We start from the raw sequence: 72089 nt of genomic DNA, 5'->3' as shown, positions 1-72089 counted from the left end.
CAGCAATAGACGCTGTTTGGGTACCAGTGTTGGTTACAAGTCGGGCGCTAGATTACATCCAGTCAAGGTGACTGGATGCTGTCCTTCACTTCAACCCATGGTATGTACTCTTCCACTTGGGTCCAGTGGAAATAGGACGGGCATCCGCCTTTTCCTGCTCTTTTGTCAGATGTGCTGTCAGCCGCCAATTTTTGTTTTGGGCGCTAGATTACAATCATCCTCCTTACGCGAGCATTCAAACACAAGAGAGGGGATGATTAAAGAGCGACTTTCAATCACAACACACACACATAAACAAGTGTAAACTAGCGCGAACTGTTTATAGCTGCAGCAAGTTCAGGACCTTCCTAGAGGACCAATGAGAACTGCTACAGTAACTGAGCAGCTTCAGGACCTTCCTAGAGGACCAAAAGGAGCTACTGCAGTACCTGAGCATGTGACCCCAGACCTCCAATGAGGGGTCTTCCTTTGGGCATGCTCAGAAGGGGAAAAGCAGGACTTAGTCCCAGAGACATCTGCTCACCGCTGATCAGTACAGGCTACAATGGCAGAGCCTGGAAAGGCAGCAGTAACCCTTTGCACAGAATCAGACTGAGCGAGACACTGGGACCAACGTCTCCGCTGAGCAGGCTTCACTGCGACTGATGCAGAATGAGAGACTGCAGCAGACATGGTTCGAGATTCCCTCTGTACAGCACCGGGAACTTGACTCCTAACAGCGCCTCAGCTGTATCGTAACGGAGGACACTGCTGGACCTTGGCCAGGTAAGGAGAAACTTGTAAAGCTGTGGTATGGGGCTTCAATTTACTGCTATGAGGTTGCATTATACCACTATGTAGATGCATTATACCACTTTGGGGGTGCATTATACCATTATGTGGCTGCATTATTCCACCATGGGGTTGCATTATATCACTATTGGAGTGCATTATACCACTATGGGGTCAAATTACACCACTATGAAACTGGCTGCATTATACCACTATGGGGGTGCATTATACCACTATGGGGCTGCATTATACCTTTATCGGAGTGCATTATACGACTAAGGGGCTGCATTATACCACTCTGGGCCTGTATTATACTGCTATGGAGGTGCATTATACCACTATGGGGATGCATTATACCACCATGGGGGTGCATTATACCACCATGGGGGTGCATTATACTACTATGGGGCTGCATTATACTACTATGGGGGTGCATTATACTGGTATGGGGTTGCATTATACTATATAAGACTGGTACTGCTATGGGGGTATTTTATGCTATATATGACTATGGGAAACATTATACTACTATGATGGTGCATTATACTGTTATATATGACTATGGGGCTGCATTATACTATTATGGATGACTATGGGGCACTATGGAGAGACATGGGGGCAGTATGGAGAGACATGAGGCAGAATGGGAGGACACGTTGGGTCCAGAATGCAGGATATTATCACTGTAGGGGCCAAGTAAAGATATTATTTTTGAGAATACTGTTTTCAATGTGGAGAGGAGAGGACCTGTTACTGTGCAGGGCAACATGGTTGCTTTTTTTCTTCATCTGGCGTAGTGTAGAGGTTGGGGAAAAATTGGGGAATGTGCTCTAGATAACTGTGTTATTTTCTGCAAAGACTAGTCCTATCTGGAAGAACTTATGGCGGTCTGTGCTGGATGAAAGCAAAGATGAAGGACTTCTAAAAGAGACATCACTGGTGAGTCAGTGTGTTATCTGTACACTGACACTATATGTTGTATACTGTATACAGAGCTTCTGTGTATAATGTCACCGGTGTTCACTGTATTACCTGTACACTGACACTATATACAGAGCTCCTGTGTATAATGTCACTAGTGATCACCATATTGCCTGTACACTGACTCTAAATACAGCGCTCCTGTGTATACTGTAATGTCACTGGTGATCCCTGTATTACTTGTACACTATATATAGAGCTCCTGTTTATAATGTCACTGGTGATCACTGTATTGCCTGTACTCTGACACTATATACAGAGCTCCTGTGTATAATGTCATTGATGACCACTGTATTACCTGTACACTGACATTATATACAGAGCTCCTATGTATAATGTCACCAGTGATCACTGTATTACCTGTACACTAACACAATACACTGTGTACTATATACAAAGCTCCTGTGTATAATGCGCTTATGGTAAAAGTAGTATTGTTTCTTATTAATGATCAGTATTGTAGTATTTGGTCACTATGTGGTTGTAATATGTGGTCGGGTCATGGTGAGGCCATATTTGTCCCTTGTATGTGGTATTATTCGGTAACAATGTGTCAGTAATATGTGGTCTGGCCATGGTGTGACGGTATCTGTCCCTTTTATGTCGTATTATTGTTCATTTAAAAAATTGCATGTGACACACTCCCTTAAAGAAACATGAATAAAAATATACCTAAAAAGAATATTGTATATTCTAAAAAATGTTTAATAGGTTAGAGTAGGGTAGTACCCAGCCAAAAGAGTCTACCTAGTCATGGTGGTGGTTTAAAAAAATCTTTTAGCCAAAACAAAAGCTGCGGCTGTGTATTTGATCTGGTGTTAGATGAGAACTGATAATGTGTGATTGGTGAGGACATGGTGCAGGAGTGGAGTTTTTCTATGAGTGGGTGGTGGGACTGTGGAAGGTTCGAGAATTGGAGGCAGAGCTGGGTTGGAACCTGGGCGGAATCTCAAGGGGGGCCTGAAAATTTTGCCAGTACAGGGCCCAGAAATTCCTTGTGGCAGCCCTGTGTATACCTATTGAGACCAATGCTAATCACGACTAGCTATCCAATAACATTTGAAATCTGATTGCTGATCTGATCTGATTGATGGACCACCTTTGTTAAGCCGGAGTCACAAAACCATTTTTCTCTCATCTGAGAAAATCAGTACGATTTCAATAATCACATTCTGATCAGAGTTTGATCAAAGTGTGCACTGCCCCATAGAATAACATAGGGATGCGTGCTAACTGCCAAAATGCTGGTTAGTACTTGTCCGATTGTTTCGGTCGTGTGCCGAAACGTACATTTATTTTTATCAGTACTTCAGGGTTCTGCGTTTTATGCGTTTCGGCTTTTCAAAGTAAAATCAAGTGTCAAAAATCTTGCTTATATCCTCCAGATCTCATCCTTTCCATGAGTATAGCTGGCACGTCATGATTATCTCCACTTTGCCAAACTGCAATCTGGACCCTACTCTCCTCCAGCCATGGGGCTGCAGCTATGGCACATCAGGCTTCTACAGATGTTGTGCTCCTACACATCCCTCATAGGTGAACGCTACCATTACCCTCATGTCCATCTTGTTCCTTACACTACTGCTCTATCTTTGTGCATTTGTCCCATCCAGATCTTCCCATTTTGTAATGTTAGGCCTTATTGCTTGGGTACACCATCACTTCATGATTAGTAGAGTGTGATCTATGGGACCTGAACCGATTATGAAAATTAAGGGGCTGCAGTGTTGGTTTAAGGGCTACATCCCATTTACTGATTTTCTCTGCATAGCTTCGCTCCCGACCTCCAAGCTTTACACAGAACTTCAGCCTCATTCACTTGACTTGCAAAGAACATTCAAAGAGTCCATTCAGGCGAGTGACCGCCCATGTAATACAAGTATGACTTGAGTTCTCGAGAGCAAGAACTCCTACTATCGATTCTCGGCTCTCGCCCAGGTGAGACTGCTTCTGTGACATCTTTATACGCTCATACAACATATGGACTGCATTTATCTTTTTGAGACAATCTCTTTTACTTGAATATAGACTGACTTTACCATAATATTAATTTTGGATAGTTTACAATCATCAGGTTGGGTTTTGTCCTCACCACCACCCTCCACCATCCCTCAGCAGGTCATCGTTTTTAAGCTCCTAACCCTGCACGATTCTTCATAATAAATGGAAATGACTTTCTAATCAGTAACGAAGCCAGTGGTTAAATATTTATGCTATGTAAATTGCACATTTATCCTTCATGCTAAATTAAAATGATGTAATTTATAGGAACATTTAATGATTCCTAATTTTCAAAAGAAATTACAAAACACTGAGTGTTATTGGTTGCAGTTGTTTTAGCTAAATTTAATTATTTTATTTTTGAATTTTTATTATTTCCCTTAATGTTATTTTTCTGAGACTTTATTATAAATAACCTATACTTAGGAGAGTTCATCATATCAAATAGGTGGAAGTCCAGCTCTTCACATCCCAACCAATTAGCAGATTGAGCAGCGGCAAATCTCAAGCGTTACAACGCTTTGCATTATACAATAACCATGATGGTACAGCAAGTTCTCTCCCAAACAAGTGAATGGTTAAGGGCTTGTAGTACAATTACAGACAGTGTTCCTCAGCTCTAGCAGTTAGGGAGGCACTATTAATTGAACCCCAACAATGTGAAATTTATGCATTAGCCAATAGGTAGGTAACAAATATTATCAGCTAAAGTGTCTTTGTAAAGGGGTTGTCTCATCAGAAACAACCTTGGCAGAGTTGAACTGACTATTGCTGTTACAAGACATTCAAGGGGCTTACTGGGTGAGATGGATTCTCTAATCTCAAAGTCAAGGTGGGCAGATAGCCCACGAATGTTGGTGCAGCAGGTTGATGAGTAGAGAGACTGGAAGCCGGAGGAAGACAGGTGGAGCGCAGGAAACCGCAGGCAGGCTGAAGATGTCAGGAAACATCAGGTAAGCGGGGGAGTGCAGGAAACTGCAGGCAGGTGGAGGACATCAGGAAATCACAGGCAACCAGGCTAGAGACATCTAGGAAATGACAGGCAAGCAGCTGGAGAACATCAAGAGACCCCAGACAGGCGAAGAACTTCAGGATGCCACAGGCAAGCAGGCTGGAGATGTCTAAGAAACTGTATTCAGATAATGTTCCGGAGTAATGGGAAAGTCAACAATCAAGGTAGCCATACACAGCCAGGAAGATGTCCTGAAAAATGCAGGTGGAGACAGAGAAGAGATTCAGAAAACCCCGGGACAAGAAGCAGACAGAACTCTGGAGTCACAAGAAGCCGTAGACAAATAAAAAGAAGCACTAGAAACTGCTAGTCTACAGTTGGTAACCTGCGGCCCGCAGCCAGGTTGTTGTGCACACACAAACTGCAAGTCTAGTCTTAGATTTACTACAAAGGCCTGGGTGTGTGTCTTAGAAGCCGTTAAACAGGCCCAGGCAGTTTATCACATGGATGCCCACCAGGCCATCTGAAAAGCTCGAAGTGGAGCACCAGAACGTTCAATGGACCGGGTAGATAGCACAGAGCCTTGATCAGGGACAGGTATGTAACAAATGTGAATTTGACTCAGCAGGAACCCCGCTCATTTTAATGGTGGACACCAGAAATTATAACTCTAGTAGCCAATGTAATTTTATACAGCATCTTTGTTGTCCAAATGAAATGGCCTATTAGGTCATGTAGGTTTTCATGAGACAATGGAATGATGGAAAATAAATGAACTAATAGAATATTTAAGGTCAATACCTAAGGCAAGTTATATTGTGTTAAAGGTGTGTCTGGTTTTGACAACCACTGTTCAATGTAGTGAAATCTCCACCAGGGGGAGCTGGTGAGGAAAGAGAGGTTAAACAATAAGCGTAACAACACTGAGCTACGGCACAGGTGTCACAGGTAATGAGAGAAGTCAGACAAGCCAAGGTCATACACAGAGAGGTCAGCACTGTACACAGGAGCAGTCAGGAGAATAGTCAGGGACAAGCAAGAAATCAGAGCCTACCAGGAACGTGGTAACCAAAACATGAGACGTAAGACAAAGTTGGGGTACAAGCCAGAGTCGAAGCCAAACGGGGAGCGTGGTATCTGAAACGGAAAACAAGAGGCGAAGTCCAGAGATCAGATAGAGTCATACACGGGTACAGGCAGTCAGAGGCACAAGGATCACCAATAGCAGAATACAGGTCAGGCGGCTCAAGCTGGGAAGCATGAACTATCACTAACACTGGTCAGCAGGCTGTGAGGTACTGAAATAGCCCAGCTAGCTCCAGAACAAAGCTGAGGAGATTAACCCCTGCATGACCAGTCCCAAGAGAGGAAAGAAGAAAATAAACTCCAGACTGGACCATGACATTCACATGATGGATCCTTTGAGTATGTGATAACTGTAACTGTTTTACAGGTGAGCTTTTCATATAAGTAGTTTTAGAAAAATATCCTTTTAGTAAACTGTAGCTTACAACCTTTGAATTTCAGCAAAACTGTTTTTAAAGAATACTTCAAAAACCTAATGTACAAAGTTAAAGAGTGTTATGCCCACCCTTGGTGCATGTGGATTTGTGGACCCACTGTGCTACAGGGTCGAGCCTATCCAGAAAGGGGTATAGCTAAGCAACTACCTGGTATTCCCTGGAGATCCTGATGGTGGAGAGACTGGGCTGCAAGTAGCCACCAGGTACCACTCCTGGGCAGAACCCAGTATTGCAGCTGCTGACTCTAGGGGTCAGGTTCGCTGACACTGATTTAGGGCTTAGTTCATACATGCTGGTCTAGGATACTGACTGGATCAGGATTTGACCACTCATAGACCAGGGAATAATGTTTAGACAATGGCTGCTCACGGACCAGGGGGCAAGTATAAGGCTCTGGCCGCTCTGGGACTAGGGAATGTGGTTCAAGCACTGGCCACTTCGAGACCAGGAGACAAGGTTCAGGCTCTGGCCGCTCCGGGACCATTGAACTACAGAAACAGGACTTGCCACAACAGGACCAGGGAACTACGGATACAGGACAGGCCACACCAAGACCAGGGATACAGGTTCAGGGCTCTGGCCACACCAAGACCACGGGACCTCACAACTCACTTTTAGTGCATCTTACTGACTAATGATTCTACTCGTTGCTTGGTTACTCTCATGGGGAGAGGGGGTCTTTTATACAAGATGCCTCCCAACTACAGACTGTGAACCATCTTGCAAGTGCACTACATTATACTAAATGCCTCTCAACAACAAGCTGAGGGCATTTAGTAGCTTTGCACGCTACCCCTTTAAGAACAGGGGAGCGTGCACATGAGCATACTAGGTGCACCGCCGGGAACTGTGGTGTGCACAACAGGAAGCATGAGGGACATGCCTGGAGACCACACCACAGGGCTGGGGCGGTGAGTATGTTGATGCACCCTGCATGGAGAGAGAAGGCAACACCATGCATGGGTGCTAGCAGGAACACTACAAAGAGGTTCTCACATAAACAACATTTATCACCTGAGCAAAGAATAGTTGATCTACATATTATCACTGAGACACCAAATGATCCCGAGAATGGGGACTCCAAAGTATCCACTATGCACATTTTTTCTACTGTTCCTCTTCTACTTTGGACTTTGAGACCTTTGTTCTTGTGATCGTCGCTGGTCCCAGCTATCATACATTAATAATGTGTACTGTGTTTAGGTGACATAGTGTATGTTACTTATAGTAAAGCCCATTAAGGTTGAAATCATTTAGTAATCCCCCCAAAGAAAATGTAATATAAGACTATTTCCTAGGAACTATTATAATACAATGGCCCTCTATCGCAGAGTATGATGACTCCTGACCCTGCTGCATGGAGGAAAGTCATAATTAGGATCATATACTGTAATGAATAAATCCAATGAGTGTGTTGTGGTAAGTCACTGATTAACAATTCTGAGTAGACAGAATTAAGACAGAATTAAGAAAGTAATGGAGATAATTTCACAGAAGTAACATAATTACTCCGGATTCATCATACAGTGGAGGATTTGTACCATTTCCTTTCATAGGAGTTGGGGAGGTTCCACTTGTTAACTACAATGAAGAGACATGTGGAACAAGAACTTCACTGTATGTCTGATTCATCTGCTAAACGGAGCCATATGGACTCCACACATGAATGAAGCAATATTCTGGCAGCGATTAATTAAAACGCATATTTCGAGGCCTACATTTTTCTTTTTTACAACCTCTTCATTTATGTTTAATATCATGTCACGTACTTATAGACTTCTAATTAAAATGCTATTTCCCATGGATATTAAATGAATATACTATACATCATGCACAACACATTAAAGGAATGCTAGATCTAAAATTTAGAAGAGTCTTTAATGGGCAAGATCGTGAACATTATGTAACACCCAGATGGGAAGTTTTGGCAACAAAGAAGGACACATGTGATGACTCTAGGAGGAGTAGATTAAAGAAACCACAAGGAACGCTGGACAAACATTGGTCGAGGAGTCTGTGAACATAGAATAGCACAGCATAGAATATTGACTGACTTGTAAGGAAAATACTAACTTGTGTTTTTGGTTTAGGAGGATAAGAAAGGGTTAAGAGATGAAGATTGATGGTCAGTAAGACAACAAAGCTGTCCAATCCAAGTCAACGTGCAAGAAGAACACAAAAGTACTGACTATTGTCGATCAAGCATGGTGTCCATTCTTATCTACTCCAATTATTTAATTGAAGAAAAGAAAATAATCTAGTCTGTCATTACCTTTAGCCTTAATACTTAGGCTATACCAGGAACCAATGGTTTTATAGAATTTTGTTTTTTAATTCTAGGAAACACATATGAGATAACTGTTAGTAGTGGATTGAAACTAAGATTAGGTTTGGGTTTGAGACCATTGATAAGAGTTTTAAGGGGTTTATATAGAAAGGAGCCCCTCCCATGGCTCCCAGCAGAGGGCTAATTACCTACTAGCTCACTGCAGCAAAACACAAGTCGATAGCAAAGGGAAAACTAGTCTTAGCAATTAGAAACCTAAACTCACGCACTCTGGCAGCATCCAGCCCAGCAGTAACTGTAGTGTTACTGCGGACTGCCTAGTAAAACGGGCAGGTGTTACAGCAGCATGTCCAGACACGGATGTGACACAAAGTTGGTCATACCTGCAAGCGATATCTACTTTCAGGAATTTACAGTATAAGGCACCAGGGTCATTAACTCCTTATATTTTTCATCCACCTTTTATCCTTCCAGCAGATAATGCGCTGCAGAGTTGTCAGACTGTTGCTTATTCCATTCTCATGAGCCGAATGTGCATGGAGGAGAGAGAGGTTTAGAAATATAGCTAACCAAGCTTTTGACTGTTAGCAATCTGATGTGTATGGCCTACAGAAAAGGGTTTTCTTTTTTCTTAGAAAAAAGTCTAAAAGAAAAAACTATTACTCATTTAATGTGGCTTTTCACCTAAATACCTTAACACCTTCACAACCTTAGACGTACCCAAGTGTCCTGGGTGGGAAGGTGTTCTTGACATAGAACACAAGGGTACATCCTGGCGATCATGCGACCACAGTGAGTGAAGGCATGGTGATCACATGAAGGTGCCTGCTGTTTCTGACAACATGCCCATCGCATGCCCATCGCCTCAGGGGATTTTGCTACCTCCCCCCTACAACTACGATCGCTGTGATTGACTGTTCAATTCTGGTGGCTTTGAGTAGTTTGAGGGGTGTAGTTTTTGGAATAGTGTAACTTGTGGGTATTTTCTGTCATTTAGGCTCCTCAAAGTCAATGTGATGTGCTGTTGTAAAGTAGACATGTGATAAATATTATTTATTAAGTATTTTGTGTGACATATCTCTCTGGTTTAAAATTTCAAAGTTTGAAAATGGCAAAATATTCAAAATTTTATCCAAATATATGATATTTTCACACAAAAAACAAAAAAAATGTCATCTTAAATTTACCACTAACATAACGAACTATATGTTACAAAAGAAAAATCTCAGAATCACTGGGATCTATTGATGCAATCTAGAGTAATTATCTGATAAAGTCACAGTGGTCAGAATTGAAAAAATTGGTCTGGTTAGCAAGGTGAAAACAGGCTTGGTGGTAAAGGGGTTAAACTGTGATTTTTTCCCCCCATTTCCAGTAGTCTCTTTCACCCTGCAGCTCTGCTTGTTTAGATCCTGATTCCTGATGCACCAGGGATAGAGTGTGTCACTAGTTTAGCACTAATATCCAAAAACATTTCCCTACCCCCAACCACCTCTCTGGGTTCTTCCTGATTTATTATCTTTTGGCAGGGTCTATATTTCTCTTGCCTTTGTTGATTCATCTGAAAAGTTGTAAGAAAAATGTTTGCTATACCCTTTTTAATTCCATCCAAACATTTCATTGACACTGACTTCTCTGTTCTCCTCTAGGTGTTTGTTCTCTCGCTTCACAGCTTCATCTGCCACTATGTCTATAATCACTGTACTGTGACAGATGTGCATGCACACACAGCTCAGCTACAGACACACATACTCACACACAGCTCAGCTGCACAAGCACACATACTGCTCAGCTACACACACAGCTTAGCTACACAAGCACACACACAGCTCAGCTACACACACTCACAGCTCAGCTACACACACACAGCTCAGCTACACAAGCACGCACAGCTCAGCTACACAAGCACACACAGCTCAGTTACACACACATGCAGACATCTCAACTACACAAACACAAACACAGCTCAGCTACACACACAAAAAGCTCAGCTACACAAGCATACACAGCTCGGCTACACAAGCACACACAGCTCAGCTACACAAGCACACACAGCTCAACTACACAAGTACACACAGCTCAGCTACACACAGCTCAGCTACACAAGCACACACAGCTCAGCTACACACACACAAAGCTCAGCTACACAAGCACACACAGCTCACCTACACAAGCACACACAGCTCAGCTACACACACATGCAGACACACAACTCAACTACACAAACACAAACACAGCTCAGCTACACACACAAAGCTCAGCTACACAAGCACACGCAGCTCAGCTACACAAGCACACACAGCTCAGCTACACAAGCACACACAGCTCAGCTACACACACAGCTCAACTACTCAAGCACGCACAGCTCAGCTACACACACACAGCTCAGCTACACAAGCACACACACCCCAGCTACACACAGCTCAACTATGCAAGCACACACAGCTCAGCTACACACAGCTCAGCTACACAAGCACACACAGCCCAGCTACACACACACAGAGCTCAGCTACACAAGCACACACAGCTCAGCTACACAAGCACACACAGCTCAGCTACACAAGCACACACAGCTCAGCTACACACACACAGCTCAGCTACACAAGCACACACAGCTCAGCTACACACAGCTCAACTACACAAGCACACACAGCTCAGCTACACACAGCTCAGCTACACAAGCATGCACAGCTCAGCTACACAAGCACACACAGCTCAGCTACACACAGACACACAGCTCAGCTACACAAACACAGCTCAGCTATACACACACAAAGCTCAGCTACACAAACACACACAGCTCAGCTACAGAAACATGCAGACACACAGCTCAGCTACACAAACACACACAGCTCAGCTACACACAAAGCTCAGCTACACAAACACACACAGCTCAGCTGCACACACATGCAGACACACAGCTCAGCTACACACACTCACAGCTCAGCTACACAAGCATGCACAGCTCAGCTACACAAGCACACACAGCTCAGCTACACACAGACACACAGCTCAGCTACACAAACACAGCTCAGCTATACACACACAAAGCTCAGCTACACAAACACACACAGCTCAGCTACAGAAACATGCAGACACACAGCTCAGCTACACAAACACACACAGCTCAGCTACACACAAAGCTCAGCTACACAAACACACACAGCTCAGCTGCACACACATGCAGACACACAGCTCAGCTACACACACTCACAGCTCAGCTACACAAGCATGCACAGCTCACCTACACAAGCACACACAGCTCAGCTACACATGAATGCAGACACACAGCTCAGCTATGCAAACACAAACACAGCTCAGCTACACACACAAAGCTCAGCTACACAAACACACACAGCTCAGCTACACACACATGCAGACACACAGCTCAGCTACACAAACACACACAGCTCAGCTACAAACACAAAGCTCAGCTACACAAACACACACAGCTCAGCTACCCACATGCAGACATACAGCTCAGGTACACAAACACACACACAGCTCAGCTACACACACAGCTTAGTTGCACACACACAAAGCTCAGCTACACAAACACACACAGCTCAGCTACACACACATGCAGACACACAGCTCAGCTACACAAACATGCACACAGTTTAGCTACACACACAGCTCAGCTACACACACACAAATCTCAGCTGCACAAATACACACAGCTCAGCTACACACACATGCAAACACTCAGCTCAGCTACACAAACACACACACAGCTCAGCTACACACACACAGCTCAGCTACACACACACAAAGCACAGCTATACAAACACACACAGCTCAGCTACACACACACACAGCTCAGCTACACAAACACACACAGCTCAGCTACACACGCATGCACAGCTCAGCTACACAAGCACACACAGCTCAGCTACACACATGCAAACACACAGCTCAGCTGCACAAACACACACACAGCTCAGCTACACACACACAGCTCAGCTACACACACACACACACACAGCTCAGCTACACAAACACACACAGCTCAGCTACACACACATGCACAGCTCAGCTACACAAGCACACACAGCTCAGCTACACACGCATGCACAGCTCAGCTACACAAGCACACACAGCTCAGCTACACACATGCAAACACACAGCTCAGCTGCACAAACACACACACAGCTCAGCTACACACACACAGCTCAGCTACACACACACACACACAGCTCAGCTACACAAACACACACAGCTCAGCTACACACACATGCACAGCTCAGCTACACAAGCACACACAGCTCAGCTACACACATGCAAACACACAGCTCAGCTACACAAACACACACACAGCTCAGCTACACACACAGCTCAGCTACACACACACAAAGCTCAGCTACACAAACACACATACTGCTGAGCTACACACACACACACAGCTCAGCTACACAAACACACAGCTCAGCTACACACACAAATGCAGACACACAGCTCAGCTACACAAACATGCACACAGTTCAGCTATGCACGCACACACAGCTCAGCTACGCACACATGCACCCACACCTCTTAAACACAATAGATATAGAGAGCTCAGTGCTGCATCCTCTTTCTTGTTTTTGAGGCATAGCGCTGCATATGAGTGTGTAGCAACTCACAGTACCGCAATGCTCAATAACACAGCCTCTTTCAAGTGATAGAGAATGAGTTGGAATCACTCTCAAATGTGTGGTCCTGTTTTTAATACATAGTAAAGAGGGTCCCCTTCCTTGATTGGATATTTTGTCATTTTAACAATTTTATCTGCTGATATTTTATTAAAGGAAAGTTACATCTACGGTGAGCTTCAATTGTCCATGTAATTCAATCACACTTTTCAAAAGGCAAAGAATGTGTGTCGATATAATGTGAAAACGTTCATCCGAAATCATCTTGTGCGACTTGTATAAATACCATCAAAGAGAAGTACAAAGGTCTAGTGATGTGGCTGGAGGATTGCAGGATAAGCCTAAATGTCTTGGAAGCATCTCCAAACATTCCCTATAAAGCACAGATCTCCAAACCACGGGTTGCCAATGTCACTATTCATAAACCGTGGTCTGGAATAAAGAGTGTACCTTATTTACAAGACTCTATTTCTGAACGGATAAAAAGGTAAAAAAAAATGTTTTTTATTTAAATAGTGTATAAAGAACGTGCCAGTCACTGTCAAGAAGTTGGTATCTGCAGGAGGGTAATGATAGCTCTGTGCATCTTTTGTGGCTTTCATGTGTCATGTAACTGCATATTATTTTGATTGAACTTCCAAAGAGTATATATTTATTTAACTATGATTCCGTAGCTGGCAAAAAAAAAAAAGTATAAAATCTTGGGCAAGAAGAAAATGATGTCACCAAAATGTTAAAAAAAACCCCTAAAATAAAGAATAATTGGACCACAAATATTGGGATTCTAACCATCAGACATATCAATCCCCATTCATAGACATATAAATATATACATTTAATATACTAATATTTAAACACCGAGGTCTTCTACCGCACTCATGTACTCAGAAATTAGTTATTACAATAAATTATGCTGACCCCATCAGAGCCTCTGGAAATACTCGATTTCGCAAAGGAGGGAAGCTGAAAATATCATTATTCTAAATATCAAAACAGCATAGAAACCCAAAAACAACAGAGTTAAGTCCTGTTATTTTGATTAGATTTCTTCAATTATTTTCCTTGAGGAATGTCTTTTTTTTTCTCTTTCTACCAAAAAATGTGTTAGAGATTACATTTTGTTTAGCAAGAAAACCAATGTTAGACTTTAATTTTTTTTATTGAGAAATGGCAGTAAATTAATTGCAAATGAGAATATTTTGGCTCAGGGTTTTAAAACGACTCTTAAATAGGAAAAACAGACGGAAAAGATAGAAAAACGGAAAAAAGTCACCCAGCCCTGAAATATACTTTAACCCTTTAATGACCATTCTTTCATATTTTATAGGGATAATAAGGCTAGGGTCACATGATGATTTTGTCAGATCATCCTAATCGCACTCTGATCAGGCTCTTAGGGTGATCATAACGTTATCTGATTTTCTCGGATGTGGAGAACGAAAAAAAAAAAAATTCTCCATCTTCTCCATTCATTGTATCCCCGAAAATTGGATGTCAAGTCAGATGTCATTCAAGTGCTCTCCATTGTTTTCCACAGACCCATAGACATGAATGTCCGAGTGCAATCCTATTATTGGAGGCAACACGTCCATGCTGCGATTTTTTCTGCAGAACAAATTGGTCCCAAGAAAAAATCAGATGGTCTCATTGAATAACATGGGGATGAGTGCTGGGTCGCATAGCACACAAATTCAAGAAAAAATAGCTTTACCATCTCCAGGTCAGATTACAAACGCACTAACAGGCTGCAGGAGACCCTCAATAATACAGATGTGTGAAAAATGTCTATAGATGACTACAGTAGTTCATATATCATGAGCGTTATCAGATTTGGTCCATAATATGGAATCCAGTAGCAGAAGTACTTCCTCTGATGAAGCTCCTTCACAGCAGCGATACATGCGGGGTTTGCTTCCACTGACCATTTGTGACTTACTTCTGCTATTGGATTCCATATTATGGACCTCAATGATAGAGAGGTGTGAAAAATGTCTATAGATGACTAGTTCATATACCATGAGCGTCAGCAGATTTGGTCCATAATATGGAATCCAGTAGCAGAAGTACTTCCTCTGATGAAGCTCCTTCACAGCAGCGATACGCGTGGAGTCTGCTTCCACTGACCATTTGTGACTTACTTCTGCTATTGGATTCCATATTATGGACCTCAATGATAGAGAGGTGTGAAAAATGTCTATAGATGACTAGTTCATATACCATGAGCGTCAGCAGATTTGGTCCATAATATGGAATCCAGTAGCAGAAGTACTTCCTCTGATGAAGCTCCTTCACAGCAGCGATACGCACGGGGTCTGCTTCCACTGACCATTTGTGACTTACTTCTGCTATTGGATTCCATATTATGGACCAGATCTGATTATGCTCATGGTATATGAGCTAGTCATCTACAGACATTTTTCACACCTCTCTATCATTGAGGTCCATAATATGTAATCCAGTAGCAGAAGTACTTCCTCTGATGAAGCTGCTTCACAGCAGCGATACGCACGGGGTCTGCTTCCACTGACCATTTGAGACTTACTTCTGCTATTGGATTCCATATTATGGACCTCAATGATAGAGAGGTGTGAAAAATGTCTGTAGATGACTAGTTCTTATACCATGAGCGTAATCAGATCTGGTCCATAATATGGAATCCAGTAGCAGAAGTACTTCCCCTGATGAAGCTGCTTCACAGCAGCGATACGCGTGGAGTCTGCTTCCACTGACCATTTGTGACTTACTTCTGCTATTGGATTCCATATTATGGACCTCATTGATAGAGAGGTGTGAAAAATGTCTGTAGATGACTAGTTCTTATACCATGAGCGTAATCAGATCTGGTCCATAATATGGAATCCAGTAGCAGAAGTACTTCCCCTGATGAAGCTGCTTCACAGCAGCGATACGCGTGGAGTCTGCTTCCACTGACCATTTGTGACTTACTTCTGCTATTGGATTCCATATTATGGACCTGATCTGGTAAATGAGCTAGTCATCTACAGACATTTTTCACGCATCTCTACCTTTCATACTATGGTATTTAGAATAATTTGGCTGTCATTTATACTATGGTATATTCAGTCTCCATAATTTTGTCTGTTTCAATGGCTCTGTTTTATTATGTGATATTTATGTCATACACTCTATTGCACCTTATTCGGCACCTCTGTATATACTCTTTGACTCTCAGTGTCGATTGTCGCATCAGTTGTGGTTGATGGCCACATTATTGTATTGCTTTATTTGTAGATGCTTATTAGAGGTTCCATAACTTGCGCATCTGCATGTAAACCAATATACAGTTTGGAGTTTTGCGTGAAACTATGTTCAATTTGCCTTTTTTTCTCTTTTGTTTGTGTTGTTCCAATATACAAAAAGGAAACAAACATGTGTATAATGAAACATGAGTAATTTCAATAACTTTCTGGGAGAAAAACTTCATATTCTGGGACAATTTCAAGAGTGCCTACACCTCTGACCATGACTGTAACTATTTAGGCGACACTCGTATGCCCCTCTTTGTATTGTGGTAGGTGCCATACTGATAGCAGTACACATTGTGTATGTCAGTTTTTTCAGGCATATCCTGTTTATGTTTATATGTAGGTGTGCTTATCGCTTTGTGTGCTCTTTTTTCTTGTTGTATAAGGACCGGACGAGTGACTCCGAGGGGCTTGAGAGGTGCGTATGAGCATTTTTTCTTTAACATTTTGATGGCCGTTTACACCTTTGAAAAATGGGGGCAAGCAGAAAAGAATTACAAATACATAACAAAACGATTAAAAAATGCAAAGAAATTATTTATCTTCTACTTAAATTTTAATACAGTGGCATTTACCCTTGCTTTGTCTTGGTAAATTAAGCGCTGCATGGCAACCTCCTATCTAGATGTTTGAGCATGATAGCCAATTACTGGCTTTAGCGGTGATGTGTCAGGTATTTTAAAGCATGGGCAGACATATAGCCAGTGAAGCCGTTGCAACTGTGGAGGTGTAGGGGGGCCCTTGCAGGCCGACTAATAATGACGGCAATCAGACCTGTTTCTTGGAGCCTGAGGCTCCATGGTGCCCATGGCCAGATTTCCCTCATCATGTGCGATGTGCTGAGCAAAGAGGAATCCTACAGCTCCACTGCCTACAGAAGAAAATGGCAACTGAGCTGCAGGATCCTATCCTCAGATGCATGCTCGGCATTTCTCAGTGACACAAGTGCCCACAGCTTGATAACATCAGCATTCAGCATGCCTTTGTCATTTAGAAAGTTGCCGGAGACAAGGAGAGAAGCAATACTGCGAGGGAACGGGCAGAGAGGTGAATGTGATTCCCCCCCCCAATAAACTGGGGGAGGACAATGATGGGGGTGTGGGAGAGCAATGATGGATGTGGGGGAGAACAATGATGGTAGTGAGGAGAGGACAATGATGGGGTGGGGAGAAGACAATGATAGGGGTGTAGGAGAACAATGATGTATGTCGGGGAGAACAATAATGGGACAATGATGGGGGTGGGGAGAGGACAGTTATGGGAGTGGGGAGAGGACAATGATGGGGTGGGGAGAGGACAATGATGGGGTGGGGAGAGGACAATGATTGGATTGGGGAGAGAACAGTGATAGGAGTGGGCGAAAACAATGATGGATGTGGGTCAGAACAATGATGATAGTTAGGAGAATACAATGATGGGAGTGGGGAGAAGACAATGATGGGAGTGGGGAAAGGACAATGATGGGATGTGAGAGAGAGTACAATTATGGGATGTGTGGGAGAGAGGACAATGATGGGAGTGAGTAGAGGACAGTGATGGGATTGGGGAGATGACAGTCATGAGATTGGCGAGAGGATAATGATGGGATTAGGGAAAGAAAAATGATGGGAGTGGGGAGAAGACAATTATATTTTTAATGAGCAGAGGACAATGATGGGAGGAGAAGATAATGATGGGAGTGGGGAGAGTACAATGATGGGAGTGGGGAGAGGACAATGATGAAAATGGGGAGAGAACAGTAATAGAGGTGGGAGAGAAGACAATGATGGGATGGGGGATATGACAACAAGGGATGTGGTGGACAGGAGAATTATGAAGTTGGGGAGAGGACAATGGTGGGAGTGGGGAAAGCACAATGATGGAGGTGGGAAAGAGGATAATAATGGAAGTGGGGAGAAGACAATGATGGGAGTGGGGAGAGAACAATGATGGCGGTGGGGAAGAGAACAATGAAGAGGTAGGGGAAAGGACAATAAGGGATGTGGGGAGAGGACAATAATGGGGTGGGTGAGATGACAATGAGGTATGTAGAGGATAGGACAATGAGAGAGTGGGGTAATGACTATGAGGGAGAGTATGGGAGTGGACAATGGTGGGATGGGAGAGATGACAATGAGGGATGTGGGGAAGAGGACGATGATGGGGGTGGAGGAGAGAACAACGATGGGGTGAAGGAGAGGACAATGATTAGGGTGAGGAAGAGGACAATGATGATGGTGGGAGAGAGGACAATGGTAGAGGTGGGAAAGAGGACAATGACATATGTGGGGGAGTGCACAATGATGAGATGGGGAGAGGACAATGAGGGATGTGGGGGACAGGACAATGATGGGGTGGGGAAGAAGACATTCATGGGAGTGGAGGAGAGGACAATGATAGATGTGGTGGAGAAGACAATGATGTTGGTAGGGGAGTGGACAATGAGTGTTGTGGGTTAGAGGACAGTGATGAAGATGAGGGGGAGGACAATGAAGGATGAGGGAGAAAGAGCAGTGAGAGATGAGGGGGAGAGGACAATAATGGGTGTGGGGAAGAGGACAATGATGGAGTGGAGGAGTGGACAATGATGGGGCAGAGGACAATGATGAGGGTGGGGGAAAGGACAATGATAGGGGTGGGAGAGAGGACAATGATGTATGTGGGGAATGCACAATGATGGGGTGTGGGGAGAGGACAATGAGGGATGTGGGGGACAGGACAATGATGGGGTGGGGAAGAAGACATTCATGGGAGTCGAGAAGAGGAAAATGATGGATGCGGTGGAGAGGACAATGAGGAGGTTGGGGACTGGGATGGGAGTAAGGGGGATTTATAATGGACTTATAAACAGGGAGAGGGGGAGGAGGACATTACATATGGATATAAAATTAATTGGGTAATGCAGGAGGGTGCTATGACCCTGATAGCATTCTCCCACATCTCACACTTCATTACGATACTATCAGGGACCTAAAGTTTATTGGAGCGTGGGAGAGGAGGGCTAAGGTGCATAGGACACTTTATAATGAATTGAAAAGTGGGAGAAGAGGATATCAGTGACTTGTAATTAATTGACATGTTTTTTCCATGCTTTTGAGGCATATTTTCCCCCACTCATTAGTATGGGTAAAATACTCTGCAATAATTGACATTATGCAGATTTTAATTTGCTGCAAATCTGCAAGGAAAAAATAAGCAACATGTGCATGAGACTTCAGAGATCTCATTCAATTTGCTTGTGAAACGCCAGCCAGGGCCATGAGGTACTCGGTACTGGGTCCGTTACATAAAGGGATGTGTCATGGCGGCGGCGACCCGGTCCGTGGCCCTGGGCGCCCATGTTAAAGGGATAGTCTTTAAAGGGATTTGTAAAATAATAAATGTTCGTGACGCCACCTGTGGTATTCGGTCAGAGATGACCAACGCTGCTTAAAGGGGTCCTCTGGGGTGATGTTATGGTAGCCAGATGGTATAACTTCCCACAGGTGAAGTAGATCCCCATGGCTCCCGGTGAATAGATGGAAGAGTGAGTGGTGCAGTAAAAAATGAAGGACGCAGTTGTGCAGTCTTTTTACCTGGTTTACTGATGGCAGCAGGCAGCCAAAGTTCAGAACACCAGATCACAGGTACAGGCAGGGTCCGGCCGGCTTGGAAACAAGTTCAGAGTCCAGCTTTACAAGGTGGAGTTAAAAGCCTTCCTCTTAGTGCGGTGGTATTATAGTCCCTTACTGCCTATGGCTTCTTAGCAAGGTTCTCTCAGGTATCTCTGTCCTTTATTGAAGTGGGACACAAATCTGTATGACAGGTTACTCGAGCCTTTTTACAGGGTCTCTATCATGACCCAGGCTCTATATGTCACTGTGTCTCCTAGGTATTAGGGCAGACAGGTTACGTGTAGTTTAGCTGTCCTACTGGTTTTTGCTGTGCCTCCTAGAGTACGACACAACCTCGGTGTTCCGGTTACTGGTATCTGCGCTCTGTCAGGGAGGTAGCCCAGTTGCAGTTGCAACTATTCTCTCTTGTTGTCACTCTCCTGTGCTTCGCTCTCTGGCACGTTAGCTTAGGCTGTTCCTTCTGTATCTCGCTATCTAGGAGCTACAGCACCTCAGGCTGTACAGCCCCACACCCGTCCTTCTGCCCCAGACTGCCCCAGTCTGCTGTCTGGCACCAACTGCCTAAATCTTCCTAACTGCCTATCAACTGCCTAGCAACTAACTCCTCCTCCCGACCAGAGAGAGCAGCTCACCTTAAGTCGGGTGTAGAGCTCCCCCTTCTGACCCGGAGTTAGAACAGTGTTGGGTGCTTTGTGGTTACCTGATAAAAGGAATCCTTCATCGCTTCCAAGCGTGACATCACTCTCCCCACAAGGAAAGCAACGCCACTGAAACAACCAGGACCCAGGGGTGTCACACTTGTACTGTAAAACCTTGCATATTTTCCGTAACAAAAACATAGCGTGTGCATATAGCCTTAAAGTTAATTAGAGTCACAGGGATTGAATAATTTATATTTATTGGGTGGTGGAGATTATAGTTAATGGGGGGAACAGTGCTGCTTATCACTTTATATTTTGATTGGTATGTGGCTAATAGCATGTTAACCCCTTCCCGACATGCGCCGTACTAGTACTGCGCTGCCGGCACTGCATTAGTGCCAGCCGCAGTACTAGTACGGCGCCCCGATCACCGCGGTCTCACGCTGAGCGCCGCAGTGATCGGGTGCGGGTGTCAGCTGTATATGACAGCTGACACCCCGCAGCAATGCCCACGATCGGCGCTATCGCCGATCGCGGGCATTTAACCCCTCTGATGCCGCTGTCAATAGTGACAGCGGCATAGAGGGGGATCGTGCAGGGACGGGGGCTCCCTGCGCTCTCCCACCGGAGCAACGCGATGAGATTGCGCTGCTCCGGTGACCTGGAAGGAGTCCCCGGATCCAAGATGGCCGCGGGACTCCTTCCGGGTCATGAGATGCCCTAGCTTGCTGGCGCCTGCAGAGAGTTCCTAATAGCAGGCGCCGGCAAGCCTCTGCCCTTGTCTGTCAGATCGGTGATCTGACGGAGTGCTTTATCTAAATTAAAAAAAAATCACACAATAAAAGTACACATATTTGGTATCGCCGCGTCCGTAACGACCCCACCTATAAAACTATATCACTAGTTAACCCCTTCAGTGAACACCGTAAAAAAAAAAAAAAAAAAAAAACGAGGCAAAAAACAACGCTTTATTCTCATACCGCCAAACAAAAAGTGGAATAACACGCGATCAAAAAGACGGATATAAATAACCATGGTACCGCTGCAAACGTCATCTTGTCCCGCTAAAAAAACGCTGCCATACAGCATCATCAGCAGAAAAATAAAATAGTTATAGCTCTCAGAATACAGCGATACAAAAACAATTATTTTTTTATATAAAATAGTTTTTATTGTGTAAAAGCGCCAAAACATAAAAAAATTACATAAATGAGGTATCACTGTAATTGTACTGACCCGAAGAATAAAACTGCTTTATCCTTTTTACCAAACGCGGAACGGTATAAACGCCCCCCCCTAAAAGAATTACAGGAATTGCTGGTTTTGCCGGAATAAAAAGCGATCAAAAAATGTCATGTGCCCGAAAATGGTACCAATAAAAACGACAACTCGTCCCGCAAAAAACAAGATCTCACATGACTCTGTGGACCAAAATATGGAAAAATTATAGCTCTCAAAATGTGGTGATGCAAAAACTATTTTTTGCAATAAAAAGCGTCTTTTAGTGTGTGATGGCTGCCAACCATAAAAATCCGCTAAAAAACGCTATAAAAGTAAATCAAATCCCCCTTCATCACCCCCTTAGTTAGGGAAAAATAATAAAATTTTAAAAAATATATTTATTTCCATTTTCCTGTTAGGCTACTTTCACACTAGCGTCGGTACCGGGCCGTCGTGCTGCGTCGGTACCGGGCCATCGCGCTGCGTCGGCACGACATACCGACGCATACTGTGCAAGCGCCGCACAACGGGGGCAGCGGATGCTGTATTTCCACGCATCCGCTGCCCCATTGTGAGGTGCGGGGAGGTGGGGGCGGAGTTCCAGCCGTGCATGCGTGGTCGGAAATGGTGGACTGTCGGCACAAAAAAAGTTACATGTAACGTTTTTTGCTGCCGGCGGTCCATCACAACACGATGCAACCGTCACACGACGGTTGCGACGTGTGTCAATACGTCGCAATGCGTCGCTAATGTTAGTCTATGGGGAAAAAAACGCATCCTGCAGATGACTTTGCAGGATGCGTTTTTTCGCCAAAACGACGCATTGCGACATATGCAAAAAAACGCTAGTGTGAAAGTAGCGCTAGGGTTAGGACTAGGGTTAGGGCTAGGGTTGGGGTTAGGGCTAGGGTTAGGGCTGGGGTTAGGGTTGGGGTTAGGGTTTCAGTTAGAATTGGGGAGTTTTCACTGTTTAGGCACATCAGGGGCTCTCCAAACGCGACATGGCGTCCGATCTCAATTCCAGCCAATTCTGCTTTGAAAAACTAAAACAGTGCTCCTTCCCTTCCGAGTTCTCCTGTGCACCCAAACAGTGGTTCCCCCCAACATATGGGGTATCAGCGTTCTCAGGACAAGTTGGACAACAACAAATTGTTCGTGGAAAAAAATTTTTTTTTATTTTCGCGGCTCTGCGAGATAAACTGTAGTGAAACACTTGTTGGTTCAAAGTTCTCACAACACATCTAGATAAGTTCCCTGGGGGGTCTAGTTTCCAATATGGGGTCACTTGTGGGGGGTTTCTACTGTTTGGGTACATCAGGGGCTTTGCAAATGCAACATGACACCTGCAGACCAATGCATCTAAGTCTGCAATTCAAACGGCGCTCCTTCCCTTCCGAGCTCTGCCGTGCGCCCAAACAGTGGTTCCCCCCCATATATGGGTATCAGCGTACTCAGGACAAATTGGACAACAACTTTTGTTGTCCAATTTCTCCTGTTACCCTTGGGAAAATAAAAACGTGGGGGCTAAAATATCATTTTCGTGGAAAAAAATTTTTTTTTTTATTTTCGCGGCTCTGCGTGATAAACTGTAGTGAAACACTAGTTGGTTCAAAGTTCTCACAACACATCTAGATAAGTTCCTCGGGGGGTCTAGTTTCCAATATGGGGTCACTTGTGGGGGGTTTCTACTGTTTAGGTACATCAGGGGCTCTGCAAATGCAACATGACACCTGCAGACCAATCCATCTAAGTCTGCATTTCAAACGGCGCTCCTTCCCTTCCGAGCTCTGCCGTGCGGCCAAACAGTGGTTCCCCCCAATGTATGGGGTATCAGCGTACTCAGGACAAATTGGACAATAACTTTTGTAGTCCAATTTCTCCTGTTACCCTTGGGAAAAAAAAATTGCGGGCTAAAACATCATTTTGTGGAAAGAAAAAATGATTTTTTAATTTTCACAGCGCTACATTCTAAACGTTAGTGAAACAATTGGGGGTTAAAAGTGCTCACCACACATCTAGATAAGTTCCTTAGGGGGTCTTCTTTCCAAAATGGTGTCACTTGTGGGGGTTTCAACAACTTTTGGGGTCCAATTTATCCTGTTACCCTTGGGAAAATAAAAAATTTTGGGCAAAAAGATCATTTTTTGTGAAAATTAATATGAATTTTTTTTTACGGCTCTACATTATAAACTTCTGTGAAGCACTTGGAGGTTCAAAGTGCTCACCACACATCTAGATTAGTTCCTTAGAGGGTCTACTTTCCAAAATGGTGTCACTTGTGGGGGTTTCCACTGTTTAGGCACGTCAGGGGCTCTCCAAACACGACATGGGTTCCGATCTCAATTCCAGCCAATTTTGCATTGAAAAGTAAAATGGCGCTCCTTCCCTTCCGAGCTCTGCCATGCGCCCAAACAGTGGTTTATCCCCATATATGAAATATCACGTACTCAGGACAAATTGCACAACAACTTTTGGGGTCCAATTTATCCTGTTACCCTTGGGAAAATAAAAAATTTGGGGCAAAAAGATCATTTTTTGTGAAAATTAATATGAATTTTTTTTTACGGCTCTACATTATAAACTTCTGTGAAGCACTTGGAGGTTCAAAGTGCTCACCACACATCTAGATTAGTTCCTTAGAGGGTCTACTTTCCAAAATGGTGTCACTTGTGGGGGTTTCCACTGTTTAGGCACATCAGGGGCTCTCCAATTGCGACATGGGTTCCGATCTCAATTCCAGCAAATCTTGCATTGAAAAGTCAAATGGCGCTCCTTCCCTTCCGAGCTCTGCCATGCCCAATCAATGGTTTACCCCAACATGTGGGGTATCGGCGTACTCAGGACAAATTGTACAACGACTTTTTTGGTCCAATTTCTCCTGTTACCCTTGGTAAAATAAAACAAATTGGATCTGAAGTAAAAATTTTGTGAAAAAAAAGTTGAATGTTCAATTTTTTTTTAACATTCCAAAAGTTCCTGTGAAGCACCTGAAGGGTTAATAAACTTTTTGAATATGGTTTTGAGTACCTTGAGGGGTGCAGTTTTTAGAATGGTGTCACTTTTGGGGATTTTCTGTCATATAGACCCCTCAAAGTCACTTCAAGTGTGAGGTGGTCCGTAAAAAAAATGGTTTTGCAAATTTTGTTGCAAAAATGAGAAATCGCTGGTCAACTTTTAACCCTTATAACTCCCTAACAAAAAAAAAATTATGTTTCCAAAATTGTGCTGATGTAAAGCAGACATATGGGAAATGTTGTTTATTAACTATATTATGAGATATAACTCTCTAATTTAAGGGCATAAAAACTAAAAGTTTGAAAATTGCTAAATTTTCATAATTTTCGACAAATTTTTGTTTTTTTCACAAATAAATGCAAGTCATATCGAAGAAGTTTTACCACTATCATGAAGTACAATATGTCACGAGAAAACAATGACAGAATCACCAGGATCCGTTGAAGCATTTTAGAGTTATGACCTCATAAATTGACAGTGGTCAGAATTCTAAAAATTGGCCGTGTCACTTAAGTGAAAACAGGCTTTGGGGTGAATGGGTTAATAATGGTGTACATATCTGTATTTAGGGGCACAATGCAAGGGATACACATGGGTGTATGCAATATATATGACCTTGTTATTTTTAGGGCTGTGGTGATCATTGTGACAAGAAAAATCGTGGCTCAGAGATGTTGACATCAGGGTCTGACCAGATATAGGAGAAACAGCAGAAAACGACTAATCAGCCGAGATATCAGCAGTCACTGGATGTAAATATTGTTCTGTATCTGTACTGTAGGACTTGGAATGATAATGTTATCTATAAAATCCCTTAAGGCCCCGTCTCACATAGCGATTTACCAACGATCACGACCAGCGATACGACCTGGCCGTGATCGTTGGTAAGTCGTTGTGTGGTCGCTGGGGAGCTGTCACACAGACAGCTCTCTCCAGCGACCAACGATCAGGGGAATGACTTCGGCATCGTTGAAACTGTCTTCAACGATGCTAAAGTCCCCCTGCAGCACCCGGGTAACCAGGGTAAACATCGGGTTACTAAGCGCAGGGCCGCGCTTAGTAACCCGATGTTTACCCTGGTTACCAAAAAAAACAAACAGTACATACTCGCCTTTCGGTGTCCGTCAGGTCCCTTGCCGTCTACTTCCTGCTCTGACTAAGTGCCGCCGTACAGTGAGAGCAGAGCGCAGCGGTGACGTCACTGCTGTGATCTGCTCTCACTGTACGGCGGCACTCAGTCAGAGCAGGAAGCGGACGGCAAGGGACCTGACGGACATCAGAAGGCGAGTATGTAGTGTTTGTTTTTTTTTACATTTACGCTGGTAACCAGGGTAAACATCGGGTTACTAAGCGCGGCCCTGCGCTTAGTAACCCGATGTTTACCCTGGTTACCAGTGAAGACATCGCTGGATCGGTGTCACACACACCGATTCAGCGATGTCAGCGGGACCTCAACGACCAAAAAAAGGTCCAGGCCATTCCGACACGACCAGCGATCTCACAGCAGGGGCCTGATCGCTGGTACGTGTCACACATAGCGAGATCGCTACTGAGGTCGCTGTTGCGTCACAAAACTTGTGACTCAGCAGCGATCTCGCTAGCGATCTCGCTATGTGTGACGGGGCCTTTAGGCAACATTCTCACATTTGTGTGATATGTCCGTGTGCTGCTAGATTTTTCTTTATCAGATGGCACATGGACTCGAAGAGTTTTATAGGTCCATTTACACATCTGTGAAAATCATAGATCTGAGAATGACATCCATGAGGGTTAGAGAATGTTCTGTCCTAATTTCCATCTTGAGTATCAGAATAGGACATGCTTATTACATCTGTAAAAGCGGGCAGCACACTATCACTGAGTAGCCTTGTTATGCATAACACAATTAGTATATAGTGTCCTCACTTATGTATTTCACAGTCCTAAGTTACATACAGTAGTTTCTTTTTTTATTTTGTATAATAACGTCCCTTATTACGTACCATCCTCTCTAGTTACATATGGGGTGGTCCCTTATTATATAGCTTCCTTTACTGTTATGTACAGCACTGTCTCTTACATAGTGTATTCTCATTATTTTTGTCATTCACAGCACCCTCCCTTTATTACAAAGTCCTGCCTTGGTAGATATAAAATGACTACTGGTGGAGCAGCATCTGACCAGATGACTAGTCCATCAGCTCCTCCACTAGAAAAGAAGCTTTTCCATGCTGCATAAAGCCATCGTTGTAATATATATCTAACAAGAGACGACGGTGTTTAATAAAAACAGGGCTCTATATAATCCAATATATAAGGGATGGTGCTGTATATAACAAGAGAGGGCACTGTGTAATAAAGGATGGCAATATACATAATAATGGAGACCATGTAAGATATACTGTTTATATGTGTGTAGCTATATTTATATATATATTTGTAACTTTGTCGCCATAAAAGGAGGGGGGCCCAGACACATTTCTTGCACAGGAGCCCCAACATGTCAGTTTTTGCCCCTGTTGTAAACTTTTGGACTTTAGGTGTTGGGCAGATGTCTGCAAGATTGGGTAGAGGATTAGGCAAAGAAGAAGAGTAATTCACAGCATTAATCTTCAGGAGTGCATTGCTCCTCTCCCAGTGTGCTGCCTGTTGGGGGCAGTAAGCTCCTTATTGATTGACAGTTCGGACCAGGTGATTAGTTATGCAACTGAAAAAAAATAAAAAATGTAAAATCCCTCTATTCTAGAGAATGTAAACTGTAAATTTTGTTATTTTTATAAGCACTTTGCAATTATAACCTTTTATCTTCTTGAGAATAACCGTGAACTGTCGTGAATAAAAAACGTTATTTGTTGTGCGTTTGTAACTACTGTATATTTTCTTTCTCTATGACACCAATCACTGTCAATGAAGTGTGGACACAACGAATACATCCTGTGATGTTATTTCGGGTTTAGATTTACACACGTAAGATAATTTTACAGACGAAGAAACAATAGCTTTTAATGCTGCCCAAATAATCCGTTTCTTTCCTAAAACAAAAACTGATTTATTTTTAATAATTTACTTTATTAATTCTGGCAAGAAATTCTCATCCGGTTGCCAAAAGCATTAGGTGGTTTTGTAAAACTGTATAAAATACGGCATGCATCGTTGGAGTCTCATGTCCCATGATACTGCTCCGAATGCCTCTCTCCTCAAGCTCTGCAGTCTGCAGGCTGGGATTTTAGGAATGATTTTCTCAACGGGGAATACGTTGCCCAAAAAGAATACCCTTTACAAGTGCAATGTTACCGCACACACAGATGGATAATTCCGAGCTATAATTAAAGTTAAAGCAGACTTCACAGCTGAGCGCTCCATTTTATTTAATGTTTTGCATTAGGGATGCTGTAAATAATTCATACTAGCACCTTTGAGCGTTCCCTTAAAAAAAACCAATCTTTTTGGGGGGATTTTTGTTATTGTGTGTGACAGTAATAATTGTGTGAAATATTCTAGGGCATTGTTCCTGCAAATACTTATCTTTATTTGATTTATATCTCAATTCGATCTTTACTGGCTTGGTATTTTGCCATGTTTTAATGAATTCATTTATCGACTTGTTAGCCTGTTGCTTGTAAGAAATAGTAGCTGCAAAGTGTAATTCATTGATCATGCGTTGCGTATATAGCACCATTGTATACCGCAGCGCTTTGCAGACATTATCATCACTGCCCCATTGAGGCTCACAATCCATCAAGAATGTCTTTGTTTGGAGAACCAATGCAAACACGAGGAGAACGTACAAACTCTCTTGGTGGGACTTATCCCCTTAATGACCTATGACGCGTATATCCATCATAGGTCGCCTCCCCCTCTTTGGTGTGAGCTCCAACGCTGAGCCAGCACATTTTCCAGCACATGATCCGATAAGTGCCCCTAACAGCCGCGGGTGGAATCACGATCCACTCGTGGCTGTTAACTAGTAATATCGCTGTCAATCTCTGACAGCAGCATTTAACTCGCGCAAACTGGATGTGCGTCTTAGTTCCGCCCATCGATGCCCCTGTCACATGATCGCGGGACGCCGATGGCTTGGCATGACAACCTGGGGTGTGCAGGAGACCCCTGTTGTTGTTATTGCCCAACTGCTATGAGCACCGCCACCCTATGTGTAGCACAGGCAATTGGATGATCACAGCTTCTAGTCTCCTAGGGAGACTATTCAAGCAAGTAAAAAAAAGTTTTTAAAAATATAAAAAAAAAATAAAAAAATATAAAAGTACAAATCACCGCCCTTTTGCCCCATTCAAAATAAAACAATTAAAAACATACACGTATTTGCCGCTTTCAGAATCACATCAAGAAGCTCATCAAGAGAATGCCAAGAGTGTGCAAAGCAGTCATTAACGCAAAAGGTGGCTACTTTGAAGAACCTAGAATATAATAATTTCAGTTGTTTCACACTTTTTTGTTAAGTATATAATTCCACATGTGTTAATTCATAGTTTTGATGCCTTCAGTATGAATGTACAATTTTCATAGTCATGAAAACACAGAAGGTGTGTCCAAACTTTTGATCTGTACTGTACACACACACACACATGCATGCGCACACACACGTACACACACACACAGCACCCCTCACCTCTGCGCACTCTCTGCCACAGTGTCACCATCGCCTTCCTCTCTCTGGCACAGCTGGCTGCTGAATGATGATGTCATCCAGTGGCACTGCTGGCTGTTTGAGAGGAATCGCGGGAAGGAAGCAGGACAGATTGCTGCAGCTCAGCTGCTATTCTCTCTTGTAGGCAGCTGAGCTGCAGGGATCTCTCCCTGCCCGCCGCACATGAGGGCAATCTGGCCAGGGGCCAGATTGCCCTCATTATTAGCCACCCTGCAGGGGCCCCCCTCCACCTCTGGACCCCGATACAGACGCACATGTGGTAAGTCCACCTATGCCCCTTATATACTTATACATGCTTATTAGATCGCCCCTCAGTCGTCTTTTTTTCTAGAGTAAATAATTCTAATTTTGCTAATCTCTCTGGGTACTGTAATTCCCCATCCCCTTTATTAATTTTGTTGCCCTCCTTTGTACTCGCTCTAGTTCTATTATATCCTTCCTGAGCACCGGTGCCCAAAACTGTACACAGTACTCCATGTGCGGTCTAACCAGAGATTTGTACAGAGGCAGTATAATGCTCTCATCATGTGTATCCAGACCTCTTTTAATGCACCTCATGATCCTGTTTGCCTTGGCAGCCGCTGCCTGGCACTGGCTGCTCCAGGTAAGTTTATCATTAACTAGGATCCCCAAGTCCTTCTCCATGTCAGATTTACCCAGTGGTTTCCCATTCAGTGTAAAATGGTGATATTGATTCCTTCTTCCCATGTGTATAACCTTATATTTATCATTGTTAAACCGCATCTGCCACCTTTCGGCCCAAGTTTCCAACTTATCCAGATCCATCTGTAGCAGAATACTATCTTCTCTTGTATTGACTGCTTTACATAGTTTTGCATCATCTGCAAATATCGATATTTTACTGTGTAAACGTTCTACCAGATCGTTAATAAATATGTTGAAGAGATTAAGTCCCAACACCGATCCCTGCAGTACCCCACTGGTCACAGCGATCCAGTTAGAGAATACACCATTTATAACCACCCTCTGCTTTCTATCACTAAGCCAGTTACTTACAATTTACACACATTTTCCCCCAGACCCAGCATTCTCATTTTGTGTATCAACCTCTTGTGTGGCACGGTATCAAACGCTTTGGAAAAATCAAGATATACCACGTCCAACGACTCACCTTGGTCCAGTCTATAGCTTACCTCTTCAAAAAGTTACAAAACAAACAAAATACTTATACTCATCACATTTCAGCCCCTCTGCTCCTCATTATCATTTGTCTGGTCCTTGCCGCTTCAGATCACCACTTAAATCCATGGGCCTTTTTCTTGGCTTGTCCAGAACTTCCAACTTTGAAGAATTCCGGGACCGTTCTAGCAATCGTGTGAAAGGTCACAATGTGTGACCCTCCCAGTCCCCATCAAAGCTGGGAGTCCCTTCCAAGCATGAGAATGATGGTGGTGGGGAAAATAAGATCCAGCTAAGGCCAGATGGGAGATTGTTGAGTAGCTGAGTGATTTGAAGAAGTCATCTTATGTTTATTATTCTCTGGGGTCTGTCTGGCAAGAGGAGAATAACTTCTCTCTTCTCTTCTTTAAATACGTGATCTATTGAAAATGGACACATGAAAGCGCTAAGTCTAGAAAGATACCAACAGAAAGAAAAAGAGCAAGTGGGCCATGCTAAAGTAGTAACAGATGCAGTAGACCTTGTAGGTAGACATATTTTATCTGAATGATGGACAGACAGTGCTCTCGAATATTAACACCGTAGTGAGCAAGTGAATGATTGCATTTTGTAGGTGTTATGTTTATGCTACACGCCGCATGCAATAACATTTTGTATGGTAAAATATTCATCACACCATCACTTTCCACCTGATGTCTGCACAGCCGAGCAAAGTAAATTATGTATCCCTTTACTTAAAATGATATTTCAAATTAATTTCTGGAGTTACATACCTACGTTTCAGCTGAAAGTTATTAATGTCAAAAAAGGCCAATAACGTCCTGCTAGCATTAGATCATTCCTTGGGATTAATTACCTTTTTTAAGAAAGCTTTTATAAAATGCATTACAATTTTTATTCTTTATACCAGTAGGATTCTAAAACATGTCAGTAGGGTTAAGTGATAAGGGAAAATGTGTCTTCTTCTTCCAAGTACGCTCCGAAAAGATTTTGAAAAATATATTGAAAAGTGTATCCTGTAGGGGGCAATTAAATTTTAAAGGATTTAGATTTTTTTTGGCAAAAGTTTCTTTTTTTTTTAACTAATATAAAAAGTTTCTTTTTCTATCCAGCTAACAGTCATTGGACTTTGTTATGATATTGCACTGCTATTGTGTCCTGGAATGTATTGTGGGAAGTGTTCACCACCCATATGGCTTTGAGAATTAGTTTCTTGGTGGGATGTCTATCTAAGGACAATAATATTCTCCCCAAAAGGTTTCTTAATTATTAACAGATTTGACAAGTTCTGTGGCTTTAATAAATACATGAAGTATTTCTATTGTTCTGTTGGATTGTTTTGATGTACTTTGTCAAGGAAAAATAATTAAAAATCCCTTTGTCATTTCTAATTGAAGTGAAATAATCTGATCCAACGGTTGATGTTTAACATTTTCCTCATTTGGTTTTGAGATTTGTTCTTGGGAATGGGATACATTCATGTCAGTTGGGCTTGAGGTCGAAATATCAGCCATGTTTCTCATTATCAGTCTTCAAGATGTTTTGTGTTTGTCCCCATTGTTATTCCCTTTTCAGAAGAAAAACAGCTAAATCCCATATTTTTTGGTTGAAGTGACAGTATTTAAGTATGCTGGAAATGTGGGATGAATTTTCAGAATAACAAGATTAAAATGATGGTTGCATTGGTCGTGTACTCTAAAGACCCCTATGATCCTCAGAACCAGACAATCTCGGCAGGACCATGTGACTATCTTTTGTGTATGATGTGAGGATGTAGAGGATAAAAAAAGATATGTTGACTCTTATTGTTTGAACCTTTTAATGTACAACTGCTTATGAAGACTTTCTATCGCTAACCTGTGGTGCAGGGTCTAAAAGAACCATTGTCTTCACCTTTAGCAACGTCACAGAGGCATGGTCACAGTGCTCAAATTAATGGCATATACTACATAGATGCAGTTCATGCAGTATAATGAGTTCTGCAAAAGAAAGAAGCGCCATCTCTTTTTTGGTCCCATTCAGTTTGCTACTAGATAAAGAAGATTCTCTTCAGATTGACTGCTTTGTTAGCAAATATAGGAAATGGGTAATTGGCCCAATGAAAGGGGCTGTAGAAAAAAAACAAAGAGCAGACCCCCATATCCTGGGTGGTAAGCTGTTGTGTATCCGCTTTTTGGGCTCCCCTGGTGGTTGCTGGTGGTACTGGTGACTTGTTTGCACTTTGCTGCTTCTGTTCACCTGCTTCCATCAGTGTTTGGGAGTTTCCTATTTAGCCTTGCTCTCCAGTCATTTCCTTGCCGGTCATCATTGTAACCAGAGCCTTCGGTTGCATGTTCCTGCTACTAGTCTGCTGATCAGCTAAGTGGACTTTGTCCTTTTGTTTTGTACCTTTTGTCCAGTTTGCAGTTTTTGTAATTCTCTGTAGCTGGAAGCTCTTGCGGGCTGAAATTGCCACTCCTGTGTCATGAGTTGACACAGGAGTCTTAAAGTAATTTCAGGATGGTTTTTGAAAGGGTTTTCAGTTGACCGTGAAGTCCTCTTTTGTATCCTTCTGCTATCTAGTAAGTGGACCTCTCTTTGCTAAATCTACTTTCATACTGTGTATGTCTTTTCCTCTTAATTCACCGTTATTACATGTGGGGGGCTGCTATCAAATTTTTGGGGACGCACATCTCTATGGACTTTATCTCGGATCTCCCTGTTTCTCAGAAGATGTCTGTCATCTGGGTGGTGTGTGACCGTTTTTCTAAAATGGTTCATTTGGTGCCATTGCCTAAGTTGCCTTCCTCATCTGAGTTGGTCCCTCTGCTTTTTCAAAATGTGGTTCGCTTGCATGGTATTCCGGAAAACATCGTTTCTGACAGGGGTACCCAGTTCGTGTCTAGATTTTGGCGGGCAGTCTGTGCCAGGTTGGGCATTAATTTGTCCTTTTCGTCTGCATTCCATCCTCAGACCAATGGCCAGACGGAGCGAACTAATCAAACTTTGGAGACTTATTTGAGGTGTTTTGTGTCTGCAGATCAGGATGATTGGGTTGCCTTTCTGCCGTTGGCGGAGTTTGCTCTTAATAATCGGGCTAGTTCTGCCACTTTGGTTTCTCCTTTCTTTTGCAATTCAGGGTTTCATCCGCGTTTTTCATCTGGTCAGGTTGAATCTTCGGATTGTCCTGGAGTGGATGCGGTGGTGGATCGGTTGCATCGGATTTGGGGACAAGTGGTGGATAATTTGGAATTGTCCCAGGAGAGGACTCAGCAGTTTGCTAACCGTCGTCGTCGTGTTGGTCCCCACCTTCGCGTTGAGGACTTGGTGTGGTTATCTTCCCGTTTTGTCCCTATGAGGGTTTCTTCTCCCAAATTTAGGCCTCGGTTCATCGGTCCTTATAGGATTTTGGAGATTCTTAACCCTGTTTCCTTTCGTTTGGACCTCCCGGCATCTTTCGCTATCCATAATGTGTTCCATCGGTCGTTGTTGCGGAGATATGAGGTACCGGTGGTTCCTTCTACTGAACCTCCTGCTCCTGTGCTGGTGGAGGGTGAATTGGAGTACGTCGTAGAGAAGATCTTGGACTCCCGAATTTCCAGACGGAGACTTCAATATCTGGTTAAATGGAAAGGCTATGGTCAGGAAGATAATTCTTGGGTAACTGCCTCTGATGTTCATGCCTCGGATTTGGTTCGTGCCTTTCATAGGGCTCATCCAGATCGCCCTGGCGGTTCTTGTGAGGGTTCGGTGCCCCCTCCTTAAGGGGAGGGTACTGTTGTGTATCCGCTTTTTGGGCTCCCCTGGTGGTTGCTGGTGGTACTGGTGACTTGTTTGCACTTTGCTGCTTCTGTTCACCTGCTTCCATCAGTGTTTGGGAGTTTCCTATTTAGCCTTGCTCTCCAGTCATTTCCTTGCCGGTCATCATTGTAACCAGAGCCTTCGGTTGCATGTTCCTGCTACTAGTCTGCTGATCAGCTAAGTGGACTTTGTCCTTTTGTTTTGTACCTTTTGTCCAGTTTGTAGTTTTTGTAATTCTCTGTAGCTGGAAGCTCTTGCGGGCTGAAATTGCCACTCCTGTGTCATGAGTTGACACAGGAGTCTTAAAGTAATTTCAGGATGGTTTTTGAAAGGGTTTTCAGTTGACCGTGAAGTCCTCTTTTGTATCCTTCTGCTATCTAGTAAGTGGACCTCTCTTTGCTAAATCTACTTTCATACTGTGTATGTCTTTTCCTCTTAATTCATCGTTATTACATGTGGGGGGCTGCTATCATCTTTTTGGGGTATTTCCCTAGAGGTAAGCCAGGTCTGTTTCTTCCTCTACCAGTAGTGTTGAGCATTCCGATACTGCAAGTATCGGGTATCGGCCGATACTTGCTGTATCGGAATTCCGATACCGAGATCCGATATTTTTGTGATATCGGGTATCGGTATCGAAACAACATTAATGTAAAAATGTGTAAAAGAGAGAATTAAAATAAAAAATATTGCTATACTCACCTCTCCGACGCAGCCTGCACCTTACCGAGGGAAGCGGCAGCGTTCTTTGTTTAAAATTCGCGCTTTTCTTTCCTTTACGTGAGTCCCGGCTTGTGATTGGTTGCGTGCCGCCCATGTGACCGGGACGCAACCAATCACAGCAAGCCGTGACGTAATTTCAGGTCCTTCAGGATTTTAAAATTACGTTCCGGCGTTGTGATTGGTTGCGTCGCAGTCACATGGGCGACGCAACCAATCACAGCAAGCCGTGACATAATTTCAGGTCCTTAAGGATTTTAAAATTACGTCCCGGCTTTGTGATTGGTTGCGTCGCAGTCACATGGGAGACGCAACCAATCACAAGCCGTGACGTCACGGGAGGCTGGACACGCGCGCATTTTAAAATGGGCGCGTGTCCAGCCTCCCGTGACGTCCCGGCTTGTGATTGGTTGCGCCGCGATCAACCAATCACAAGCCGGGAGGCTGGACACGCGCGCATTTTAAAATTTTAAAATGCGCGCGTGTCCAGCCTCCCGGCTTGTGATTGGTTGACCGCGGCGCAACCAATCACAAGCCGGGACGTCACGGGAGGCTGGACACGCGCCCATTTTAAAATTTTAAAATGCGCGCGTGTCCAGCCTCCCGGCTTGTGATTGGTTGACTGCGGCGCACAAAATGAGTGAGGATGAACTAAACCAAACAAGGGGAAACTGCCAATGTTGTCAAAACATCAATTGTTGCATAATAAGTTTGATCGAATTTGCAGGATGTGTCTCACATTCCCATGTATCACCTCTCAGCTGATGTATTATACAAGCCTCCCGGCTTGTGATTGGTTGACCGCGGCGCAACCAATCACAAGCCGGGACGTCACGGGAGGCTGGACACGCGCCCATTTTAAAAAGCGCGCGTGTCCAGCCTCCCGTGACGTCACGGCTTGTGATTGGTTAATGGCGGCCATGTTGCCGGGACGCGGACCAATCATAAGCCGGGACGTCACTGGAGGCTGGTCACGCGCGCTTTTTAAAAAGCGCGCGTGTCCAGCCTCCCGTGATGTCACGGCTTGTGATTGGTTAATGGCGGCCATGTTGCCGGGACGCGGACCAATCACAGCAAGCCGTGACGTAATTTCGTCACGGCTTGCTGTGATTGGTCCGCGTCCCGGCAACATGGCCACCCTGACCAATCACAAGCCGGGACTTCACGTAACCAAGTAAAAGCGCGAATTTTAAACAAACAACGCTGCCGGTTCCCTCGCTGAGGTCCAGGCTGCGTCGGAGAGGTGAGTATAGCGATATTTTTTATTTTAATTCTTTCTTTTACACATTAATATGGATCCCAGGGCCTGAAGGAGAGTTTCCTCTCCTTCAGACCCTGGGAACCATCAGGAATACCGTCCGATACTTGAGTCCCATTGACTTGTATTGGTATCGGGTATCGGTATCGGATTGGATCCGATACTTTGCCGGTATCGGCCGATACTTTCCGATACCGATACTTTCAAGTATCGGACGGTATCGCTCAACACTATCTACCAGGCGTAGTTAGTCCTCCGGCTGGCGCGTGGCATATAGGAAGCCGTAGGTATGCTCCCTGGCTACTGTTAGTTGTGTGGTAGATTTAGCTCACGGTCAACTCGAGTTTCCATCACCCGAGAGCTCGTTCGTTACTTACGAACTTACTGTTTCTTACGTTCCCTTGCCATTGGGAACCATGACAGTAAGCCATGACACCATAATGGATGTCCATTTTGATCTCCTTTATGGCATCTTCTGTCATTAATGTACTCCTCTGTCTGGATAGTTTCTGGTGGGTAGTAATTATAGTTGATCAAAAATATTCATGCTGCTCTGCTACAGTGTTCAGGCCTGTCATCTGTGGTGAGAAGACAAGAGCAGTCTTGAAGTCATGTGGCGTAATAAATTGAGAAGCTCTGAAGAGGGACAGAAGTGGACACAAAATAGGACAATACCGTCTGGCAAAGGATAGGTATAATGTATAAACAAAGGTCCTGGGTGCAGGCACAACACTTGTTGCTGCTGCCCTGAGGAAAAAGTTCTTCCAGATGTATAATGTCCAAAATGGTATGAATAAAAACCATTTTGGAATCCCAAGACTCTTCATTCCCTCAGCCAGCCCGCCTAAACGTGCCAACTTCCAATATTGCCATGGGGCCTTAAAAAATGTCCAAGATACACCAAGGGTATTGGTTTGAAGATGCCGGTTGCAGAACGGAAGACTACTCTGGTCCAGCTCCCACAGATGACTGGATGCTAGACCAGTGCAGTGCAGATATTTTTGTTCAACTCTACTAGTAATTAAACAATGGAAAACATCAAGAGAAACGTCAAGTGTAAGTTGTATCAGTAAGAAAAAGAGTTATGGAGTCATAGACAAACGCATCTAAACCAGCAAGAGGTGTTAATGGAGGAACCAAGAACGAGGTAATAGGATCAGACAGATCATCCATGAATACAGTGAGTATGGTCTAGACCTTCATGATCTGGGTGGTAAATCTTGACATCATAATGGAGGTCCATTTTTTATCCTCCCTATGGAATCTTCTGTCATTTATGCACACCTCTGGCCAGACCTATTCTGATGGGTAATAATGCAGCCAACCCCCCAAAAATTTGTCTGCTACTGGGCAAAAACTATGTGTCCTATTGTAAATCAAGCATGCATATTCCAAATCCGAAGTTAGAATTGTTGTATCATTTCAGCAAATTTTGTTATGCATAAGTTTGCCCAAATGAATAAGGTGTACCACCTAATTCCACCATTAGACCATTTACACCAGTAAATTCCATTGTATTCACGTAATTTGTGTTGATGATGAAAGTGTGAAGTTGTGGTACCTCGTTGTATCAAATTCCAATCCCGAAGTCTAGAAGCTAGCAGTTTTGACTTTTCTATAGATAATGACAGATCTCTTACCAGATGATCTAAATCTGATTGGCTCAGCAAGTGCGACTCACCCTCCGGTTGTACGGGATCAGGAAAAACATCATGCCAATCAACATCTTTTTCTTCATCAGGATCAGAAACGTCAGTTTCAATTGCCGTTCCTGCTGTGGCAGGGACAAGCACTGGATTCTCTACATTGTGTGGTCCTGGTTTAAGAGCAGACTTACAGTCAGGATACACAATTTGTGACTTGTTTCTCTTTAACTATCTGGCAATTTTAGTCATGTAAAAATAACAGTCTGAATGGTGATTTTTCTGCTCACGCCAAACCATCGGCACTGTCCTTTCCTTTTACCATTCAACCACTGTGTAAGCCCACACAATGCAACAAACAAGAGATGACAAGCTTTTCTCTTGATCTCCAGTTTGACAGTCAAAGTAATACTTGTAAGCAACACGCACTCACTTTGTCAGATTCTTGCGCTGATCATAAGTAGTGTATTTGCCACATATGTAGCAGAAATTGTCCGAATTGTTAACACATTCGTGTCTATCCATCTTAAGTGTCAAAACTGATAGCATTACAATGATCACTTTATTGAACTCTGTCGAGCTTGTCTTATATATTTACTGCTGACATCAGCCGATAGACCTATCTGATCACGTCTGAACAGGTCCAGGCATGTGGGTTAAAATATTTCCAATATATAATGCAATTATTATTATAATTGAATAGGCTTTGCATGTAGAACTTAAAATCTAGATGGGTCAGGCCAATTCGGTGTTCCTATTTTTCTGTCAGTAGCAAAATCATTGTTGCACTATGTAGCTATAGTTGAATAAAAAGAGTTATGCTGCCCTGGTACGGTGTACAATCCAGTCCTTCATGGTGAGACTACAAGGGTAATCTTGGTGTCCTGGGACCTAATAAACGTCAGATACACCAATGATACTGGTCTGAGGATGATGGTTGCAGAAGTGAAGACCAGGGTTGGTCCAGCTGCCACAGATGATTGCATGCCAGACCAGGCCAGCGCTAATATTTTTGCTCAACTCTACTAGTAATTAAACAATGGAAAACATCTGGCAAAGTGAATGTTTTATTAAGAGAAAGGTCAAGTGTTAGTTGTACCAGTATGAAGAGGAAATATGGAGTCATAGACAAAGACCTTCCAACCAGCAAGAGGTGCAAATGGCGAAACAAAGAACAAAGTAATAGGAAAGGACAGAGCATCCAGGAATACTGTGAGTGTGGTACAGAGGAAGCCACACGCCACAAAGACACTCAGGCAGTGATTGTCAGAATCTTCAAAGTTTTAAATTCCCAGTCCAAAAGATGTCATCATGAAGTGCAGGTTGGAGCAGCAATATGAACTGCAAGACTAAGCATACAGAGTAGTGGTGAGCGAGAAGAGCAAAGAGACATGGAAGTGCGAGTTATAGCCATGATGTTAGAATATTCTGGCCTCATCCGTTCAACGAGAAATTAAAACTTTTCTGCAAAAAAATTACCATATTTCGAAATCTGGTCATTTGGATAAAAGGGTGGTCCTGTGCGCATAGAAAGTAAACTTTAGCTAAACTGCGGTACGGTACTTGCTGCACATTATTTTGACACAACTGTCAAAAAGCGTCAACTGAAATTAGGATTCATGGTGCTCTCATGCATCGCTTATGTTATCGAGCCATATGTTTGACAACCAAATATAGACCCATCTTGTAAAAATATAAAGATATGAAACAGAAGTTTTAGAAATAAAACAGTTATTGTACAGCTTCCATATGGTGGCAAAGAAGGAAGCAAAAGTGAACTCAGTTCACTTCAAAATGAAAAGTAGGAATGAAAAGAACAGGATCATATATACCACTAGGCTGTATCTGGTGGAGAGGGCAACTGGGCATGTGTCAAGAGAACTAAGTGCCGGGGGAGGTCATCCAGACACTTTGCTTTGGCCCAGGATTTTAGATACAGGACTAGCTGGAATCAAACCAAACTAACCCATTGCCCCAAGTAGAAAGAAACTTGTATATCGAAGCTGTATCCAGAGAGATAACCAGGAAACTCAAAATTATATTATTCTACAGCTTCAGGAGTCAAAATACTCAATTAAAGCCATATTGGATCCCTGGGCCCATTCCAGTGGAATCCTATGGTGCGCCAGTCTTGTGTAATAGCTTGGATATAGGAAATGCACGAAGAGAAGTGTATGTGATCTGCCTAATGACGGCCTCTTCTTCTCACATAAATAAGGATATAGTTAGGTTTTAGTGGTTAACTATAGGAGGAATGTTATCTGTCTCTGAAAGTTATAAATAGCTGCAGTTGATTGGAGATTAGTTTGAACATCTGCAAAATAGATACTTGGAAACAGATGGATGCATAAAGTGAGAAAAATGCAACAAACTTGAGATCTACAAGATAAATTCTTTGTAAAACAAGTCATTTCTTTTAAATGTAGTGTAATGAAAAAGCATTTTAAAACCCTGCAGCTGATCAGACAAGTTCTGCTTGATAAACAATTGGTCGCTCGTTGTAGTAATGTTTTTTGAAATGACAGAGAGGTCCCAAAAGGGGTGTACATAGAGTCTGGTCCAAGAAATAAAATCTGCATAAGACCGTCCAATTGTAAACTGCCATTTATAGCACTATGTTCATGTGGCCTTTGGGTGCATCAGTAATTGCATCCATGCTTAATTGCTGGTTCACGAGGGGAGAAAACACCAGAACTAGATTCGCCAAGAATAATAATATCAATAATAGTAGCAAAAAGAAACCAGCGCAAAACAACCATACACTACCCAAACCTATCCTTAAAGGAACGCCCAAAAAATATCAAGTGGATAGGGATCCAACACATCTACCAATATGCCAGTTATAGGGCGTGCTGTGCTCTGATAAGTGTACTATCCCTTTATTCTATATTTTGCACATATCAGAAAATCTCTAATTGTTCTTGTCTGGTACTTTAGCTTAACCCTATTGACCTAAATGGCAGAGAGGTGCAGAGAAATACAGTACCAGGCACAATCACTGATAATAAAAAAACATCAAGTAACTGGTCATGGCACTGGTGGATGCAAAGAGAAGATGCCGCTGTGCGAGAACAGCATATGGACCCTTTGCAGTCCAAAAGCTCATCGTAATGAACAATTCCACCCACTTTGGAGGTAGAAGTGAACCTCCTTCCATCTTGGCCCCCCTGGATCATGAGAGTGGCAGGAGTTGCACTTCCACAGACATGATCTGTCCTATCAATAGGCCAACAAAAATGGTATCAACCTATTTCCTTCCACCAAGACAATAAAAGGTGAATAAACCTTTGTCATATATAGTCACCACAGCTGTTTCCTTCTTCACTGAGACCTCATAGGAGCAGTGGCAAGTCTAAACCATGGCTGCCGCTACAGTAGTTCTTTTGGATGCTGAATGATCAGAATTTTGACCAAAGTGAAACAGGCACAGGGAGAAAAACGGAGGTCACCCGGTAAGGTAACGACACTTGACAATTGTCACCTTTCTGTGCTAGGGTTTAAGGCTACTTTAAAGTCCTGGAAAAACTGCTTTAACGTGGCATTCTTTTCATGTTATAGTAAGGTATTTCTTTTGCATTTTTCTAAAGTTAAGGTCAATGAACTTTTGACCATTGGGATCTGATCATCCATAATAAAAGGGCAAAAGCATAAATGAGGCTGTGTATAATTGTCCTGCACCACCTGTGACCAATAGCTCTATTCCTCAGAGCATAGAAGCAGATCAATAAAGTTCCTCAGGGGACTTTCTTTGTCGTACCATGAGTGTCTTGTGCGGCCATCGTGGGCACTGAAAGATAACCATGGTCCAAAGATTCCTATGTCTGCCATAAGCTACTGCCTGGTAGATTGGAATTTGAAAAGGATAATTTCAAGTTCCATAATGTGATACTATACAAAAATAGGAAGATTAAGTTTAATAATTTTTGTTAAATAGATATTTGCTCCGAAACTCAAGTAACTTTTTTCACCATGAAATATATACTGTACTCAGGAGATACTCTAAAGTAACATATGACACATTTCCTTAGTATTTTAGTTGTCAGACCTTAATTAGCCTATTAGGGTTATGGCTTGATCACTAACATCATTAGGAAAGGACAGGTGAGGCAAATTTCCCAGTTTTAAAAAAACACAGCCTACTCTAACTTTGTGCAAAAAACAGCAGCCATGGTTCTTTTTAGCAGCTGCGTAGCACTCTGAAAATGAAAATGATGGAGGCCCACAAAGCAGGAGAAGGCTATAAGAAGATAGCAAATTGTTTTCAACTTGCCCTTTCCTCAGTTCAAAATGTAATTAAGAAATGGCAAGTAACAGGAACAGTGGAGGTCAAGATAAGGTCTGGAAGACCAAGAAAAATTTCAGTGAGAGCTGCTCGTAGGATTGCTAGAGAGTCAAACCAGAACCACAATCATCAGCAATTTTCATCCCTTACCACATGCCTTTTGCATTTTCTAATTGTTAGGTCTCTGGAACTCAAGTTTCCTTGATTAATCAAAAATACATTTGTTTTAATAAAAAAATGTGGTCACCTGTAGCAGGCCAAGAGTTTTTTTTTTATTCCAAACCACCGTAATTTCATACAAAGCAGTTTAAACTGTATGGATGACAATAGTAATTTTTTGGTCAAAAAATTTGGTCACCTGTAGCAGGCAAAGCAGTTTTTTAAAATTTCAAACCACTGTAATTTTATACAAACCAGATTAAAAACTGTTTCGATGACAATAGCCAATTTTTGGAACAAAAAATTTAGATCAACTGTTGCAGGCCAAGCGTTTTTTAAATTTCAAACCACTGTAATTACACACAAAGCAGCTTTAGGCTACTTTCACACTTGCGTTGTGTGACGTACGTCGCAATGCGTCATTTTGGAGAAAAAACGCATCCTGCAAAGTTGCTCGCAGGATGCGGTTTTTCTCCATAGACTTACATTAGCGACGCATTGCGACGGATTGCCACACGTCGTGTTTTGGCGAACCGTGGGCACAAAAAAACATTCCATGTAACGTTTTTTTGTGCGTCGCGTCCACCATTTTCGACCGCGCATGCGTGGCTGAAACACCGCCCCCTCCTCCCCGGACATTACAATGGGGCAGCGGATGCATTGAAAAACTGCATCCGCTGCCCCCGTTGTGCATTTATTTCACAATGTGCGTCAGTACGTCGGGCCGACGCATGGCGACGGCCCCGTACCAACGCTAGTGTGAAAGTAGCCTAAACTGTATGAATGATAATAGTCAATTTTTGGAACAAAATGTGGTCACCTGTAGCTGAAAGAGTTAAGCCACCATGGAGCTTTTGCCAGGGTGAGTATTTTTGAAAGGTATACATGGATTACTGTTTAATATGATGGACGTATATTTAGTAACCTTCATTGTTCTGGAGGGAAATAACTACTGTTTAGCATCGCTTGGAGCTCATTAGGTTGGATTTAGAAAATCATTAAAATATCGATTCCAGTTTCTTCACATGCTATTAAAAAAAATGTAGAACAGATTTATATGTTTAGAGAATTTGTGCCAAAGCAGAACTTTATGAAAGTTTATGACCTATTCAGAGAGTGCAAATTGAATTTTAGCCAGGGCAAATGAGAATCTACCATATCTGTAATGAAGGGATCGATAGTAAATTTATATGAAAAATATATAAAACACATCATTGAGAGATTTTTTTGTTGGCTACATTTTATATTAAGAGGTCTGCTGAATCCAAGCAATTATCCCGCCTGCATTAGGGTCGATTTATTGTAAAAAGGAAAAAAAGAATATAATGCTTGCTGCTGTGTAACAAGGAGCACAATCCAATAATATTAAATAAGAGGCCATAGAAAGAGCCAAGGGTTTGCTGTATTTATGTGCATATTACATTAAATATTAAATTGATGTTTTTATGCAGGATGTACATATGGCAATTGACCAAGCTATCTGAATATTAAGTACGTACATTGTTAAAGAATCAAGAGCACATTTGAAAGGGATGGCATTGGCCAGGGCACGGATATCGGGCATCCATGGAAAACAGATTACAAGTATAATGAGACATTTATAAACATTGTTGCACAGCAGCAGTAACTGCAATAGCATATAACAACCAATTAAATCGAAATTAGAGGTTCTGCAAATAAAGGTAATTCTTTTTAGATGAAAAGTAATACAATAATACATTTTTTATGCTATTCTATTCTTTTCAACTTTTAAAGTGACTGGTCTAAAACTAGAGGTTTGTACTCACTCTATGTGACTGCAGACTTGTGAATCCTCGCACTGTGCACTGTCAGGATTCTCCAAAGGAATAAGCTGGAACATATGTTGGTATAAGTGCAATGTGCTCATTTTATTTTTATCTTAGGTTCTATCTGTTAAACAGCCACAGTGTGAATGTGCTCCTACACATTGCACTTGAGTATAAGAATTAACTTTTAATAGCTAATTAAAAGTATGATATTAAGGGATATATAAAAACATCACAACAACACTGCCACCAATTCAAAAAGTGCTTTTTGGGCTTAGATCAAACCCTGTAGTCATAAAAACACACAATCCCATATATTAAAGATTAAAAACAATCTCAGCAATGTATGAGAAGACAATCCCGAGTAGCTCCATTATGAAGGTTCCACAAGCGCTAGGGAGACCATGATTCCATGATTCAATCTCTGGTCAGAGAATATCCCTTGTTTCCTCTCGACGTGTTTCCTCAATAAACTTGATTCATCAGGGGTGAATCCTCTGCGGCATGGATCCTCACAGTGGTGAGGGAATCCTGTGAGGATCTATGGTGCAGTCAATCTGGTGACCAGGATATGCAGTTTTTATTATCCCCCTGATTAATCAAGCTTCTTGAGGAAACGTGTTGGGAGGAAACAAGGGGAACTCTCTGAAACATGGAATCATGATCTCCTTAGCGTTTTAGGATCTTTTAGAATGGAGCTACTCGGGATTGTCTTCTGCTTAGTGATAAGCGAATATACTCGTTACTCGAGATTTCCGAGAACGCTCGGGTGTCCTCCGAGTATTTTTTAGTGCTCGGAGATTTAGTTTTCATCGCCTCAGCTGAATGATTTACAGCTATTAGCCAGGCCAAGTACATGTGGGGGGTTGCCTGGTTGCTCGGGAATCCCCACATGTAATCAAGCTGGCTAACAGATGTAAATCCTTCAGCTGCGGCAAAAAAACTAAATCTCCGAGCACTAAAAAATACTCGGTCACCCGAGCATGCTCGGAAAATCTCGAGTGACGAGTATATTCGCTCATCACTACTTCTGATACATTGGTGAAATTGTTCCTAGTCTTTATTTTGTTGTGTGTTTTATGTCGTCAGGGCTTGACCTAAGTTCAAAAAGCACTTTTCGACTTGTTAGTAGTGATGTTGTAATGTTTTCATATATCCCATATACTTTTAATAAATTATTAAAAGTTAAGTTTTATAGCTACTTACTGTTTTTAACTAATGAGTATAGTTGGTATTGTTGGCTCTTTATATCTGTTTTGCTAAGTAGTTACATTGCACTTATTCCAACATATGTTCCTGCTGATTTATTTGGTTTTGCTTTAGTTTTTTGTACTTTGTACAAGCAAGGGCATGGCTCTCCCTCTTTGGACATTTTGTTTATGTATATTTCCACAGGCAGGTATCTAAAAGTTCTGTCTGGTTCCTGATCTTCAACTACTTATTTTGACGTCTACTGACACATAGTGAGGGGAACTTCAAGAGTTACGGACTGTCCCGATCGGTTAAACATTGTCATTGTGGGATGGCTTTTATACTTTTTTTAATCAAAATTGTGCCAACTAAGTACAATGTTATTTACATATACTATTACTATTTAAATACTTACTGCAGAGAATTTGATCATTTTGTTTTTTTCTTAGGTTCTACATCGTATATAGGCAGAACGCTGCCAATCAATGGTAGGGGATGAGAATATTCAAAATGCATGAATATGAAGGACTATATTTCAGTAGCTCATCTTTGAGAGGACTAGCAGAGCTGCAGTAGATATATTAGTATATTATCAAAATTACAGCAAAAAGCCAAGTAAGTGACTAGCGCTGCAATCAAGGTCTATGTCTCTACTTAATGCTGGGAAGATCTGGATGAGGCAAATGTGCACAGATAGGGAAGTACCTTAAAGGGGCTATCCACTACCAGGACAACCCCTTCCCATTCCACATGTTTGGCCCCCATAAAATAAAAACAGTTCATAGAATCATAGAATGATAGAGTTGGAAGGGACCTCCTGGGTCATCTGGTCCAACCCCTGCTCAAAGCAGAATTCACTAAACCATCTCAGACAGATGTCTGTCCAGCAAAAGGAAAAGAAAGACTGACAGCACTCACTCATTGGGGCGCCCGGTCCACATCCAGGGAACCTTACTGGAACGTCCACATAGTCCATAAAGAAGCAAAGAACCAGCGCTCCATCCGGGTGTAGTATTCCAAACAACGATCTTTATTAAGCCATGTGACAGCAACGTTTTGACCCAAAGGTCTTTTTCAAGCATGTCTGTCCAGCCTCTGTTTGAAAACTTCCATGGAAGGAGAACTCACCATCTCTCGTGGCAGCCTGTTCCACTCATTGATCACCCTACCTGTCAAAATGTTTTTTCTAATATCTAATCTGTGTCTCCTCCCATTCAGTTTCATCCCATTACTTCTAGTCTTTCCTTGTGCAAATGAGAATAGAGATGATCCTTCTACAATGTGCAGCCCTTGAGATATTTGTACACAGCTATTAAGTCTCCTCTCATTCTTCTTTTTTGCAAGCTAAATATTCCCAAATCCTGTAAACGATCCTCATAGGACATGGTTTGCAGACCGGTCACCATTCGGGTCGCGCTTCTCTGAACTTGCTCCAGTTTGTTGATGTATTTTTTTAAATGTGGTGCCCAAAACTGGACACGGTATTCCAGGTGAGGTCTGAACAAAGAAGAATAGAGGGCAATAATGACTTCTCATGATCTAGACTGTATGCTTCTGTTAATACATCCCAGAATTGCATTTGCCTTTTTTGCTGCTGCATCACACTGTTGACTCATGTTCAGTTTATGATCTATTAGTATACCCAAGTCTTTTCCACATGTGCTGTTGCTTAGCCCTATGCCTCATATTCTGTAAATGCTTTTTTCATTTTTATTGCCCAGATGTAGTACTTTGCATTTTTCCTTGTTAAAAACCATTCTGTTAGTTGCTGCCCACTGCTCCAGTTTATTTATATTTTTTTGAATGCTCCCTCTCTCTTCTCTAGTATTAGCTATCCCTCCTAGCTTTGTGTCACCAGCAAATTTAATTAGTGTACCCTCAATTTCTTCATCTAAATCATTAATAAAGATGTTGAACAATACAGGGCCCAGGACAGAAGCCTGTGGTACCCCACTTGAGACATTCTTCCAACTGGATTTGCAGCCATTTACAACCACTCTTTGGGCCCGATCACTAAGCCAGTTATGAATCCACCTAACAGTTGCCTTGTCCATTCCATACTTAATCATTTTTTCAATAAGGATGGTGTGAGATACTTTATCAAATGCTTTGCTGAAGTCAAGATATACTATATCTACAGCATTTCCCTGATCCACCCAGTCAGTGATTCTGTCATAGAAGGAAATTAAGTTAGTCTGACATGACTTATTATTTACAAACCCATGCTGACTCTGTTTAATCACTTCATTCTTATCCAGGTACTTACATACATGTTGCTTAATAATTTGTTCAAAGATCTTTCCTGGTATGGAAGTCAGACTCACCGGCCTATAGTTCCCTGGGTCCACCTTCTTCCCCTTTTTGAAGATAGGAACAACATTTGCTCTTCTCCAGTCTTCTGGGACTTCTCCTGTTCTCCAAGAATTTGCAAAGATTATGGAGAGTGCTTCAAAAATTTCTTCTGCTATCTCCTTGAGTACTCTGGGGTGTAATTCATCTGGACCTGGAGACTTGAATTCATTTATGTTAGTTAAGTGTTTCCTCACTATTTTTCTGTTTATAGATATCCTGGATCCTTCTACTCCTTTAATATGACACTGAAGATCAGTTGATGTTACATCTCCTTTTGTGATAAAAAACAGATGCAAAATAAGAATTTGAAAGTTTGGCCTTCTCAACATCCTTTCTTACCATTTCATCATTTTCATTCTGTAAAAATTCTATAGCATCTTTGACTTTTCTTTTACTTTTGACATATCCATAAAATCCTTTTTTACTGCTTTTGACATCTCTTGCAAGCCTTAATTCATTGTCAGCTTTAGATAATCTGATTTGTGCCCTGCAGCTTCTGCAGACAGCATTATAGTCTTCTTTAGATATGCCTCCTTCTTTCCATTTGATAAACATTTCTTTCTTCCTTTTTAGCATGTGTTTAAGTTCAGTGTTCATCCATCCTGGTTTCCTTATATGCTTTGTATTCTTCCCTCTTTTTGGAATTGTTAACGATTGTGCTTTGAGAATCTCATTTTTCAAGATTTCCCAACCTTCCTGGACATTTTTGTCCTTAAGGATATCCAGCCATTGGATCCCTCCAATTCTGTTTCTGAGTCCCTTAAAATCTGCCTTTCTGAAATCTAACCTTGAAGTCTGAGTCTTCACAGGTCTTCCTCCTCTAGTTATCCAAAATTCTAAAATAGCATGGTCGCTACCTCCTAGGGTCCCAGCGACTCTTACCTGCTCAACCATTTCCTCCCTGTTTATAAGGATTAGATCCAAGGTAGCAGATCCCCTAGTTTTCTCTCCTACCTTTTGGAAGATAAAGTTGTCAGCAAGAGAAGATAAGAATTTGCTTGACCTGTTAGTTTTACCTGAGAGAGATTGCCAACAAATGTCTGGATAGTTGAAATCTCCCACAAGCATATATCATATTTTTTGGAGAACTTAGCCATTTGATGCATAAAGAGTTCATCCATATCTTCAGCTTGCACAGGCGGCCTGTAGTAAATGCCTACAATGGTGTCCTTTCCGTTGTTTTCTCCTTGTATTCTTACCCAAACAGTTTCTATAGAACTCCCAGTCTCTGAAGCTTCAATCTCTGTGCGGATACACATTTTTCTAACATACACTGCGACATCTCCACCTTGTTTATCAAGTCTGTTTCTTGCAAATAAGTTGTATCCTTCTAGTCTTGTATTCCAATCATGTGCATTGTCCCACCAAGTTTCAGTGATTCCAATAACATCATATTTCTTCTCCTGTGTTAGTAGCTCCGATTCTAATTGTTTGTTTCCCATGCTTTGTGCATTTGTATAGAAATATTTTAGTTTGTGATTGGTTACTCATCCTCCAATATTTTTATTATCTAGAATTTTTTGTCTTTGTTCTTCCTTTCCACTTCTAATTGCAGAGTTCTCAATAGTAGTTGTCAGGTGCATGGCTTTTTTCTGGCCTTTTGCTTCCCTTCCCACATTGTTCTAGTTTAACCCCTTCATGACCCAGCCTATTTTGGCCTTAATGACCTTGCCGTTTTTTGCAATTCTGACCAGTGTCCCTTTATGAGGTAATAACTCAGGAACGCTTCAACGGATCCTAGCGATTCTGAGATTGTTTTTTCGTGACATATTGGGCTTCATGTTAGTGGTAAATTTAGGTCGATAATTTCTGAGTTTATTTGTGAAAAAAACGGAAATTTGGCGAAAATTTTGAAAATTTCGCAATTTTCACATTTTGAATTTTTATTCTGTTAAACCAGAGAGTTATGTGATACAAAATAGTTAATAAATAACATTTCCCACATGTCTACTTTACATCAGCACAATTTTGGAAACAAATTTTTTTTTTGCTAGGAAGTTATAAGGGTTAAAATTTGACCAGTGATTTCTCATTTTTACAACAAAATTTACAAAACCATTTTTTTTAGGGACCACCTCACATTTGAAGTCAGTTTGAGGGTTCTATATGGCTGAAAATACCCCAAAGTGACACCATTCTAAAAACTGCACCCCTCAAGGTGCTCAAAACCACATTCAAGAAGTTTATTAACCCTTCAGGTGTTTCACAGCAGCAGAAGCAACATGGAATGAAAAAAAAATGAACATTTAACTTTTTAGTCACAAAAATGATCTTTTAGCGAAAATTTTTTTATTTTCCCAAGGGTAAAAGGAGAAACTGGACCATGAACATTGTTGTCCAATTTGTCCTGAGTACGCTGATACCTCATATGTGGGGGTAAACCACTGTTTGGGCACACGGCAGGGCTCGGAAGGGAAGGAGCACCATTTGACTTTTTCAATGAAAAATTGGCTCCAATCTTTAGCGGACACCATGTCGCGTTTGGAGAGCCCCCGTGTGCCTAAACATTGGAGCTCCCCCACAAGTGACCCCATTTTGGAAACTATACCCCCCAAGGAATTTATCTAGAAGCATAGTGAGCACTTTAAACCCCCAGGTGCTTCACAAATCGATCTGTAAAAATGAAACAGTACTTTTTTTTCACAAAAAAATTATTTTAGCCTCAATTTTTTCATTTTCACATGGGCAACAGGATAAAATGGATCGTAAATTTGTTGGACAATTTCTCCTGAGTACAACGATACCTCACATGTGGGGGTAAACCACTGTTTGGGCACATGGTAAGGCTCGGAAGGGAAGGAGCGTCATTTGACTTTTTGAATGAAATATTATTCCCATCGCTAGCAGACACCATGTCACGTTTGGAGAGCCCCTGTGTGCCTAAACATTGGAGCTCCCCCACAAGTGACCCCATTTTGGAAACTAGACCCCCCAAGGAACTTATCTAGAAGCATAGTGAGCACTTTAAACCCTCAGGTGCTTCACAAATTGATCCGTAAAAATGAAAAAGTACTTTTTTTTCACACAAAATTTCTTTTAGCCTCAATTTTTTCATTTTCACATGGGCAATAGGATAAAATGGATCCTAAAATTTGTTGGGTAATTTCTCCTGAGTACGCCGATACCTCATATGTGGGGGTAAACCACTGTTTGGGTGCACAGCAAGGCTCGGAAGGTGAGGCGTGCCATTTGACTTTTTGAATGGAAAATTAGCTCCAATCGTTAGCGGACACCATGTCACGTTTGGAGAGCCCCTGTGTGCCTAAACATTGGAGCTCCCCTACAAGTGACCCCATTTTGGAAACTAGACCCCCCAAGGAACTTATCTAGAAGCATAGTGAGCACTTTAAACCCCCAGGTGCTTCACAAATCGATCTGTAAAAATGAAACAGTACTTTTTTTTCACAAAAAAATTATTTTAGCCTCAATTTTTTCATTTTCACATGGGCAACAGGATAAAATGGATCGTAAATTTGTTGGACAATTTCTCCTGAGTACACCGATACCTCACATGTGGGGGTAAACCACTGTTTGGGCACATGGTAAGGCTCGGAAGGGAAGGAGCGTCATTTGACTTTTTGAATGAAAAATTATTCCCATCGCTAGCAGACACCATGTCACGTTTGGAGAGCCCCTGTGTGCCTAAACATTGGAGCTCCCCCACAAGTGACCCCATTTTGGAAACTAGACCCCCCAAGGAACTTATCTAGAAGCATAGTGAGCACTTTAAACCCTCAGGTGCTTCACAAATTGATCCGTAAAAATGAAAAAGTACTTTTTTTCACACAAAATTTCTTTTAGCCTCAATTTTTTCATTTTCACATGGGCAATAGGATAAAATGGATCCTAAAATTTGTTGGGTAATTTCTCCTGAGTACGCCGATACCTCATATGTGGGGGTAAACCACTGTTTGGGTGCACAGCAAGGCTCGGAAGGTGAGGCGTGCCATTTGACTTTTTGAATGGAAAATTAGCTCCAATCGTTAGCGGACACCATGTCACGTTTGGAGAGCCCCTGTGTGCCTAAACATTGGAGCTCCCCTACAAGTGACCCCATTTTGGAATCTAGACCCCCCCAAGGAACGTATCTAGATGCATAGTGAGCACTTATAACCCCCAGGTGCTTCACAGAAGTTTATAACGCAGAGCCGCGAAAAAAAAACAAACAAATTCTTTCCTCAAAAATGGTTTTTAGCCCAGAATTTTTTATTTTCCCAAGGGTAATAGGAGAAATTGGACCCCAAATGTTGTTGTCCAGTTTGTCCTGAGTACGATGATACCCCATATGTGGGGGTAAACCACTGTTTGGGCGCACGGCAGGGCTCGGAAGGGAAGGCATGCCATTTGGCTTTTTGAATGGAAAATTAGCTCCAATCATTAGCGGACACCATGTCGCGTTTGGAGAGCCCCTGTGTGCCTAAACATTGGAGCTCCCACACAAGTGACCCCATTTTGGAAACTAGACCTCCCAAGGAACTAATCTAGATGTGTGGTGAGCACTTTGAACCCCCAAGTGCTTCACAGAAGTTTATAATGCAGAGCCATGAAAATAAAAAAAATTTCTTTTCTCAAAAATGATTTTTTAGCCCACAATTTTTTATTTTCCCAAGGGTAACAGGAGAAATTGGACCCCAAAAGTTGTTGTACAGTTTCTCCTGAGTACGCTGATACCCCATATGTGGGGGTAAACCACTGTTTTGGCACACGTCGGGGTTCGGAAGGGAAGTAGTGACGTTTTGAAATGCAGACTTTGATGGAATGCTCTGCGGGCGTCAGGTTGCGTTTGCAGAGCCCCTGATGTGCCTAAACAGTAGGAACTCCCCACAAGTGACTCCATTTTGGAAACTAGACCCCCAAGGGAACTTATCTAGATGTGTGGTGAGCACTTTGAACCCCCAAGTGCTTCACAGAAGTTTATAACGCAGAGCTGTGAAAATAATAAATGTGTTTCCTTTCCTCAAAAATATTTTTTTAGCCCAGAATTTTTTATTTTTGCAAGGGTAACAGGAGAAATTTGACCCCAAAAGTTGTTGTCCAGTTTCTCCTGAGTACGCTGATACCCCATATGTGGGGGTAAACCACGGTTTGGGCACATGCAGGGGCTCGGAAGGGAAGTAGTGACGTTTTGGAATGCAGACTTTGATGGAATGGTCTGCGGGCATCATGTTTCGTTTGCAGAGCCCCTGATATGCCTAAACAGTAGAAACCCCGCACAAGTGACCCCATTTTGGAAACTAGACCCCCCAAGGAACTTATCTAGATGTGTGGTGAGCACGTTCAACCCCCAAGTGCTTCACAGAAGTTTACAACGCAGAGCCGTGAAAATAAAAAATCATTTTTCTTTCCTCAAAAAAGATATTTTAGCAAGCAATTTTTTATTTTCACAAGGGTAACAGGAGAAATTGGACCCCAATATTTGTTGCCCAGTTTGTTGTGAGTACGCTGATACCCCATATGTGGGGGTAAACCACTGTTTGGGCACACGTCAGGGCTCGGAAGGGAAGTAGTGACATTTGAAATGCAGACTTTGATGGAATGGTCTGCGGGCATCACGTTGCATTTGCAGAGCCCCTGATGTGCCTAAACAGTAGAAACACCCCACAAGTGACCCCATTTTGGAAACTAGACCCCCGAAGGAACTTATCTAGATGTGTGGTGAGCACTTTCAACCCCCAAGTGCTTCACAGAAGTTTATAACGCAGAGCCGTGAAAATAAAAAATAATTGTTCTTTCTTCAAAAATTATGTTTTAGCAAGTAATTTTTTATTTTTGAAAGGGTAACAGGAGAAATTGGACCCCAACAGTTGTTGCCCAGTTTGTCCTGAGTATGCTGGTATCCGAAATATGGGGGTAAACCACTGTTTAAGCGCACGTCGGGGCTTGGAAGGGAGGGAGCACCATTTGACTTTTTGAACGCAAGATTGGCTGGAATCAATGGTGGCGCCATGTTGCGTTTGGAGACCCCTGATGTGCCTAAACAGTGGAAACCCCTCAATTCTAACTTCAACACTAACCCCAACACACCCCTAATCCTAATCCCAACTGTAGCCATAACCCTAATCACAACCCTAACCCCAACACACCCCTAACCACAACCCTAACCCCAACACACCCGTAACCCTAATCCCAACCCTAACCCTAATCCTAACCCTAATCCTAACCCTAACCCTAATCCCAACCCTAACCACAACTGTAACCCCAACACACACCTAACCCTATCTGTAACCCTAACCACAAGCCTAATCTTAACCCTATTTCCAACCCTAGCCCTAATTGCAACCCTAACTCTAAGGCTATGTGCCCATGTTGCAGATTCGTGTGAGATTTTTCCGCACAATTTTTGAAAAATCTGCAGGTAAAAGGCACTGCGTTTTACCTGCGGATTTACAGCAGATTTCCAGTGTTTTTTTGTGCGGATTTCACCTGCGGATTCCTATTGAGGAACAGGTGTAAAACGCTGTGGAATCCACACAAAGAATTGTCATGCTGCGGAAAATACAACGCAGCGTTTCTGCACGGTATTTTCCGCACCATGGGCACAGCGAATTTGGTTTTCCATATGTGTACATGGTACTGTAAATCTGATGGAAAACTGCTACGAATTCGCTACCAATCCGCTGCGGATCCGCGGCCAATCCGCTGCGGATCCGCGGCCAATCCGCTGCGGATCCGCAGCCAATCCGCTGCAGATCCGCAGCCAAATCCGCACTGTGTGCACATGCCATAACCCTAACCCTACCCCTAACCCTAACCCTAACCCTACCCCTAACCCTAACCCTACCCCTAGTTCTAACCCTAGTTCTAACCCTAACCCTAGTGGAAAAAGAAAAAAAAATATTTTCTTTATTTTATTATTGTCCCTACCTATGGGGGTGATAAAGGGGGGGTTTATTTATTATTTTTTTTATTTTGATCGCTGTGATAGAACCTACCACAGCGATCAAAATGTACTTGTAACGAATCTGCCGGCCATTTTGGAAGATGGCGGTGCCCATGGAGAAGATGGACCGACACCGGGAGCCTCGGTAAGTATAAGGGGGGGAGATCGGGGCACGGGGGGGGCGTCGGAGCACGGGAGTGGCATAGGAGCAGGGGGGAGCGGACAGGAGGACGGGGGAGCGGAGCACAGGACGGAGGGGACTACGGGACAGATCGGTGGCTTGGGGGGGCGATCGGTGGGGTGGGGGGGGTCACATCAGTGTTTCCAGCCATGGCTGACTGCCTCCCGATCCTCCTGCTTCTCTGTGTCACATGCTTTCATTTCTCTGCTTCCTTAGTTATATTCACCTCAGATTGTGGGGCCATTCAGTGGAGCCGACACTCTTGTTCCTGGGCCCCTTGTGTGGTTGTTATGACAAGTGAGCACGGTGCCCAAGCACTTCAGATGTATACGTAATTGAAGCCAGCATTGTCAATCAAAGAAGGGGAAGTGGTTGAGATAGAGGGAAAACAAGCAGGTGGCAAGGTGTATTTAAATATTTGGCCAATCCATGGAGCATCGAGCGGCGGGACTAAGTTTGACACGCCATTCTATGCTGACAGCATGGCTGCCACAAGGAATTTTAGGGTCCCATACTTTTTGGGCCCCTTTAAGGCTCCGCCCAGACTCTGCCTCCTCCCCTTGAACCTTCCACAGTCCCACTACCATATCACATACATAGCCATCAGCTTTTGTTTTGGCCAAAAAATGTTTTAAGCCTACCACCAGGACAGGGAAGATTTATTTTGGCAGGGCCCTACTCTAATCTAACCTATTAAAAATGTGTTAAAATATCCAATACTCTTCTTAGATATATATTGTTATTTATTTTATTTATTTTTCTTTAAGGGAATGTGTCCCATAGGTTTTTTTAAATTACCAATAATACCAGATACAAGAAAAAAAATACCATCACCCCACGACAATACCCAATATTACCACCACATAGTGACTGAATAATACCACATACAAGGGACAAATACCACCACACCATGACCAGAACACATATTAAAGCAGAATAATACCACATACAAGGTACAAATACTGCCACACATGACCAAACCACATATCATCACCACATAGTGACCAAGTACTACAATACTAATCATTAATAAAAAAAAACACAATACTAATATTATCATAAGTGCCATTATACACAGGAATTCTGTACATAGTATACAGTGTATATAGGTAATGCAGTGACCACCAGTGACATTATACACAGGAGCTCTGTATATAGTGTCAGTTCACAGGTAATACAGTGATCACCAGTGACATTATACATAGGAGATCTGTATATAGTGCCAGTGTACAGGTAATACAGTGATCACCATTGACATTATACACAGAAGCTCTGTGTATAGTGACAGTGTACAGGTAATACAGGAATCACCAGTGACATTATACACAGGAGCTCTGTATGTAGGGTCAGTGTACAGGTAATACAGTGACCACTAGTGACATTATACACAGGAGCTCTGTATATAGTGTCAGTTCACAGGTAATACAGTGATCACCAGTGACATTATACACAGGAGCTCTGTATATAGTGTCAGTGTACAGGTAAAACAGTTATCACCAGTGACATACATAGGAGATCTGTATATAGTGCCAGTGTACAGGTAATACAGTGATCACCGGTGACATTATACACAGGAGCGCTCTACATACACCATGTTCCAAATTATTATGCAAATTAGTTTTAAGTAACATAAAGATTTAATTGTTTTGTTTTTCAAATAAACTCGTGGATGGTATTGTGTCACAGGGCTTAATGGATCACTGAAATCAATCTTAAACACATGTGACAATTAGTTTTCCAGGTGATTCTAATTAAAGGAAAACTACTTAAAAATGCTGTTCCACATTATTAAGCAGGCCACAGGTTTCAAGCAATATGGGAAATAAAAATTATCTCTCTGCTGCTGAAAAGCATTAAATAGTGCAATGCCTTGGACAAGGTATGAAAACATTAGATATTTCACGAAAACTTAAGAGTGATCATCATACTGTGAAGAGATTTGTGACTGAAACAGATCACAGACAGAGTTCATGCAGATAAAGTCATAATAAGGAAAGTTTCTGCCAGACAAATTCATTGGATTAAGAGAGCAGCTACTGTTTTTGAAGCTGCTGTTGCCTCTGGAGTCCCTCGAACCTCAATGTGTAGGATCCTTCAAAGACTTGCTGTGGTGCATAAACCTACTATTGGGCCACCCCTAAACAGTGCTCATAAGCAGAAATGGTTGCAGTGGGCCAAGACATACATGAAAACTAATTTTCAAACAGTCTTGTTTACTGATGAGTGTCGAGCAACCCTGGATGGCCCAGATGGATGGAGTAGTGGATGGTTGGTGGATGGCCACCATGTCCCAATAAGGCTGCAACTTCAGCAAGGAGGTGAAGGAGTCATGTTTTGGGCCGAAATGATGGAGAAACAGCTGGTAGGGCCCTTTAAGGTTCCTGAAGGTGTGAAAATGACCTCTGCAAAGTATATAGAGTTTCTGACTGACAACTTTCCTCCATGGTATAAAAAGCAGAAATGTGCCTACAGGAGCAAAATCATCTTCATGCATGACAATGCAGCATCTCATGCTGCAAAGAATACCTCTAAGTCATTGGCTGATATGGGCATAAAAGGAGATAAACTCATGGTGTAGCCACCATCTTCCCCTGACCTCAACCCTATAGAGAACCTTTGGAGTGTCATAAAGCAAAAGATCTATGAGGGTGGGAGGCAGTTCACATCAAAACAGCAGCTCTGGGAGGCTATTCTGACTTCATGCAAAGAAACACAAGCAGAAACTCTCCAAAAGCTCACAAGTTCAATGGATGCAAGAATTGTGAAGGTGATATCAAAGAAGGGTTCCTATGTTAACATGAAACTTGGCCTGTCAGGATGTTTTGGAGCTAAATAGCTTTTTTGTTCAGTGAATGTGACCTAATGCTGCAAATTCCACAAATGAGCATTTTCAGTTATTTAAAACAGATCAAATGTTTAGAAATTCTACTGTGCCTAATAATGTGGAACAGTGCATTTTGAGTTTTTATTCATTTTGGAGATTACACTGTTATCATTGGGAGGTTTCTTCAATAAAATTTGATGTATACTCTTAACGGGTGATGACTTTTATTAGACTGACTGTCGTTTGCACCGACCATTTAAGAAAATCCGAGAAAAATGTCATTTGCATAATAATTTGGAACATGGTGAAGTGTCAGTGTACAAGTAATATAGTGGTCACGAGTGACATATACACAGGAGCACTGTTCCTGCCCTTCAATATATAATTCACTTTCTCCCTTCCATCTCTAGCCTTTATACATCATTTGCTGTTCACCACACTAAATTTAACATTTGCTGTCCCCCGTCCCCACCTTCAATACATCATTTGTTCCTAACAGCCCAATTCATCATTATTTACGCTCCCCCACCTCAATTTATCATCATTTGCTGTCCCCCATCCGACACCCTCAATACATCATCATATGCTCCCCTTACAGCCATTTAATTCATTTTATAAAAAATAAGTTTTTCATACTTACCACTCATAAGATCCTCTGCAGCTCCACTTCTGGTATCCTGTACATTCCAGCACCTTCGCGATGATGTCATCGCATAGGTGCCATCAACAGCACATCACAGATGGCCGTGGAGCTCCAGGAAAGCTCCCAACTCAGAGATGTGCGCCACCACTGGCGACGTGGCAGCAGCGGGCTATGCATTATTATACTCTGGGGCCTGGTGAGCAGAAGCAAGTGAAGGGTGGCCCAGACTAGGTCTTGGGTCCCCTTCTTCACTTTTGATCACCGGACCCCATACACGAATAAGGGTACTAATGCCCTGATGGTTGCCCTGCCTGACAGAGTCCCTTTAATTTCTACTTAATGGTGAACTCAGAGAAGGGGCAGCATAAACCCCGGGAAATTTCTCTTTAAGAATCCTATAGTTTCCTGTTAGGCTTTCTCTGTGGTAAGCACCCCTTTTTTGCCCATTCAGAAGATAGAAAAAATGGTGTCATTGACGTACCTCACTTGCATGCAAAACCTGATTCCCACATGCTGTTTTTGTGGCAATTTTTTTTACCTAAAGACAAAATCGGATCCAAAAGATATAAGAAATATTTAAGTTAAGAAATAAGGGGACCAATAGCCCGCTCACCTTTCAGAGTGTGGAGTCTCCAATTCCTCGCACAAATGGAGCCAGAGCAGCTGTAGCACAAACACATAGGAAAAAAGAAGAGTTCAGCGAGGAAAAAACAAAAATAAAACATTTCAAATAAAAACATAGCTTTTATTTTAGCCATATAAAAAATGCTCCATAAATGACTGACTGGCAATATGATAGTGTAAGGATGGAGGACTCAGATCTACGCGTTTCGACAAAGAGTCTTATTCACGAATAAGACTCTTTGTCGAAATGCGTAGATCTGAGACCTCCATCTTTGCATTATCATATTGCCAGTCAGTCCTTTATGGAGCATTTTTTTATATGGCTAAAATAAAAGCTATGTTTTTATTTGAAATGTTTTATTTTTGTCTTTTCTTTGCCGAACTATATTAAAGAAGGTATTACAAGATTTATCTCCCAACATGATTTGCTCATGCTACAATTGAAATAAGACAATACAAGGTCATAAAAATCTTTTTTAATTAAACCAACTTGTTGGGTACATGGAATTCACTAGAATTGGAAAATGTATGTATTTTTTTTGTCTGAAAGGTACGCAAATCCCATGCAGCTTTGCAAAGATATCACTGTCATGCAGCAGAAATAACGAGTTAACATGCGGCACAATGAGTAACCAAGAGACAGTGGGGAGTTTAATGATCTTTGTAAATAGGCAGCTGGAAGTTACAATGACATAAAAGCAAACAGAAATTTGCAGGAAGAGACTTTTTCTTCGTAGCCTCCAAGGTGCTGTGTTCAGAGGCTCAGCAGGCAACATCTTATCGGGTCTCAAAGCCATGCCTTCTGTAAGAAAATACTTTGTAAATGTACTCAAAACTACATTCAGTCAATACCAGATTTTTTTTCTCTCTCGTTCCCTTTTGTAGGAGAATTTCAATCGTGAGCAAAGAATGGAATTAATGAGGGTTGTTGAGCATCGTTGCTGAACTTCAGTGGAAACAATTTCTGTGTTTTTCAGTGACAAATCAAATGCTAGTGTTTATATCTTTGTGCAGATACTTGATGGGGCCTGATGTCAGGAAATGTGCACCTTTCAATATTAAACAGTTTCATGTCTCAGATGATGGAACAATGGAAAAGTTCTGCTCTGTTATATTCTTTTAAATATCTTTTATCAGTCTGGTAGTGCTAGAAGCGGGGCCAGGATAAGGGGTAGAGAGGGTAGGCAGCTCACATCGTAAGGTGCAATTTTCACTAACAAACTGTAATCTTTTGTTACACACTGGTCACTTCTGCTCTGATCGTGCACAGACACTAAAGTGCTTGGTATTCGCTGCGGCGCTCCTCCAGGGTTGGCACAGTGAAAAAAGGGGGGGTGTCATGCAGGAAGAGAAGCACATTGGCCAATGATCGTTTCCCCTTCAGACTGGTGAGAGCGCTCACTGGCTGCTGTCTCTTTCCTCCTGCATGGTGCCCCACTAGTGAGTGTTAACTTAGGGGACAGGAGAAAGAAGACTGCCCGGAATGGCATACATTGTGCAGGGTGCATCTTCTATTGTCATGTTATTACTCTGGGAACCATCCTCAGTATCTCAGGGTCAAAGAGTGGACAGCAGGACAGGAGCAGAATGCTGCTATCTGTCACGTCTGTGCTTTGTCCTCTTCCACAGAGTTTTCTGCTACTCCTTGTCAACCGCTCTCTCAATCTTTTGCACTGGCAGGGTGAACTACAAGTAGGAACTGACAAGTAAGGAAACTTTCTTCTGGTATTTACATCATAGAGTGTGTGTGTGTATGTGCATGAGTGTGTATATGTATGTGCGTGTATACGCATATGTATGAGGGTGTATATGTATGTGTGAGTGTGTATGTTAGGTGCAAGTTCCCACTGCTGCACAGGGGGAATCTCAAACCATGTCCGCTGCGGTCTCCCATTCTCCTCCAGCCACAGCGGAACCTGCTCAGCAGAGACATCGATCCCAGCTTCTGGCTCAAGCTGATACTGTGCGCTTGGTTACCGCTGCCCTTCCAGGCTCAGTCCTTGTAGCCAGCACTGATCAGTGGCGAGCAAACGTTCCAGGGACTATGTCCTGCTTTTCCCCTACTGAGCATGCCCACGGGTCAACCTCTCATTGGAGGTCGGAGGTCACACGCTCAAGTCGTGTAGTGACTCCTGTTGGATCACTAGGAAGGTCCTGGAGAGCTACAGCTATAAAAGGTTTGCATGGCCGCATGGCCATGCGCTAGCATAAATCAATTATTGTGTGTGTGGATGTATGCCTGTTCTGGTGAAAGCTCTGAATCATTCCCATCCCTAGTGTTGATGAATGCTCGCGAATGTTGGAGCTGTCTAGTGCCAGTTAGTGCCATCCAGCACCAGGCACAATCTATAGCATCAATCAGCAGTGTTAGCCAGTGCGGCACCGTGCACAATCAGTGCGCTTACCTGTCCCTAGTTAGGGCGGTTAGTGGTGTTCACCAGAGCGGCGCTGCGCGCACCCAGTGTGCTAAATCTATTTTAAGTTTAGTTTACTCCTGACACCACTGTAGCGGTGTCGAGCGCAAGAGGTCTCGAGGGACTGTGACCCTGAGTCTTGGGGCAGATTTCTGTGACTCCTTGGTTGCGCTCTCTGTGTGGTATCGTGGCCCTGTGACGCAACAGGGTTCGCTGTTATGGACCTGGTGGTTAGGTGCACCAGGAATGACCTGATAGTTAAACACGGAATCGGGACGAGCTCTGGGGAAATGGGAACTCTGCTGACCGCAAACCCTACTCCTATCAACACAACTAGAAATAGCCGTGGAGCGTGCCTGACTCTGCCTAGACGCCTCTTCACAGCCTAAGAGCTAACTGTTATGATCCTCAGTGGCTTAGGATCACAAATCTAACCAGCTAAGTAGAAGATAATAGGACGAGCTCTGGGGATGTGGTAACTGGACTGACCGCAAACCTGATCCTAACCGCAAACACTATAGGCAGCCGTGGAACGTTTCCTGAAATCCTAGACGTCTCTTCACGGCCTGAGAAACTGACTACCCCTAAAGAGAAAGTAAAGACCTCACTTGCCTCAGAGAAATAACCCCAGAGATATAGAAGCCCCCCACAAATAATAACGGTGAGTTAAGAGGAAAAGACAAACACAGAGATGAAACAGGTTGAGCAAATGAGGCCCGCTAACGCTAGATAGCAGAAAATAGCAAGGGATCTGTGCGGTCAGTAAAAAACCCTATGCAAAAATATCCACGCAGAGAATGCGAGAACCCCCACACCAACTAACGATGTGGGGGGAGCAACTCAGCACCCCAGAGCACCAGCAAGCAAGGAAATCACATATTAGCAAGCTGGACAAAACTCATCATATACTAGGAAACATCTTGAACACAGATGAGCAAAAATAAGCAAACAAAACTTAGCTTCTCTTGAGAGACTGATAACGGATGTAGACAGGAGCAATCAGAATAGCACTGAATACAACGACAACAGGCAAGGAATGAAGGACCAGGTGGATTAAATAGGAAACCTGACTAGCAGATGACGAGACAGCTGATCCCAGCCAGAAACCTGCAAAATAACAAAAAGAGCCACCAGGGGGAGCCCAAAGAGAGAACTCACACATTACCACTCACGACCACAGGAGGGAGCCCGGAAACAGAGTTCACAACAGCTAACTACCCCTAAAGAAAGGAAACAAAGCCTCACTTGCCTCAGAGAAATTTCCCCAAAGGTAAAAGCAGCCCCCCACAAGTATTGACTGTGAGTTAAGAGGAAATCACAAACACAGGATGAAATAGGCTTTAGCAAAGGGAGGCCAGTCTAACTAAACAGATTGAGGATAGAAAAGGGATCTTTGCGGTCAACACAAAAAACTACAAAACCACGCAGAGTGTGCAAAAAATACCCCCGCACCGACTCACAGTGCGGTGGTGCCACTCTGCACCCCCAGAGCTTCCAGCTAGCCAGGCAGATTCATGATAGCAAGCTGGACTAAAACTTAGCAAGAAAAACCATATGTAACAAATGAACAAGCAGGAACTTAGCTTCGCTGGAGTAGACAGGTCCTCAGAAAGATCCAGGAGAGATCTGAACCAGTACTAGAACATTGACAGCTGGCATGGAGTAACGATCTGAGTGGAGTTAAATAGAGAATCCAGCCTAGCCCTAAACGAGGGCAGGTGGGGAAGGAATCTCAGAACCAGCAGCTCCACTCACAGCCACCAGAGGGAGTTCACGGACAGAACTCACCGAAGTACCATTCATGACCACAGGAGGGAGTTCGAGAACGGAATTCACAACAGTTCGCTTCCTTCATACCAGGTGAAGCTAACCCATGTGTGTGTCTTCTCTTAATACCGCCATATAGTCCGCCATTACCGAGCAGTAAGTGTCTTCTCTGTACGGTGGACCCCGGACTGCGAACGCATCTTATATCACCTTTTATTTATATTTGGTGCGTTCCGCCAGCCCTAACAGTGTATATATGTATGTGTATGTATGTATGAGTGTGTATATGCTTGTTTGTGTATGTAGGTGTGTATATGCATATGTATGTATATTATTATAGTGCTTTGGAACAAAGCACTATACTGTTATTCCATCGTGGTAAACTTCTTCTTCTTATTATTATTATTATTAGGCTTTTTTTCGCAGTTAATGCGGCCCGAACCGCTGAACGCACAGACTCCAGTGAGGTGTCATTTCGAAGCCAGCGTCCACGAGAGGTGTGCTAAGTTATTTTCATGTCGATCGGATTTGTAGTTTTGGTGCAATTTGCATTTGAAAATTGTTTCCCCCTCATTGGAAAGCATTGTTTCAATGCATTTCAATAGGGATTTTTTCCTATACGTTTAAAATGGGCTGGTTTCTGAGGCAATTTCTAAAAATAACTTAACTGCCAAATGCCACCTGGCTGATTAGCTCATTGATATGCGCAGTCAGACACAGTTACTATGCCAACGCCTGCCAACTCCACCAGGTCACAGTTTTGTCAGATAATATCAGCTCTTAAAGTGACAGCACAGCACAATTTCAAAGCACTATCTGTAGTCATATTATTATTACAGTATACAGCGCAGAGCCCCGCAGCATACAGCGCAGAGCCCCACAGTATACATCGCAGAGCCGCGCAGTATACAGCGCAGAGCCGCGCATTATATAGCACGGAGCCGCGCAGCATACAGCGCGGAGCCCCGCAGCATAGAGTGCAGAGCCCCGCAGTATACAGCGCAGAGCCGTGCAGTATACAGCGCAGAGCCCCGCAGCATACAGCGCAGAGCCCCGCAGTATACAGCGCAGAGCCGCGCAGTATACAGCGCAGAGCCGCGCATTATACAGCGCAGTGCCCCGCAGCATACAGCGCGGAGCCGCGCAGCATACAGCGCGGAGCCGCGCAGCATACAGCGCAGAGCCCCGCAGCATACAGCGCAGAGCCGCGCAGCATACAGCGCAGAGCCGCGCAGCATACAGCGCAGAGCCGCGCAGCATACAGCGCAGAGCCGCGCAGCATACAGCGCAGAGCCCCGCAGCATACAGCGCAGAGCCCCGCAGCATACAGCGCAGAGCCACGCAGCATACAGCGCAGAGCCCCGCAGCATACAGCGCAGAGCCCCGCAGTATACAGCGCAGAGCCACGCAGCATACAGCGCAGAGCAGCGCAGCATACAGCGCAGAGCCCCGCAGCATACAGCGCAGAGCCCCGCAGCATACAGCGCAGAGCCGCGCAGCATACAGCGCAGAGCCGCGCAGCATACAGCGCAGAGCCGCGCAGCATACAGCGCAGAGCCCCGCAGCATATAGCGCAGAGCCCCGCAGCATACAGCGCAGAGCCCCGCAGTATACATCGCAGAGCCGCGCAGTATACAGCGCAGAGCCGCGCATTATACAGCACGGAGCCGCGCAGCATACAGCGCGGAGCCCCGCAGCATACAGCGCAGAGCCCCGCAGCATGCAGCGCAGAGCCCCACAGTATACATCGCAGAGCCGCGCAGCATACAGCGCAGAGCCGCGCAGCATACAGCGCAGAGCCCCGCAGCATACAGCGCAGAGCCCCGCAGCATACAGCGCAGAGCCCCACAGTATACATCGCAGAGCCGCGCAGTATACAGCGCAGAGCCGCGCATTATACAGCACGGAGCCACGCAGCATACAGCGCGGAGCCCCGCAGCATACAGTGCAGAGCCCCGCAGTATACAGCGCAGAGCCGTGCAGTATACAGCGCAGAGCCCCGCAGCATACAGCGCAGAGCCCCGCAGTATACAGCGCAGAGCCCCGCAGTATACAGCGCAGAGCCGCGCAGTATACAGCGCAGAGCCGCGCATTATACAGCGCAGTGCCCCGCAGCATACAGCGCGGAGCCGCGCAGCATACAGCGCAGAGCCGCGCAGCATACAGAGCAGAGCCCCGCAGCATACAGCGCAGAGCCCCGCAGCATACAGCGCAGAGCCGCGCAGCATACAGCGCAGAGCCGCGCAGCATACAGCGCAGAGCCGCGCAGCATACAGCGCAGAGCCGCGCAGCATACAGCGCAGAGCCACGCAGCATACAGCGCAGAGCCCCGCAGCATACAGCGCAGAGCCCCGCAGCATACAGCGCAGAGCCACGCAGCATACAGCGCAGAGCCCCGCAGCATACAGCGCAGAGCCGCGCAGTATACAGCGCAGAGCCCCGCAGTATACAGCGCAGAGCCACGCAGTATACAGCGCAGAGCCGCGCAGTATACAGCGCAGAGCTGCGCAGTATACAGCGCAGTCAGACCCAGTTACTATGCCAACGCCTATGAACTCTACATGAGTCCAGCACACAAGTTTTGTCAGATAATATCAGCTCTTAAAGTGACAGCACAGCACAATTCCAAAGCACTATCTGTAGTCATATTATAATTATTGCCCCGCTCACCAATTCGGACCCCGAGTGGCGCCGCCCGCCAAATCGGACCCAGAGTGGCGCCGCCCGCCAAATCGGACCTAGAGTGGCGCCGCCCGCCAAATTGGACCCAGAGTGGCGCCGCCCACCAAATCGGACCCAGAGTGGCGCCGCCCGCCAAATCGGACCCAGAGTGGCGCCGCCCGCCAAATCGGACCCAGAGTGACCCGGGCCACCAACTCGGACCCAGAGTGACCCGGGCCACCAAATCGGACCCAGAGTGACCTGGGCCACCAAATCGGACCCAGAGTGACCCGGGCCACCAACTCGGACCCAGAGTGACCCGGGCCACCAAATCGGACCCAGAGTGACCCGGGCCACCAAATCGGACCCAGAGTGACCCGGCCCACCAAATCGGACCCAGAGTGACCCGGGCCACCAAATCGGACCCAGAGTGACCCGGCCCACCAAATCGGACCCAGAGTGACCCGGCCCACCAAATCGGACCCAGAGTGACCCGGCCCACCAAATCGGACCCAGAGTGACCCGGCCCACCAAATCGGACCCAGAGTGACCCGGCCCACCAAATCGGACCCAGAGTGACCCGGCCCACCAAATCGGACCCAGAGTGACCCGGCCCACCAAATCGGACCCAGAGTGACCCGGCCCACCAAATCGGACCCAGAGTGAGCCGGCCCACCAAATCGGACCCAGAGTGACCCGGGCCACCAAATCGGACCCAGAATGACCCGGGCCACCAAATCGGACCCGGAGTGACCCGGGCCACCAAATCGGACCCAGAGTGACCCGGGCCACCAAATCGGACCCAGAGTGACCCGGGCCACCAAATCGGACCCAGAGTGACCCGGGCCACCAAATCGGACCCAGAGTGACCCGGCCCACCAAATCGGACCCAGAGTGACCCGGGCCACCAAATCGGACCCAGAGTGACCCGGGCCACCAAATCGGACCCAGAGTGACCCGGCCCACCAAATCGGACCCAGAGTGACCCGGCCCACCAAATCGGACCCAGAGTGGCCCCGCCCACCAAATCGGACCCAGAGTGGCCCTCGCCCACCAAATCAGTCCCAGAGTGACCCCATCCACCAAATCGGTCCCTGAGGTGCCCCGCCCACCAAATCGGTCCCTGAGGTGCCCCGCCCACCAAATTGGACCCAGAGTAACCCCGCCCACCAAATTGGACCCAGAGTGACCCCGCCCATCAAATCGGACCCAGAGTGACCCCGCCCACTAAATCGGACCCAGAGTGGCCTCAACCCTGAGGGGCTACAACTACCAAACCAGCGCCTGAGGGGCACCCAAGTGTGAAAGTCTTGCAGGGGCAGCCCGGGCACCATTCCAAAGCACTATCTGTAGTTCCTTCAGGAAATACCCATCTAGTTATTATAGTGCTTTGGAACAAAGCACTATACTGTTATTCCATCGTGGTAAACTTCTTCTTCTTCTTATTATTATTATTATTAGGCTTTTTTTCGCAGTTAATGCGGCCCGAACCGCTGAACGCACAGACTCCAGTGAGGTGTCATTTCGAAGCCAGCGTCCACGAGAGGTGTGCTAAGTATTTTTCATGTCGATCGGATTTGTAGTTTTGGCCCAATTTGCATTTGAAAATTGTTTCCCCCTCTTTGGAAAGCATTGTTTCAATGCATTTCAATAGGGCAATTTTCCTATACGTTTATAATGGGCTGGTTTCTGAGGCAATTTCTAAAAATAACTGCAAACTGCCACCTGGCTGATTAGCTCATTGATATGCGCAGTCAGACACAGTTACTATGCCAACGCCTACCAACTCCACCAGGTCACAGTTTTGTCAGATAATATCAGCTCTTAAAGTGACAGCACAGCACAATTCCAACGCATTATCTGTAGTCATATTATAATTATTGCCCCGCTCACCAATTCGGACCCCGAGTGGCGCCGCCTGCCAAATCGGACCCAGAGTGGCGCCGCCCGCCAAATCGGACCCAGAGTGGCGCCGCACGCCAAATCGGACCCAGAGTGGCGCCGCACGCCAAATCGGACCCAGAGTGACCCGGGCCACCAAATCGGACCCAGAGTGACCCGGCCCACCAAATCGGACCCAGAGTGGCCCCGCCCACCAAATCGGACCCAGAGTGGCCCTCGCCCACCAAATCGGTCCCAGAGTGACCCCATCCACCAAATCGGTCCCTGAGGTGCCCCGCCCACCAAATCGGTCCCTGAGGTGCCCCGCCCACCAAATTGGACCCAGAGTGACCCCGCCCACCAAATTGGACCCAGAGTGACCCCGCCCACCAAATCGGACCCAGAGTGACCCCGCCCACTAAATCGGACCCAGAGTGGCCTCAACCCTGAGGGGCTACAACTACCAAACCAGCGCCGGAGGGGCACCCAAGTGTGAAAGTCTTGCAGGGGCAGCCCGGGCACCATTCCAAAGCACTATCTGTAGTTCCTTCAGGAAATACCCATCTAGTTATTTTTATTATTATTTATTGCTATAGCGCCATATATTCCATGGCGCTTTACATGTGAGGAGGGGTATACATAATAAAAACAGGTACAATAATCTTAAACAATACAAGTCATAACTGGTACAGGAGGAGAGAGGACCCTGCCCGTGAAGGCTCGCAATCTACAAGGGAATGTGTATGAGTATGTATATGTGTATGTATGAGTGTGTACATATGTATGTGCATATATGATTGTGCATATATGTATGTGTGTATATATGTATGCGTGTATATATATATATATATATATATGAGTGTGTGTATACTGTATATGTATGCGTGTGTATATATGTATGAGTGTGAATATATATATGTATGTGTATGAAAAATTGCACACTTCACAAGCAATGTAAAACGTAATAATATCCCATATAAATATACAATAATATATACTACAAAGCTTGATGAGGAAGAAACGACAGACCATTCGGCAAAGTAGGAAGAACAAAAGAAGAGGAAACACCGAACTGTGAAGTCAGAAAATAAACACTGATACACATATGTAATCCAAAAAATATATGTTTATTGATGGTAAGTATGAACAAAGAAAAAAGAAGAAAATGGCAATATGGTACTAGTCACACACAGTGTGTATCCGCCCATAAACGACCCACACCAACCAAAGTTGCAAACAATGAACATATATAGACACAGAAATGAGTAAATAAGCCTATGCACAGAGATGGAAAGAAATATATATATATATATATCGTAAAACTGTACAATATAGCAAATGTCCAAATAGTTATGTGCTAGTATCAAATATGACCCCATGCATGTGCACTATATGACAGATAAGAGGATAGCTCATACACAAGTATCAAAAATATCAAAGAAGGAAAAGGCATCCAATGATGAATTAGAGCATATAGATATGAGTGTGGATCACAATGACAGTATCAAATGCACTCTATGGCAGGCAATCCAAATATAATAAGCAAAAAAGTGACTACTGACTGACATGAGTAAGTGTATACATATGCCTGTGTAGCAGTAGAATGGAGGAGCTAGTACTTACAGATAAAGAACTAAATAACCTATAGGGTAACACTTGGCATTTGAGAAAGAGGTAATAGATGTATACGCATCATACAAAAACAAGGAAAACAGTGCCTAAGAGTATGAAAAAATAATAATATTGGCGATGCAAACAATCTCAAATGAGTGTACTAAGCTCACTCCTAAATCTTAGCTGAAGCGATCTGAATAGCAGGCAAAACACCAATGTTGCTGTGACCGATAGATGCCAAAATCAGGTAGGTGCATTAAAGGATATAAGTAAAAGGGCCTAAAGCATGGTTACCTGTATGGTGGGGTGGATGCGGGCAGACATGCGCCCCGACGCGTGTTTTGGATCAAAATCCTTTGTCACATATATGTATGTGTGTGTAGATATATTTGTTTGTGTATGTGTGTATGTATGTCTGTGTATATGTATATGTGTATATGTATATGTATGTATGTATGAGTATATTTATGAGTGTGTATATGTGTATGTATGAGTGTGTATATATGTGTGTGCATATATGAATGTGTGTATACATGTATGTGTGTGTATATGTAGGTGTGTGTATATACAATGGGTACGGAAAGTATTCAGACCCCTTTAAATTTTTCACTCTTTGTTTCATTGCAGCCATTTGGTAAATTCAAAAAAGTTTTTTCTCATTACTGTACACTCTGCACCCCATCTTGACTGATAAAAACGAGAAATGTAGAGTTTTTTGCAATTTTAATAGAAAAGAAAAACTGAAATATCACATGGTGCGGGAAGGTGGGACCATGAAGGGGCTTTGGCATTGGTCTTACACACACTAACCTGACACTTGTATTAAACTCTGATCAGACTGTCATTTACATAATTGATCTGATGCATGAGAGAACATCTGCTCATGTAACCCTGGACTTATGCAGAGAGTGAGATCGGTGGTACACCCATAGCATTTCTGCAGCAGGGCCACCAAATACGCAGAATGGTTGCTAAAAATGCAGAAGAGGAGGAAGCACAATGTGTTAGCTGGGGTCAGCGTGGAGCCTTTCACTAATATGTAAAAATGCGTGCCTGGGCTCTGCAGTGACACCGATTTAGAGGCAGCACAAGAGAGGTGGAGGAATGTGGACATCACTGTTTGGAGAACTTATAGGCCCTGCCAGAGACTGTAGAGGTGTCTGACAAAGCCCAGACTGATGGGAGCTCCAGAAGAAAGAAATAAGACCCTAAGTGACTTACTAGATGGTCATCTCACACTTCTAAGACAATAATGAGTCCTGCACTGGAACTACAGAGTAGACTGAGGGCACCTCGGGACCATATTAGCTGATAATTTACTGTTTTACTCCTTAAATTGAATCTTTCAGCACAAAATGACTGTACAAACCAATCACAGCACCTTGTAGCGAATATAACCAAAAATAAAAATGTCCAAATCTATTGGCGTTTTTGATACTTGTTTTCCATCTTTCTCTGCCTCTTCTTCTTAAAGAGGTATTCTGAAGTTTGAAAGTTTTTCCCTACCTGTATGATAGGAATAACTTTCAGATTGGTTGGGGTCTTACCCACCAATCCCAAGAATTACGGTTCTGCACACTGTCACTCCAGGCATCATAATGGTGCTGCTGGAGTTAGCCGAGCGCTGCTCTTAGCTAGTTTTTGGCACTAAAAAATGGAGCACCGGTGAGTGTGATGGGCCATTGCTCCATTAACACGGGACTCTTCAGAGCCTTGGTTCTCTGGATCAGTGAGGTCCCAGCGGTCAGGAAGTTATCCCCTATTCCGTAGATAGATTGGGGGATAACTTTCAAATTTGGGATTATCCCTTAAATTGACTGTTCTGGATTTACTGAAGATGAAGCACTGAGTAGGCAGATCTTAAACTACTAGGTGGAAAAGTGAACTGAACTGAGCTGTCATGTCAAGTGTCCACTAAGCACCTCTTTGTTGCAAAAATAGACATTTAAACAGCTTGTCCCATGGCCAGCATTAATCACCTGATCACAGGATAGATGATAAATGTTTGACCACTGGGGATCCAGCTGGCTGGACATCCACTGAAATAAGTGATGTGGTGGGGAAGAGGGGAAAGATTTATTGATGACATGATCAGAACTGCCATTTTTCATGAGGAAGAGATAAAATGAAAGGCTATGGCAGGCAGGATGCCAGAACTTGTTTGATGGGGGTGCACCTTGGTGTAGGCTTTGGGTGATTAAATCATTAATTTTTTAAGAAAATCTAGCTAAATTTTCAAGTAAGGAAATCTATATATATAATTGTCTAAGGGTTTTTCCGTCTGTCTGTCTGTCTGTCCCGTTTATTCATTCTCTGATTGGTCGAGGCCGCCTGGGCCTCGACCAATCAGCGACGGGCATAGCATGGCGACGATGATGTCATAATGGAAATCCCGCATCTCTGATTGGTCGAGGCCGCCAGGCCTCGACCAATCAGCGACGGGCACAGTATCGACGTAGATGTCATAATGGTTGCCGGAAATGGTTGACGGAAAAACCCTTAGACAATTATATATAGACTAGACTGTGGCCCGATTCTAATGCATCGGGTATTCTAGAATATGCATGTTCCCATAGTATATGGACAATGATGATTCCAGAATTCGCGGCAGACTGTGCCCGTCGCTGATTGGTCGAGGCAACCTTTATGACATCATCGTCGCCATGGCAACCATTATGACATCTACGTCGATACTGTGCCCGTCGCTGATTGGTCGAAGCCTGGCGGCCTCGACCAATCAGAGATGCAGGATTTCCAGGAC

The sequence above is a fragment of the Ranitomeya variabilis genome, chromosome 6, assembly GCF_051348905.1.
Source record: "Ranitomeya variabilis isolate aRanVar5 chromosome 6, aRanVar5.hap1, whole genome shotgun sequence".
NCBI lineage: Eukaryota > Metazoa > Chordata > Amphibia > Anura > Dendrobatidae > Ranitomeya > Ranitomeya variabilis.
Note: the sequence above shows the minus strand (reverse complement) of the source record.